This window comes from Eretmochelys imbricata, chromosome 2 (assembly GCF_965152235.1).
Source record: "Eretmochelys imbricata isolate rEreImb1 chromosome 2, rEreImb1.hap1, whole genome shotgun sequence".
Taxonomy (NCBI): domain Eukaryota; kingdom Metazoa; phylum Chordata; order Testudines; family Cheloniidae; genus Eretmochelys; species Eretmochelys imbricata.
The window spans coordinates 52721362-52793450 of NC_135573.1; the positions used below are offsets into that span (position 1 = coordinate 52721362).

Here is a 72089-nt window from a genome sequence, read left to right on the forward strand (position 1 = left end):
GCTGCTGGCCACTTCCCAAGTACAGCATTCTGTCAGAACAGATAGGGACTAGCTTGCCTGAGCCGGGCAGCACTGCTGATGGGACTTTTAATAGCCTGGTTGGTGGTGCTGACCAAAGATGCCGCAACCCAGTGCCTTCCTTTCTGTGACCCAGTACTGGGTTGTGACCTGCAGTTTGAAAATCACTGCACTAGATCATCTGGTGTGACCTCTGATATATCACAGGCCACCAGCACCAACCAGCGCTCACACACTAAACCCAACAACTGAAAAGAGACTAAAGTATTACAGTCTGCAGGAGACTAGACTATTATGTGCCTCAGGCAGAGAAGAGGAGGGACTGAGGTGCACCAGTACTTGAGGCCCCTGCAATGGGAGGGAAATGATTAAATGAGATACTTTGCAGGATTATCTGGGTATGACCTGCATCCACACGGTGCAGAGGAAGGGGAAATACCCCCAAGATGACTGCCAATCTGACCTAGAGAAAAATTCCTGTCAGACTCCACATATGGACATAAGTTAGCCCTTGAGCATATGAGTGAGAATAAGCTAGCTCAAGCATCCGAGAGAGACAATGCTCAGTGCCACTTCAGAGCCCTGGCCAGCCTGTCCAATGTCCCATCTCCAGCAGGGCTATCCCGGATGCTTCAGAGGAAGGAGATAAGAAACCCCTCCTAGAATACATTGGGGGGAAATCCCTTCCTGACCCCCTGCTGGTGGCTGACTGAAACCCTGAAGCATTAGCTTTAGGAACTTCCAGACTTCTGTCATAAGATAGGCCCTCCACTCCCCTGGTCAGCGTAGTAGCATTTCTCTACACCTGTTCCAGTTGGAATTCAGCTTTCTTGAGCAGGAGTGGCCAGAATTGTACATGGTATTCCAGATGAGGTCTTACTAGTGTTTAGTAAAATGGCATTAATACTCCCCTATCTCTACTGAAAATGCCTTTCCTAATACATCCTAGGATCATATTTGTGTTTTTCACAGCTGCATCACATTGGTGGCTCATAGTCATCCTGTGATTGACTCATACACCCAGGGGTGTCTCCGCTTCTGTTACTGCCCAGCTGATACGCCTTGAGCTTGTAGCAGAAATTCTTATTGTTAGACCCTAAATGCATGACCTTGCACTTTGTAATGTTGAATCTCATCCTACTTCTCTCACTCCAGTCTTCAAAGTCATCTAGATCTATCTCCCTGTATAATATTCCAGTCCTCCTCTGTACTGACGATATCTCCCAACTTTGTATCATCAGCAAATTTCATTAGCACATTCCTACTTTTTTGCCAAGTTCATTAGTGAAAAATATTGAATACAATTAGTCCCGTGGGCTCCTTGATGTCTGGCCTTCCATCATCCTTTGTCAAAAGAGCACATGGAACTTTGAAATTGTGAGGAGGAAGAAGGAGAAGGCAAGAGCCAATTAAGAGGTTCTGGGAGTCAGCCCCAGATGAGTGGCAGCTGATGGGGGCCTATCCCAGGTCTCCCTAGAGAGAGGGGATCAGAATTCCTTGTGCACAGGGAGCGAGAAAGAGAACAGGTAGCCTTCCTGAGAGAAGGAGGGAAACAAACAGTCTGACTGTAGAAAGGGTGGGAGAAGCACAGACCAGTAAGCTTCATCCAGGCACATAGAATTCCCCTTCGCAAGAGGGGAAGACTCTGTTTACTGAGCTATTTTCCAGTCAAGGAAGAAAGGAGCCAGAGAGTCTTTGCTATAGGAGAGACTTTCAACCTGGCTTTGACTATCAAGAGGGAAAAGACAGGGACTTTACGAAGCCGAAGCCATCAGAGATCTATCCCCTTGCTGGGTTGAACAGAACAGATTGTGAGTTATCCAGGGTCCCTGCTTCAAATAATCATATAGTGTAAAAGTGATATTCAACAGCAAGCTCATTATTTTTTTAAACTCTAGTCCCCCTCCCCCAGATAGGGAGGGACTGAATACAAGTAATAACTGCAAACTAGCAATAGGGGTAGAATCTGTATAATTAGGAAATGGAATAGTGTTAGGCCATAGAGATGCTGAGGAGATAATGTCCAGTCTATTACTGCAGGGTTTCTTTCTTTCTTTCAACACTTCTGGAGAGGTCCTTTTAAAAACTGAGAGAAAATATCACTCTTTCTGAACTATCCTGTAGAATTTTATAGATAATTCTATCCATGCCATAGAATTTCTTTAGGATGGTTTAAAAAGTGAACAGCAGAAGATCTTTCTCATGTTCTGTAGGTTTTTAAAATAACTTATACAGAACCATATGACATCTCCACTGGACTCCACTGGGTTCGTCCTCAGGTTGTGTAGGACTTTTCTATAAAGGAATCCAGCCAAAGCAGTGGGGTTTCCCCACTCAAAGGATAACACATTTTATGAGTCAAACTAAAATCCAGATCTCTGGACAAGTAACAGGATGTCATACTTCACAATACTCCATAGCAGGCAGGGGGGCTGGAACAATTTGTATAGTGGGGGTGCTGAGCGCCATTGAACCAAACTATAAACCCTGTATGTGAGGAAACCACTTCAAGCCGGGGGTGCACTAGCACCCCCAAGACCCGTAGTTCCAGCACCTATGTACCAGGGCCTTAGTGTAGTGCACAGATTGCCACATTTGATATGTAAAGTGATCTTAGTCACATGTTTAATAATAATAATGTATTGCCCCCTGCTGGTCATGCATGATTTTACCGTGTTTTTTAAAAGCTTGTGTGAAAGCAACTAGAACACATATATCAAATTTGTACAACCATCATGTTAAAAATGATTTTTTAAAATAATTTAGGGGTTATATTCCTAAAATAAATGTTAATATAATATGAATTCTGAATGTCTTTTTAAAATAGGCCTCTGTGTTTCCATAATACCATGAAGTAGGTTCCTGTCTGAAAAGCTGTGGCATGGCTCTTTCCTTAGTTAACAGACACCTCCCACTCTCTTGTTCTGTATCTTGGCTTTGAGGCTGCTTTCAGGTTGTCTTCTGTCTCCAGTGAGCTATGTGTGCACAAAGAACTATTGTCATGGACATAGAAACCAATTTTCGATTATTTTTCTTATTTTCAGTGCCATACAATGGTGAGGGGAGTTCTGATACTAGATGTAGTTTTTACCTTTACAGGTGATGTGGGCTGGATTTTTATGTCTACTTGTAATGTGTTCTGGTTATCCCCCATTCTAAGCCTTCTGTGGCTATGCACCTTTGTAGAAGGATGAATTCAAGGCTAAACCGTCTCTTTCATCTGCTGCAATGCTAGGCCTATGTTAAGTGCAAGAGTTATTTCTTTGTTTGTCTAGCCCACATGATCTGTTACTGAGCGTCCATGCTGGCGTAGCTCTCTGTTCCCTATCTTTCTGCAGTTGCTCCTATCTGTTCCTTGGTTTTTCTTCTGAGCTGCTTGCTGTGTATGATCATTGCCTCCCAGGACTCTGACAATGCTAGGCTTGTCTAAAGTCACATTAGACTAGTTGTTCTTTTAGTTAATGAGGATTCTGGGCAGCATAGCAAATAATTCTGCCCCCTTGCTGCTCTGTAGTTAGAATACTTTGTTATCATGTATAAAATAATCACTGATAAAATGTGCAGGTGACCCAAAAATTGGGGGAGTGGTAAATAATGAAGACAACAGGTTACCGATACAGAGTTATCTGGATCGCTTGATAAGATAGGATCAAGCAAATAAGATGCATTTTAATATACCAAATGTAAATGCATATGCCTAGGAACAAAGCATATAGGCCGGACTTAAGGGATGGGGGAAATCTATCCTGGGCAGCAAAGACTCTAAAAAAGATTTGGGCATCATGGTGGATAATCAGCTGAACATGAGCTCCCTGTGTGACTCTGTGGCCAAAAGGCTAATGCGATGCTTGGATGCATAAACAAGAATCTTGAGGAGTAGTAGAGAGGTTATTCTAGCTCTATATTTGGCACTGAAGTGAGCTGGTACAATGTGTCCGGTTCTGGTGTCCACAGTTCATGAAGGCTGTTGATAAATTGGAGAGGGTTCACTAAAGAGCCTTGAGAATTATTAAAGGATTAGAAAACATCTTATAATGATAGACTCAAGGAGCTCTATCTACTTAGCTTAACAAAGAGAAAGTTAAGGGGTGATTTGATTACACTCTATAAGTACCCCCGTGGGGAACAAATATTTAATAATGGGCTCTTCACTTTAGCAGAAAAAGATATAACATAATCCAATGGCTGGAATGTGAAGCTAGATAAATCTGGAAGGGAAATAAGGCATACATTTCTAACAGTGACAGTAATTAACCATTGGAACAATGTACCAAATGTCGTGGTGGATATTCCATCACTGACCATTTTTAAATAAAGATCTGGATGTTTTTCTAATATCTATGCACTAGGAATTATTTTGGGGGAAGTTCTGTGGCCTGCGTTATGGAGGACATCAGATCACAAATGGTCCCTTCTGGCCTTGGAAACTACGAATCTACGAATAAACGGACTGCTTCCAGTTCTGCAGTTGGATATGATTTTGTGTCACTCACACCGCAGTGCAGTGAAACAGTCATGAGCTAAAGTGACGGGACTCCAAAGCTCTCAAATCTCTTACACGTGTAATAGTGAAAGCATAATGCTGATTCCGTGAAAAACCTTTGACAGAAGAGCTTGCACTACATGCTGTAGAGATTCTCCCGAGTGGAGGCTGACAAAATAAAAATTAACCACTGCATGGCGCCACTGCACCAATATTTCTGAGGTGGTAGGGCCAACGTATAAGATTTTCAGGATTCTATCTTTCTTGACTGTATCCCTTAATGGGTGAATTGCTGCTTCTAAACAAAATAGATGTTTCCCACTGCTCCCTCATTGCTGAAATACACTTAGAATGAGTGATACACTTTAAAACGTAAGCAAACAGTGCCTCTCCATTGTAAGACCCTCTCCATTTTTTGTTGTATACAGTAGTCTGAGAGCTATCCAGTAGCAAAGAGGCCATAGAGACAAACTTCACTACACTTTCCTGAAGACGGATAGAATCACCATTTCCTTTCTCCCAAAAGTTTGAGAAGAAGGGGTTTGACTGCTTCGGGGCTGTCTCCCTGTCCTCCTCCTGAAAGCCTGAGGAGGTGGAAATCGTTATTCCACTACAAGGGCAGTTTAGTAAGGGTAAGATCTGTCCAGTCATTCCCCCTCTTCTATTCACCCAGCCTTTAGGAGAGGAAAGAACTTCAGCAGGTAACTTCGGGTGAAAGGAGTAAACCCCCCTTCAGGCTGTCACCTCTTCACATCTTCAGGAGACAGCTGATCCCAGCGGCTTTCGCTCTAAAAGGGTCAGTAAGAAGTAGGTAAGTGGGGGGTAACTGTTTGAACATACCATACCAACTGTTTGGACATACCATACCATAACCCCATGCAGCCATTGCTGTGGGTTCGTTGGTTTGTAAAGTGCTTTGTGACTCTTGAGTGAAGGAAGGGATACAAGTTGCTATGGAAGTTAAGTATTGTTACAGTTTTGTTTCATTTATTTTAAAAAAAAAACTTTTAAATGTGATAACAAAGGGGAAAAAGTTTTAAGATATGGACTAGAGATGAACCCAGACTCTGGATCCACAAACAGCACTGAAGGTTGGGAGGCTCAAGTTGGGGTTGGAACACAAACTTCGTTTCTGGTTGCTCAAGCATTGTCCTTCTAATAGCCTTGACCTAATTAACTGATAAACTAACTTAAAACACAGCAACATCTAAAGGGGCATGCATGCACCTGCAAACTGGGGTTAGCTGTGGGCATGCAAAAAAACCAGTGCCTCTTGTGGGGTCTTTACACAACTGCAGAGTGGAGATGTGCCGTTGTAACTCTCATTGAGATGGCCAGGCATTTGCTCTGGTGTTCCTGTGTCCCCTGTATGCACTGCACTGTTTAAGGCTCTACCAGCAATTTCAGTTAGTTCAGTTTCAGTACTTAGGCTAAAAATGCTCACATCAGTCTGCAGATATAGTTAGGCACCCAAATCTATGGTTAGTCACCTAAGGAAGTAGTCTAATTGTTGAAGGTGCTGCACACCCACAGATCCCACAGAATTTCAAAAAGCTCAAATATTTAAGATGGCTGGGATAGAAAGGCTTTAAAAATGGGTGTTCTGAGTGTTTTTACTTTTCAGGAAAATCTTTAATCTGCAACCCCATTTTATAGATCCATTACACCAAATGTATAAATGGGGATCAGCTAGAAAGTATACAGTGATGGCGTAATAGGAATGGTGCCAAAATTTACTAGCCAATTGACATGGCAGTAATTTGGTTCTGAAGGATCCTCAGGTGCCAGTATATTATCTTTGCTTGAGAAATGCTCACACCAAACCTGTCGATGTGAACGTAGGTAAGCTCCTGGATGGTTTTCTAAAAGATCTGTTCTACGAATTATGTGGGGAAGTTCAATGGCCTGCGCTATGCAGGAGGTCAGACTGGATGATCACAGTGGTCCCTTCTGGCCCTGGAATCTATGAATATATATAATGGGTGCAACCAAAATGCCAAATCGAAATACCTGCCAACTTTGGGGAGTATGAAATCCAGATCCAAAGTTTGCTATTTGAACCAGTTCCTAGTGTTTTCCATTTCCTCTTTTATTATTGCTGCCATAAAAACAGAAGAATTTAAACAACAGAAACAATTTTTTTGTGAAGGGCTTAATCCCTCCTATTGTTATGTGATGCATGTGTCATCAAATCTGTTATGTTGCTCATGTCCTTGTGGCTGTGTGGGCATTTGCTGATTGTCTGAGAAATGAGCCAAAAGCGCTGCACAGACTGAGTTTGTTGGGTGGATTCTGGTTTTGCAAAACCAAACCCTGGGCTGGTTCAGATTTTGGGGCTTGGAACTCCCCAGATTCAGGGAATTTAGCATAAATATTTGTCTTGGCCCATCTTTCTTCAGGAACCTCTCTCAGTAGCTTTGCTTTCCTGGATTTAAATCAGAAACTATTTGAAAATAATTATTCTTGATTGACCAAACCTGTGACTCTACACGGTGTGAGTCCAGATCCAGTGCTACAGCCAAACCCTGCTGCTCACCACCATCTCTACCTATTTTGCCTTGTTCATTTAAGCCTGGAAGTGAGTTTCCTTGGGCTCTAATATCAATGTGTTAACAGATAGCAAGTGTTGGGGCCATGATATGTGCTTGTTGTGGGCATGACCGTATTGGTAAGCCTGCAACCCCACTTGACTTTTTACTGGTGTTTTTTTTTTTTTTTATTACATTCTGTGCTCTGTAAAGTCACCCTTCAGTATTGCATTATATCTCCACCTCGGAGACAGGAAATAATATGGTATGAAGTCAGTGGACTTTAACTTCACAGTGGCATGTATAAGAGAAGTGATGGAGCAAGAGAACAGACAAGCCCTTTTTCAGTTCACAGAACCCCAATTCTTTATTAATCACAGCTTGCTCACAATGACATACAGGAAAATAGCACTAATGAAGAGTAGAATATGCAGGCAGCAACCTCCAGGGGGTAGGGACCACTTCAAAACGGCAGCTCTTTTAGGGGATATGTTAGGTTTGGTGATATCATACTTGGCACAAGCACCCTGTCTAATGATTCCTGCCGCATCAGCCCTCTTTTTTTCTAGATGTCTTTAAAGTAGGTCAGGTTGACTAACACTGAAGAGCACAGGTCATGTTGAGTGGAAATCAGCAGTGTTAAAAAAAAAAATACAACAGCCAGCTCATGGGTTCCAGGTAGAAATATTCAGAAGCCTCTTGTATTTTTACACATGTAACATAGTAGCTTCAAATGAATATCCTAGATCATGGCATCTACAGATAAAGCCACTTGATGTTGATTAATTGCTCCATCAATAAATCTTCAACTGGTGAATTAAGCTTGTGAGACAATTAGGATTTTTTATGGCTGTTGTGTACCATTTAGGATTTTTCATAGCTAGCTGTTTATGATACTCAGCTTCTAAACTTTGGCTCAGATGGATGTCACTTGCCTTCTTATCAATAACTCTTATTAAAAAAGCAATATTTGTTGCCTCTGATCTGATGAAGGCAGACAAAATAAACATTGCAAATAACAGTTTAATCTCTGGTTCATTTTGATGCTACCAAGGATAGGTGTAAATAAATTATGAACACACAATGTTTTAAGAGCTTTCTATCTGGACAGCTTCATGTGGAGTCACAATACCTGTGATCTAGTTATTGTTTTAACAGAGCTTATTGATTACAAAGCCTTCTGGGTTATTAGGCGATGACTGGTCTCTAGCACCATAGACCTACTATTGACCTCATTGGATGGTTAGAATTAAAATGGCAGAGAATGGAATTAGACATGGGCTGCTTCAAATGAACAGACCTAGCAAATTCAACTGAGTGGAAATAGACAACATCAAAAGCCTGTTACAGGACATGTAAGATTATGAAATAACTTGCATAATGCAATACTTGTATTTTTTAACAAAAATGTAAGTATTTACAAAATAAGATCCAAGTTTTTTTTAAACATCAAGCAAATCATTCTGCAGAGAGACCATATTGTTTTTATTTTTGTTTTTGTTTTGTTTTTTATTGAGTTCTTGATTTTTTTTTTTAAACCATGTCATACATTTCCCATACTGATATCGCATGATCCGTAATAATATAGGCAGGGGAGTTTACTAATGGTGGGGAGGTGTCTCATCCACCGTTGCCTTTTTCAGCCAGACAGTTCCACCTGGAGCTCCTTGTTTCTACGGACCTCTGCAGCATGCCTCTCCTGGAAAACATCAAGAAAGGAAAGGTCAAACCTCTTCTTTGTTGCACCTGCCCAGGAAGATTCTTAAAGGAAACCCCTTTCTCTCTGTGTACAGGTCACCTGTGCATAGATAGCCTCAGTAGAAAAACAATCTTTTGAGGGTGCTGCTCATAAAGGATGAAATTCACCAGGCCAGCACAAGGCCTATTCACTACCTAAATTTGACTTAAGTCCTATTTTGAGGTCTTAAGTAGGATTTAAGAGTGACATAGCCCCTGTGGCATGCCCTCTGCACAGGAGGGAATTTCACCCTAAATTTAATCTCTGCTGAGGTGGATTGGCTCTAGGTAATTACCTTCTTGCTAGCAGGTTACCATATCTTCGTGTGTGAGAGGTGGTTATTATTACTGTTTGTATTACAGTAGTTCGTAGGAGCTGCAGTTAAGGATCATGGCTCCATCAAAGTAGCCAGAGAGCTCACAATCTAGATGACAGGACACAACAGGAGGAAAACTAGACATATATGATGGGGAAGGGTGTGGGAATGAGTAATGAAATGAGCAGAGTTGAACAGAAAAGCAGAAATCGCAGATCATCATTTACCCTAACCGGTGCCAGCAGGAGAAATTTATAGGCATCATTTCAGAGGTAGCTTTTAAGGATAAGTTGACAGTTTTATTTATACTTATGTGGAGATGTTCCAATGCACGGGGATGGCATGTGAGGAAGCACGGAGGTGATTGAGGGAGAAGTGGACAAGCAAGCAATTGAGGTTGCTGTCACTGGCAAAGTAAACGCCAGGATCAACAGCCTGACAAGGTACTATCCAGACACTGAACTTGTGGAAGACTTGGAGTAAAAAGGGAACAATTCTAATTTAGGGCTAAATTCTATGCAGATGCAGTGTGAGGAAAAGGACTTAAGAATCCCTCCACAAAGGCATCTGGGCAGGATGCAGGCAGAATGTCGCATGGTGACAATGCCTGTCAGTAAGGGTAGCACAGCAACACTGGAAAAGAATCAGAACAACCCTAAATGGACATGAATCAGATCTGCATTAGTGAGCTTCTGAGAACCCTGGACATCCTTGTCCGAAACAAGACACCAGTCATAAATATACTCCATAACTAGCTTGCAACTTCCACAGTCAAAAGGCAAGGAGAGACCTAACTATAGTCTCAAAGGTCACAACTCATTGTGGTCTCATCCAAAGGAGCAGCTGACAGACTGAAGCAGTCATCTGGATGAATCAGACTGCACATTAGCCAAAACATTTCAACAGGAGAGTTTCTTGCAGAGAATGGTTCTTTGTCCTATGGCTGGGGACAATAACGTATCTTCTATATGCCTAGAATAAGTCTTTGTACCAAACGAGATGCTGCTGCAGGGGACAGACACCCAGCCACCTCCTCTGCAGTCTGTGCTTTAGTTTCTATAACTTTCCGAGACCACCATTATGCCGGGGCAGTATCCAGGTATGAAACTCCTCAGGGTTCAGCAGGGACATGGGAATTGAGAGTCCCCACTCGCAACTGATACTAACTGTTAGTGAGTTAATGTCCACCCTCTTTAGAAGAGCTGGGGATTCAGACATGCCTCATCACTGTGAAGGAGACCACAAAGAACACTATCTGAAGGACAAGAGGCTTTACAGCTGACATAGGCATGGGATAGCTCTTACATTGAAATTGGTGAGATCCCCGAGAAGGGGCAATCTGAGTATTCCAAAGATGAGCTTGAGCCAGTGGCGGATTTAGAATTAGTGGGGCCCCGTGCTCGGCTTCATTTTTGGGACCCAGCCAAGAAAAAGAACATTCTCTCTTATCTCCTCCCGCCCCCATTTTTCTTTCTTTGTTTTTTTTTTTCATCCTCCTCCTATAAGTAATAGGAAGTAAATGAAAATAATGTGAGGTAGCTTGATTGTTTTTGTAGTCTAACTTATTTAAAACACTGTCAGGGAGGTTAGGCACAATCCTGGGGCTCCCAGAGGCTTGGTTGAAACAGCCTGTTACATCTGTCTTTAGGATATAACACAGGATGCTGCCCTCGCTTTCTTGTCCATCTCTGCTTCCTGATGTGACATCTCTGACTCCAATTATTGACAGTTAACAAGGTGAGATGGCCGTAAGATGGAGAAAAGCGTAGATCTACAATGGACATCCCTCTTCATAAGGGACAATTGAGATATATACATTAGTCTGCTGACATATTAGATGCTTCAAAATAGCAGCTCGTATTGCATCCCAACAGAGAAAAGTTAACATTCTCTGCAGAACAAGTTAAAAGGACTTTATCACATCTGGTTCCTTTTCCTCTTTTGCTTTTGCTCTCCAGGCTGGGAGGGTTGCATTAGAAATGGTAAGTACGCTCAGCCCCTGGGGATGTCTATTGAAGGGGTCCAAAAAATAGATCTGATCTCCCTCAATTAGGAGAGCGATTGCAACACAGTCCATTATGGATGTATGTGGTTAAATATGAGACAAATGATTTATTCCACATTGTTCATAAATCCCGCTTAGAAGCCAGAAATTAAACCCAAACAAACTTTCTTTGGCATTTTTTCTCTTTTTGAACCTGGGGCCTTTGATTTCAAAAACACAGACTCTTTGCCCATAATGGTAAAGGTGCAGGTCTCAGCCAGAAAAGGGAACAGATAAACAGGCCCGAAAGCATATCAGAATTGGGGATAGTAGAGAACTAGCTGGTATAGTCTGAGAAGGAGGCCAAGATTTTTCAAAAGCAATTAGTGATTTTGAGTGCTTGGCTTGTCATCTTAATGGGACATGGTTTTCAGAAAGCCCTGAACACTCATCCTCTGAAGATCGGCCCCCTTTAAAGTGCCTCAAGTTAAGGGATCTAAAAATGGAGTCACACAAAATCACCAGTCACTTTTGAAAATTTTGACCCTAATTCTTGCTGCAGGCTGTGGTGTGGAGTCATGACTTGATTACCTTTTCTTGAAGACGTTCAATAAGAGCGGCTAAATTAGCTTCACGGTTTTCTTTGATCTGTTCCATTTTCAGTATCAGCTTTTCCTCTGCCATTTTGCTGAAGTTATTGTTCTCCTCCAAAGCCTTCTGAAGGACTTCTCGCTCATGTTCTCTCTTTTCTGCCAGATGTTTCAGCACCTGGGCCTCCTGGGACTGGGAAAAAAGACACATCTTGCTGAGGCAATAGTCTAGGGAATGTCAGAAGACAGTGGATAAGGCATTCTGAGTAAATAAAAAACACTAATAAGCAAGTCTTTGATTAGAAAGGGCAAGTGCACTGAGTCTGGATTTTTGTGAGATCTGCTGTTTTGTTTTTTCTCGAAATGCTTGGTAAAACTAAGTTAATAAAATATATGTAGAGTAAGAAATAAATACACTTATTAATAGTGGCAATAGATCTGAGGGACATTCTGGAAAACTGTTTCCTCCCACATCCATTATAAGCAAGGCCCATTTCAATAACTGGGGTATGAAGATACTGAACATATGTGAGGAATTCAAATAAGGAAACATCTGAAGGAGAGTATTTGAGAATTCTGGATTAATAAGGCTACCATGTGACACTGTACCTGCCTTAAATATTTCAGTGGTAAGAGATGCAGTCATTTATGCATGAGCATTTTATTTCAAAATTATATGGGATTTCAGTCTAAAAAGTTGTACTCTTTTATAATTGGGCTTCAGAAACAAGAGCTATGAATTTTTTTGTTTTCCTCAAGCTATCTTTAGAAGTACATGTTGAAATGGTCACATATAGGCTTTAAAGTTAACATTGCCTTAAGATGACTGGAGGAAGTTCAGATCTGATCTGGCTCCATTTTGTTTCTGTAAACAGGAAGAAGGTTATTTTTCCAAACAAAAGGCCTAAAACAATAATTTTTTTAATCAAAAGCTTAAATTCTGCAAAGACCATGAAATCTACAGAGGATCTTAAATGCATGCAATCTGCACCCTGAATTCTATTATCCTTACTTATGAGCACAATTGCTAGAAACATGAGCTTTGCTGTTAGTTTAGAATTACATTTAGGACACTGAAGTTCACTTAAACCAAAATGAAACCACTGATCTTCTGATGCAAGTCAACGAGGTTGCAATGTTAAGACTGTCCCAGGAGATACAGTATATACAGGGCCTTATATTGATAACTTGTTAATCTGGGTATTTGCCATATATTGTACATTATGAAGAGTTCTGATCTCTCAATATAAATGGCCTGGGTATGTTTATAAACTCTTCCATAAATACCCCAGGATTTAGCAACCTGGAATGGGACAGGAATTTGAATGGACGATTTCCATTGTGAGATGAACACTAGTCTAGCTACATGAAGTGGCTGGTGCAAAATAAATGGAAAAGTACCAGGGGTAGAGCCTCAGCTAATGTAAATTTTTCCATTGACTTCAGTTTTACAGCAGCTGTGAATCTGGCCTTCAATGGTCAGATCACCATCATAGCCTGTCAAGGTTCCTCCCCCACTCTGAACTCTAGGGTACAGATGTGGGGACCTGCATGAAAAACCTCCTAAGCTTATCTTTACCAGCTTAGGTCAAAACTTCCCCAAGGTACAAAATATTCCACCCGTTGTCCTTGGATTGGCCGCTACCACCACCAAACTAATACTGGTTACTGGGGAAGAGCTGTTTGGACGCGTCTTTCCCCCCAAAATACTTCCCAAAACCTTGCACCCCACTTCCTGGACAAGGTTTGCTAAAAAGCCTCACCAATTTGCCTAGGTGACTACAGACCCAGACCCTTGGATCTTAAGAACAATGAACAATCCTCCCAACACTTGCACCCCCCCCTTTCCTGGGAAATGTTGGATAAAAAGCCTCACCAATTTGCATAGGTGACCACAGACCCAAACCCTTGGATCTGAGAACAATGAAAAAGCATTCAGTTTTCTTACAAGAAGACTTTTAATAAAAAAATAGAAGTAAATAGAAATAAAGAAATCCCCCCTGTAAAATCAGGATGGTAGATATCTTACAGGGTAATTAGATTCAAAACATAGAGAACCCCTCTAGGCAAAACCTTAAGTTACAAAAAAGATACACAGACAGAAATAGTTATTCTATTCAGCACAATTCTTTTCTCAGCCATTTAAAGAAATCATAATCTAACACATACCTAGCTAGATTACTTACTAAAAGTTCTAAGACTCCATTCCTGGTCTATCCCCGGCAGAAAAACAGTATAAGACAGACACACAGACCCTTTGTTTCTCTCCCTCCTCCCAGCTTTTGAAAGTATCTTGTCTCCTCATTGGTCATTTTGGTCAGGTGCCAGCGAGGTTACCTTTAGCTTCTTAACCCTTTACAGGTGAGAGGAGCTTTCCCCTGGCCAGGAGGGATTTCAAAGGGGTTTACCCTTCCCTTTATATTTATGACATAGCCTAATAAAGCAAGACTTGGAGGGAAGCCAAATTGTTTTTCGCACTGTAGTGGTGAAATGGTATCTGCCTCAAAAACATATGGCAAAAGAACATTTCCTCCATGTCTGATCAAAGTCTGCAGCAGACATTGAAGTAGCTAAGGCAGTGGTGGGCAGGGACATGCTGACAGCTGCTTCCTGCAGCTCCCATTGGCTGGAATGGCCGCAGCCACTGGGAGCTGTGCGCGACTATGCCTGTGGACGGTCAATGTAAACAAACTGTCTTGCGGCCTGCCAGCAGATTACCCTGATGGACTGTGTGCTGCAGGTTGTCCACCGCTGAGCTAAAGAGTGATTACGACTAATATGACTGTGATTAGCAAACTAGCTCCTTCGTTATTTCTGTTGGAATTCAGTGGCTCCGAAAGTAACATACATATAATTCCAACAGAAGCAGAAAGTCTATAGTTTACATAATTTGTCTCTTCCTGTATGTACTACTGTGCACACTTTTTGGCAGTGATCTGATTATTAATTCATAGACGTAACATTCCACATTAGAGCACAAACAACTTTCTCGCACACTTATAAATATCATCAGATGACCATGCTGGGTCAGACTAATGGTCCATCTAGCCCAGTATCCTGTCTTCCAACAGTGGCTGGTGCCAGATGTTTCAGAGAGAGTGAACAGGGCAATAATTAAGTTAGCCCCCTGGTCATCCTGTCCCAGTTTCTGGCAGTCAGAGGTTTAGGGACACCCAGAGCATGGGGATGCATCCCTGATCATCTTGGCTACTAGCCATTAATGGACTTATCCTCCATGAACTTGTGTAATTCTCTTCTGAACCCAGTTATACTTTTGGCCTTCACAACATCCCCAGGCAATGCATTCCACAGGTGGACTGTGTGTTGAGAAAGTACTTCCTTATGTTTGTTTTACAACAGGTGCCTATTAATTTTATTGGGTGACCCCCTAGTTCTTGTGCTATGTGAAGAGGTAAATAACACTTCCTTATTTACTGTCTCCACCCCATTCTTGATTTTTATAGACCTTGATCATAGCGCCCCTCAGTCGTCTCTTTTCCAAGATGAACAGCCCAATCTTGTTAATCTCTCCTCATCTGGAAGCTGTTCCAAACCCCACATCCTAACTTTTTTGAGATGGTGAGACCAGAACTTCACTCAGTATTCAAGGTGTGAGCACACCATAGATTTATATAGTGGCACTATGATATTTTCTGTCTTCTTATCTATCCCTTGCCTAATGGTTGCTAACATTCTGTTAGCTTTTTTGACTTGCAACATTATTTTGCCTCACAACGTCTGCTTACAAATGTTGTAAGGCTCTCTAGACACAGATCCTTCAACTCATGCTGATATTCAAGTATGCTGAAAAAGAGGCCAATGCAACAAAGTTGTTTTCGACCTTCTTTTTTTTTTTTAGTGGATGTTATAAAAAGCAACTCTGACCCCAGTTTTAAGGGGTGATTTAATAGGAGCTCCAAATCCCACATTTGGACGCTTACATAGACATATAGTCAACTAAATGCCCATTTTAAATGTCAAAGTGCCTGTAGAGCTTGCAGATGCAGACTATGGAGGTGTCTCTTTTTAAGACATTCAAGTTGAAAATTGGGTTCAGCTGTGTGTATATACAAGGATTTTCTATTTTCCCAGATTTTACTTTCCTGTGACAAGCACATCCAAAAGTATATTAAATCAGCTCTGTAGAGAAAAAAAGAAAGGATTACTCAAATAGCAGGAAGTGAACTAGGAGAACAATTCCTTTCAAAGTTGAAATTTGCACTTGAATGCACACCATGACTGTATTAGTTTTATGGACATATGGGGGCAAGTTCCAATTATGAAAGTTTCACTTTTGATGCTGCAAAATTAATCCAGTTGCTGGATTTTTTTTTATTAACACATTCAGTGGGAATTGCATTAACTTTGGTGTATCTCAGAGTATTGTATATTGAAAAGATAATGTTAATAGAATAGAATGTTAAGACAGGATAAAGGTCTCCTCCTGCAGTGTAAATGCCAAAGTAAAGACCAAGCATTTATAGAAAAACAACATTGAGATCAAGGAATGACATTTTCAGGGGAAATTAATTTAGTTGTTTTCTTGCTGTTGCGCATCAAAGTGAGGGAATGGGGTAGAACTAGACACCATGCTGGCTTGCACAGCACTGGCTTCTTCATAGATTGTTGCCAGTACATCTCATTCCTCACATGGGACACAGTATGAATTACGATGTGTATTGCAATAGTGTCTAGATGCCCCAGCTGCGATAGAAACCCCACTGTGCTAGGCACTGTACAAACACACTGTGAGAGACAGCCCCTGTCCTAAAGAAATTATAATCTATATAGACAAAATGGACAAAAAGTGGGAGGGGAAACAAATGCAGTGTAGTGAAGTGACTTGGTCACGCAATAGATCAGTGGAAGAGCTAGGGGTGGAATCCATGGATAAAATCCTTCCTCTGTTGAAGTCAAAGGAAAAATTCCCAATGACTTAAGTGGCCCACTTTTCATCTTTGGTTTCCTGAGGCCTTGTCTAGTGCCTATCTCACTAGTGCACACCCTTTCTGTCATCTGTTTTCTAGTCTGTGTCCCCTGGTAAGCCAACAGTGCTAAACTGTGTCATGGTTTTGCAATGTGGAGAAATTTTCAGAGGTGTCTTGTTGAGACGATCATTTGCTCTCATGCAGCTTTATGAACAGTTCTTGCATATAATTGATATGTGTGAAAGACATTTGCACAGAGTTTATGCATGCTTTTGGGCTTTGTGCATGTCAGGTCTATAATTAGCTCACATACATTAAGTGAATACGTGCATATGGTTGTGTTCCCAACGCTGCACAGTCACAAAGCGAGGCCATGCATTGAAAATCTGGCTCTGTAAATTGTGAACATCTGTATCTGACGGACTCAGAATGAGGCTTGTTTCTTCTTTAGCTATTTTAAACAATAATAATAAAAGTCCTGCTATTTTCCCCTCTAGATTTGTACTAGTGAATGAAGATTTGTGAAAGGAGCTGGATTTACCACCCAGAAGAGTTCTCTGTTCAAAAACAGTCACACAGCATTGGTAATGGCAATGCAAAGTTCTCCAACCGCACCAGCGCACCTCAGCCTAATCCTGGAGTGATCATTTCTAGCACTGAGAGCATGGGACAGTCTCCAGGCCCATTCAATCCTTTCCTCTCTAGCAAAAGACAGTCGTGGGGCAGAACAGTTAGCACTGACAGCAGGTAGTTTTTACAGTGGAGACAGCTGTTTTTTGGGAACTGTTTTGAGGCCACCAGCACATTTCATGGAGGCCATGAACCAATTGTCTGATGTTAACAAAACATTTAATCTTTGATTGAACCAACCATCTAGATATCAAAAGCTCCATAGCTCATTTACTAAGTCCTTGAGCCATAGTATTCTATTTTCAGTATTTAATGCATCTTTCTGAATAAGTCTGTTTCTAATTACTCCAATTTTGATTTATACTGATAATTAAATGCCATCCATCTAGCCCACTGATTGGCTGGATCTGATTACAATTGGTATAATAAAGTGTCTGAATCTGGTCTGAAAATTTTTTTTAAAGCAAACTTGATGTTTGGTATATTAATGTAAAATGTGGGTTAGCAGTCTGACAACCGTGTCCCTTCCATGAAGCATCTTAGGGACTAGACAAAATGCATAGACCTTCCATTAACATTAATGAGGTGTATGGGGATGAGAATAGACTTGCTGGTATACATGAGTTTTGAAAGTGCAATTACATTTTTTTGAGTTTTCTACTGGCTTCTCTGTAACTGACTATTTGATTGTGTGGTATTTGAGTTAGTTGTTTTCTAGATAATATACAGCTAACCAGGAGCTTTACTACATCTGAGTCCCTTACATTTCATTTTTGATTGCCCCTATTTTAGAACACTGTAGGGAATAATTTTGGACTTAACTGGATCCATATATCTACTTTTTCATTTAATGTGCTTTAAGGGAAAATATTTTGCCATGATATGTTGATATAACCTACTTCTTCCTCTAATACCACATTACTGAAGAAAATTAAGGATATTCCCTGGTACCCTAAGTAAATAGTAAATAGCTCCTTAGCATTAATTTTAAGTCAAAAGAGAAATGTCACGCTTGGAGGGAATTCAATATATTTTGAGGCTGAATTTTTCAAAGCTAAGGGATTTAGATGTCCAGTTTTCTCTCGAAATGTATAGGAATTGGGTGTACTCACCCTTAATGTACACATATTTTTGTCTGTAATTAAATATTTGTTTTTTTTAAAGCTTAAATACCAATATAACCCTTATAGCAGTCAATGGGACTTTATAGTGCATAAGGGGTCATCCACAGGCATCCCATTGCAGAGTGAAGGCCTAGAGTAGTTACTGCAGTCGGTGACAACTCTTTTCTTAGCAGAATGGCATTGCCTAAGCCCTTTGGGTGGGGCAATTATAATATGAAAAGAAATGTCATCAGGAGCCATGGAGTTTGATACATTCAAATGCTATATAATACAGTTGTGCTTGGCATTAGCTGATTTCCCTTTGAGATGTGAGGACAGGATTTCTCAGTTAAGGTGCTCTTTCGCCTCAGTGTGGATTTTTATGTGTATGCAGAACAATGTGTTTGTCTTCCCATGGCATGCAACGTTTAGGAGTATATAGGACAGCACTGTCCTCAAAATAGCATAGATACAATGGACTTATAGGCTGCTTCTGATTTCACATGGCCATGTAGCCCTATTCCGAATAAAGGGCCCATGTTAAACGGATTGCTATTTTGAAAAAAATAAAGCCATTTCCACAACTATTTCAACAGAAGTCCAATTTTAAGACTCCGGTTTTCCTTCTTGCTGTTCGACTCCTTTTACAAGCCAAGGTGTCAGTGTTTGGCGGTGAAGGGGAGGGTACTAAAGAACAACATCCTATTTGTGAGTATACCACACTGTGTTTGGGAGAATTTTCATGCAAAATATGGTTCTAGGGCCTGATATTTCTAGTGGGCTTGGGATCAGAGTGTGAGTAAGACTACAATGAAATAATGATACATGAAATACAACAAAAATGAAAAATGGCTTTAACCAGCTCTCCTCTCTTCCAGAGCTAACTCAGATGTCTGACCCTCTGTCAGAACTTTATATCTAGTGCCCAAGCTCCACCCTGTAAATAACGTACCTCTTCCAATAGGCAGACCTCTAACACCTTTATTATTTATGCTTTCTTGGGGAGAAACTGCTGTGTGAGGCATACACAGAGTTATTGTCAACGGACTTTATTAACAGCAGATGGGAGAACAGTACACTAGAATGTGCTGTAACTTATATAGACACACCATAAGTGGGAGCTATATTACTCATTACACTGCAGGGCTCATTCTGTAAAAGAACTGCCCTTCATTTTGTATTCTGTCTCCAAACAAACACAGCTGCCATGCAGAGCAGCCAAAAGGACAGTAAAGATTCTTAAACAAAAGGAAGCAAAACGGAAAGGAAAACTAGCTAGATGGGGGAGAGAAGTGGCAAATGCTGAGACCGTCTATGTGCCCGCTGTTCGCTTTCCCATTTCTCTTCCTACTGACCTTTCTAAAAGTTTGTAAGTGGAAAACAAATGTAGCCTCTTACTCCTTGGAGATCTCTGGGAAAGGGAGTATTTCAGGCCCCAATGTTGCACACGCAATCAATTAGCTAAGCTGTCTTGGTATTTTATCATTTCTCTTTGTGGATGTAGTGCAAATCTTTAATTTTCCATTATTTTCCAAGCTCTTGGAATCAGAATTGTTTAACTGGAAAAAAAGCAAAACCCTCTTTCACACACATTCAATAGAGAGGCCCCCTTCTGCATTTGTTTATTCACAAATTATTTTTTCCCCATAGGAATAATTTTAATAATTAATAGTCATGCTGTCAGACTTCATGTTGTGCCAGTCATAATAAACTGATAGCTGGAAATCTGAGCTCAGGAATAACCTTGGGACTCCTGCGTCTTGATTCATACATTCCTAGATTTTAAAGCCAAAAGGGACCATAATGATCATCTAGTTTGACCTCCTATATAACACAGGCTACTGAATTTCACCAGTGATTGCTTTATCAAGACCATAACTCAGGGGTTCCCAAACTTTTTTGCCGGCGCAACCCCATTTTAATGAAGTATTTCCTGTCAGGGCCCCAAACAACATGGAAGAACAAAATGGCATCCTCCATGACAATGTGACCTCGCACGCATCATACATGTAAGGTCATTCTGCATGGAGGATGCCAGTTTGCTCTACAAAATGGCTTCCTCTCCACAGTATGACCTCATGCATGTGAGGTCGTGCTGTGTGGAGGATGCCATTTTGTAGAGCAAAATCACATCCTCCATGCATTGTGTCCTTGCACATGTCATACATGTGAGGTCACATGGTGTGGAGCAAGCTGGCGTCCTCCCATAGTAGAGATCACTGCAACTCCATCTGCTGATGATGCAACCCCATTTGGGATTGCAGCCTACAGTTTGAGAACTGCTACTATAGCTTGTGGTTGAGCTATAGCATATATTTTAGAAAGACATCTGTCAGAGTGAAGGAACATATGTGTTTTGTAGTGTAAGTAAAATAAAGGGGGTTTATCAGCCATAGAAAGGCTTTGAAAATAAAGGAAAAATATGTAATATGGCCTGGAAAAAATAGCTTAAAAAGGTGGAAGGAATGTGACATCTAACAAGACAAGTTTTGGGGCAAATGCAAAGCTTGGAATGTGGCTTGACTGGAAAAAATGGACCTAAAAGGATGCTGACAAGATAGGAGGAAAAGTCCTTGAAAAAAGCCTCTAAATTATAGAAGATGGTGACAATTTGGTTAAAAGTTCTGTGGTGAACTGGTAGTAAACTCTGACATACCAGTGTTTATACTGGAGAAAGGGGCCCAGTATCACACTGCCCAAAACTGGTTCTAAGCTACAGTTAGCAATTGGAAGTGACATCATTTGTTTGTTAAAGAGTTTTAAAAGATGAACTTTTAAAGGTTCAATACTAATACCTGCCTGGCCAGTTGGAGCCAGCCAACATGAGTTTAAGCACTCCTCTGTCTAGCCCTTTCGTGAGTACTCTGATCAAATGCTTATGAAAGTTTGTTACTGTGTGGGTGTAATAAGTGCTTATTATTTAGACTTTTTAGGCATGTTTAGAGCAATTGTATAAATATCATTTGATTTTTGGATTGAATAAAGGAATTTGTGGTTGAATTAGTGTCTGGCAATATCCTGTATTAATAAATTAAGAATAATTCCAACCACATCCTACCTTTGAAGACTTGAAGTAACAGAATCCACCAACCCCCTAGGTAAGTTATTCCAACTATTAATTACTCTCATTGTTAAAAAAAAATGCCCTTTATTTCTAGTCTCAGTTTGTTTAGAGTCAGCTTCCCGCCATTGAATTTTGTTTAGTATCACTGTTTGTCTTTGAGTTACTGTTTGCAGAAGGTAGCTTCTGGCATTGACCTCCCATGCTATTGCATGCAAAAGCATTTGGAAGGAGCCAAACCAGCGCAACATGTATATAGCTTCAAAGCTGCAAAAAATTAAAGAGATTTCATTAGCTCCTCAGGGTGTGGGGTGAGTGGCTGTGTGGAAGGGCAAGGGCATGACCTCTTAGACACGAGGAATAATGCAAGAATCCATGCAGAATCCTTGTCTCTGTCATATCCCCCACCTCCTCACTGTTTGGCGTTTACTCCACAGTGCTTCCCAGTCTCATTCCCCCATGACAGTGTTGCTGACTGTGTGGCCCTAGTGCTAATAAGCCTTACTCAGTTGGGTGAAACTAACCTCTGCACCTCTTCCTAAGAGAGTGGAAGCCATGGTTTGAAAGTTAAGGCTGCTACAAGGAGAACAAAATAATTCCCAAGGGGAAATTCACAATAAAATCTCCAGCTTTGGCAGGGAAACATGCTGCACAGTGGGCTGCTACCTGGCTTCATTTCCCACTTCAACTGGCCAATCACCTCATGTGAGAGGCGAAGGGGCTTCTGTTGGCCTAGCACAGAAGGAAAGTAGTAGTCTCCAGCTTCTATTTGCCGCCTCCTTTGAGGTTTGTGTCCTTGGCAGCATGTCTAATAAGGCTTTGCTCGACTTTGTGGCATGCAGTGGAGTGGAAAACAGGTGCCTTTGTCTCTAGCGATACTGCCAGAGAAGAGGAGGATCAAATGCCTTTTGCCAATGAATGAAGCAGCATAAAAGATGGCCTCAAAGGAGGTAATGTGTTCCACTCCCACAGCCAGATGGTGAGTACTGCAATGGTGTTAGCAGATAGAGAGGCAAATCTAGGAAAACCGGCCACTCGATACAACAGGGGTAGACACTGCCCAGGCTGTGATGCCTGGGTGGGAGCTTATCTTTCAACATTAATAATAATGGTATTAAAAAGACACATTGGCTTTACTATATAATTGACAGCATGAATGCTAGAAAATATGACCATTATTCTGGATCCGGTGTGGTGTTATGCATTAGGGACTAGTGCAATTAATTTCCATCCAAATACAAAGCCATTAAGAGGATTTAATTAAATAGGAGTTCTCTACTCTAATCCTAAAACTAGTAGAAATCCCTTTAGTGTCTAATTTTCATGCTGATTAATGGTGATCACAATTTATAATTCAACCTAGGGCTTTTCAAGCGTAGAAATCTGGTGTGATAGCTAAATATTCCAAGGCCAATGGGTATAAATTGTTGCATCATGTTAGAGATTTGGTTGAGCTTTCCATACTGTTAAGAAATAAACTTCTGCTTCTCACAGAGATAATGAGCTCTCATTTTTTAATTGGAAAGGATGATGAGATCTTTCTGATTACCTACTTGGGGAGGAAAACACAGCACCCCCTCACATCGTTAAAATAATGGGATAATAATGGGATGCAGTAAGGAGGAGTCTGTACATGGAATGGAGAACTCCATTGCTATTCAAAGTGCATATCACTTTGACATGCAGTATTTTTTAAAAATTCCTCAAACAGCAATACATGTTAATTATAATTTGTATTCTGGTAGGGCCCACAGAGGGGAGGAAAAGGGGGAGAAGAAAAGAAGGAAAATGATAAAGGGATGAGTATACAGTGATAAAAAGAGTGATAATCAAAAAACTAGGGAACCTAGAGCACATATAAGGAGTCATTGAAATGTATGCATTTTTCATATGAATTTGACAATTTATTAATGAACACTAATCAAATTAACACAGTCCACTCTAACTCCAAAATGGTGTGAAATCAATTAATGACTTTTGTCAAAGGCAATCAATTAGTTATACTTGATTTTATTTAAAACTGTATCCAAAAGATATGATCTAGAATGATTATGCCTGACAACTGTAGCGTGTGGGTAGAAAAGGATGATGCGGATCCTGTGGATCTCATAGGTTACAATAACCCAGCTAGAAAGGATATGTGGAGATCATCATTCAAAATGAACATATTGGTAGGGGAAAAGAAGACATCAATGTTGGCAACTCTTAAGCCAATTTCCAGTCTAATTAAATTATTAGGTTTTATATTGGAAGAAATACACACTCTGATCAGTAAAATAAATTGGCCACGAAGGTTTAGATTTCACAGTGAAATATGCACAAATTATCAAGTTTAACTGCTGCCATTTCATCCCCATTTCTGTCTCTTTATGTCAGCAGTGTTCTAAATGGATTGACATAAGGCTCAGTTCCTCAGGTGGTGTAAATCAGCCTAGTCCCATTGAGTTTAATGGGTCTAATTCTCTTCCCACTCCATTCACTTGGATGGGGAGTTACTCCTGATTTAGACTAGTCAGTAACTGAGTGGAGAAGGGGAAGGGGGGAGAGGGTTTTTTTATTTCATTCTTCTGAAAAGAAACAGTCTGGAAGCTGCTGCATGTGGTTCCAGGCTGCAGCATGAGCTCATTAATTTCTTTGCTTATTTTCTTCCACCTTTTGACAAAATTCTACAAACTGTGCTCTTAATTTATAACAAATGACAAGATTCAAGAGGCAGACTAGAAAAGGAGTACTTGTGGCACCTTAGAGACTAACCAATTTATTTGAGCATAAGCTTTCGTGAGCATAAGCTATCAGATGCATACATCTGAAGTGAGCTGTAGCTCACTAAAGCTTATGCTCAAATAAATTGGTTAGTCTCTAAGGTGCCACAAGTACTCCTTTTCTTTTTGCGAATACAGACTAACACGGCTGTTACTCTGAAAAGAGGCAGACTAAAGGCTCAGACAGCTGAGCTTGTTTTACTTTCAGGCACCTTAGAATCATAGAATATCAGGGTTGGAAGGGACCTCAGGAGGTCATCTAGTCCAATCCCCAATTTTTGCCCCAGATCCCTAAATGGCCCCCTCAAGGATTGAACTCATAACCCTGGGTTTAGCAGGCCAATGCTCAAACCACTGAGCTATCCCTCCCCCATGAGGAAAAACAACACCTCAGATTCTCTGTGAGGTGTAGTCACTTTGCATCAACTCACCAGTGAAATGTGAGTCTAATGCCAGCTTAATGGGCCCAGGCAAGATCACCCCAAGATAACATAGATCATTTGGTGGCATAGAGGTTAGAAGCTCTTACTCCACTCTCCTTCTGTGTGGCAGGGAAAAGACAGCCTGGCAGGAGGAAAGGGGGAGTGGCCAGTACTATCTCCAGTCTTCCACTGTATTTTCAGCCTCCTGTGGTCATTGCAGCTTGGCATAATTTAGAGCAGCCCTGAGAATGCTCTAACATAGCACAGGTCTTGTTAGTCCTCCACAGAACAGCCCTAAGTGCTACAGGCATGCAAAGATGAGCTTTAAATCACTTTGTACCCATCCCCTGACTTATGCACATTGACCAGAGCTGAGAATCTGGCCTTTTATCCTGTTTTAATAAGACTTAAAATATACATAGTAAATATAGTCTGACCTAATCTTAAATTTATAGAATAGCTAAAACTGTCCTTGAAAATGTTTGACAAGGGAAGACTTCTTTGGCCCATCAATCAGAGTGGAAGCTGGAGAGGGGAGGTATAGTTCTGTCTGCTTGCTCTAAGTACCCTGCATTTGTCTTTTTTTATTGCTAGAAGGTCTGACATCTTTGTACAATGTACACCATGAACACACATGGAAGTCTGAAATGCTGAATAAAGTCATAAAGGGGAACAGCTTTATTCCATATAGGGGCCTACATAGTTCTAGCACTATAAACATGGAGCAAAGATTGTGAATTTAAAGCTCCATAAGACTTCCTGTCCAGAGATACCTTCATTAAATAACACATACTTCCTGCCCATTAGAGCTGGTTGAATTTGGGGGGCGGCGGGGACTGGCTAAAAGGTAGAAAGAAACAAAACAGTTTGTTTCATTCAACATTTTTCATTTTTTCACATTTCTGATGAAAAATCATCTTGCAATGAGTGTACTGTCAGCCATAAATGTCAGTGGAAATAATGCCAGTATTATTATTATAATGCCCACGATGGCTCCTCACTGCAAGATGATTTTTCATCAGAAACTATAGGAAACTTTGTTGCAATTGCATAGGGCAAGGCACAGCTACTAATTTCTTCTAAAAAGCAAAGATACCTTTCTCCTTTCCTCAGCAGCTTCCAGCTTTTTCTGGATCTCCTCACGTGACAGTTCTTTCTTCTTTGGAGAGGCTAAAGTCCGTGGTGCTTCTGAGACAGGAGATGGTGGCTTTAAGATCAGCTCAAAGGCCTGGCCAGAGGCACGTTTGTTGATTTGTTTCACTTCCATATCTAGTAAATAAAATTAAAAATGCTAAACCCACCATCGGAGGAGAGAAATAGCATACTTTGGCAATGTAAGGAAAACAGCCAAGCATGTGTTGAAAACAGCTCTCGTGAGAGGTACTTTCCCATTTGTTAGTAACAGTGTAAGTACAAATTCATCCTATAAAGATAAATATGCATGTCATTTTGGAAGGCTATAAAAGCATGTGTATATGTGTATGTGGGGATTTATAGGGTAGTAAAGAAAGCTTTATGTAGACAAATAATTGTGTAAAGCTGGTGTGAAAAATTGTCTTTCACTAGCCCTTGCCATGTTTGGTAGTTGCTTCATGAAAATGCAAGCATATTTTCTTGATTTTCCTGAGAATTACATCAGCTGTGAATATCTGCGATTCCTGGATGAGTAGCATTTCTTGGGGTACTAAGTACAGTATAGCTAATTATAAAATAGCCAGCCATGGGCTTTTTAAAATGAGATTTTAATATGTTGTTGTTAGGGCCAAACAATCACCCCAGTGAGCAATAGGCAATTGGTAAGAACTAACAGCCAGAAATAGCAAGTGAATTGCTAAATCAGCAAAGTATTGACTAAATATTAGAAACTGTGAAAGTGAAATGAGTCATATCCCAGCACTACCAAATTATTTAACAAGCAGGATGGTTTCCAGTGAAGGTTACTCACCATCATATGTATAGATGTTCATGTTGCGAGGTTCAGGGTAAAAACAAGAGCAGATCAGAGACAGCATGGACAGCTCCTTCATCTTTTCCTTATAGGCTGAAATAAGAGAGTGTTAATTTACATCAGTTTCCCAAATTTCGTACCGTGAGTTTTTAATTTAGATCATAATTACAATAGTTAGCTATATGTCTGATAGAACATCTGAATCCCAGCCTGAAAGATTTCTCCGAAATGTTTGCCTTTGACCATTGCTTCTGAATATGGGAATCTTTAATAGTATGCGAATGTCTGACACCCTGGACTGCACAGACTGCTTCTGACCCCCATGTCTCCTACAACATCGTCTTAACTTCAGATCCAATGCCCTCTGGATGTCTCTGACTTATATTAGCTGAGGAGGGCTGATCAGCAATGTATTTTAATATTGGAATCGTGCCATAATCCAGTCTCTCTCTCTCTCTCTCTGCAGCCAGAGGCAAGTGACACTCACACAAACTTTACAGTTCCTCCAAATGCAACTCTCATCAAGATCTCTGAAGTTCTGGTTCATGGATTGCCACTGGCAGATACTAAAGGCGTTGTCTGATACAAATGCAAATGTCATCCAAATAATTATTAAAAAACCCCCAGAAATATGGATAAATTCGTAACAAGATTCTCGGCAAAACTCTTTAGAAATAATACCCTTAATACGCAAAACCTAAAAGGTTTTAACCTGCTGTCCTATTGAATTGATTAGTTAGCTTCCACATCCAGTTCCCTTGTAAACCAATCTATATACCAAATACACTGAATGCATCCGATGAAGTGAGCTGTAGCTCACGAAAGCTTATGCTCAAATAAATTGGTTAGCCTCTAAGGTGCCACAAGTCCTCCTGTTCTTTTTGCGAATACAGACTAACATGGCTGCTACCTGACAGTAATTACCATTATTTATCATTTTGTATTACAGTAGGGCTTACAGACCCCAGTCAGGGATTGGAGCCCACTTGGGCTAATAATAATAATATATATTATATATTGTTATATAGTGCTTTTCATCCATACATCTCAAAACACTTTAGGAAGCAGGTAAATATCATTATCCACAATTTATGAATGAGGAAGTAGAGACACAGAGAGGGTGAAGTGGCTTGCGCAAGCTTACCCAGCAGGCCAGTAGCAAAGCCAGGAATAGAATCCACGTCTTTGGAATAGTAGTCCAGTGCTATAGCCACTGGTCCATACTGTACAAATGCATCCTGTAAGAATGGATGGGAGGCAAATGCTGAGCATCCAGGGTTTGAAAATTTGCCTCCCACCCACTCTTACAGTATACGAAAAGTACCTGCACACACGTACCTTCAAAAAGTGCACGCACGTGTCTCTTCAAAACCCACATCTGCACAGAGAAGTGCCCCTTAGAATGAGAAATGATCTCATTGCACACACAGAGGCAGGTACAAGTTAGCCTCTGGAGTATGAAAACATGCCCTAAAATATAATTATTACTGATGTTGTTATAATTGACATGAGCACAAATTCAATCTGGGTGTCACTGCATCAATCAATAAAGCTACACCAGTGACGGATTTGACATATTAAGTTTAAAATAATTAATAGACATCAATAGAACTATAAAACTTCCATTCAGTCCTTCGTATGCATGTTGCTTGCTCTTTCTGACATTTTGTACTCAAGGAGTTTGAGCATTTGCTGCAAGGGGCTGAGGGCCCTCAGCGCTCATGAAAGGCAATGGCAATTAGGGATGCACAAGTTCAGCAGTTTTCAGGGCAAGGTCTTAAATCAGCATTCAGTAGACTACTGCTTAGGGGCAACTTACAGATCTTGATCATGGGACACCAATCAATCCGCCCAGAGCACACATGACCTACTGTATGCCTCATATTAACCAATACTGATCACCAAATACCCCAGCACAAAGTTGCACCAAGAGATCTAGCTGCCTGCCTGCTGAGGTTGGCAAGTCTTTGTGGTTCTGTTTATAGATGGTGAAAGAATTCAGTTACGTACAAAAAACTGTAAAAACAAGAACAACACTGACTGGATCCCAATCAGGATTTAAACCAAACAGTATTAAGATTTTCAAAGGCACAAAAAAGGACCCCAGAAACATTTTTTGCACTGCTGCTGTTAAAGTAACTATCTTGCCCTGGTAGGAATCTTTGGAATTATGGCAGTCGTTGGGAACATTCCATCATTATGATATTCACATCTGAAAAGGAATTTTTTATGTCCAAATGACATTTACAGTGAAATCACTTGTCTCATTGACAATTCACATGCTTAAAGTTAAGCACTCTGAAGTGGTTTGCTGGATCAGGGCTACAAAATATCATAGTATATGTGTGTATGAATTAGGTCTCCTAGCAATCCTGACTCTTGTTTTTCAACTTTGCCAGGTATTTGATATTTGCATTTTCTAAAAACATTTAAAACAATCAGAAAAAGTCTTCGTCTTTCCAGCTTGTCAGCTACAGAACATGGCTTGAAAGACAAGAACATTGTGCTCTGATCTCATTCCTCTTAGTACTGTAGCTGCACTTAAAGCACCTTGGGGGCGGTTCTCCTTTTTCATCCTGGGCAGTGACAGCATTCAGATGATTTGCCAGCTATATAAGTACCATGCTCTGTTTTGTATTGATTTAGTCACTCTTTGCCCTAAAAAGACCTTCAGCCAGAGTTGTAAATTGGCTGAATAATCCTGCCAGATCCTAGAGGCCACTACAGCACCATCAGGTAATATAGCATATTACAGGAAAGGTTGTTCTGTTTTAGGTACTTTGATGGCCAGCATTACTGTAGTATCTGAGCTCCTCACAACCTCTTCAATGTATCCACCCTCACAACAACAACCCTGTGAGGTAGGGAAGTGCTATTATACAGAGAGGGGACTGAGGGACAGAGAGACTAGGGGCTAGTCTACACTAGAATCACTACAGCGGCGCAGCTGTACCGATGTAGCTGTGTCACTATAATGCTGCTAGTGTAGACACTTCATACCCATGGGAGAGAGCTCTCCCGTCGGCATCGTTACTCCGCCTCCCCAAGTGGCAGTAGCTATGACAGAGGGAGAGCTTCTCCCACAACATACTGGTGCTTAGAGAGGTGTAACTTATGCTGCTCAGTGGGTGGCTTTTTCACACCCCTGAGCAAGTTATACTGAAGTAAGTGTGAGTGTGTACAGGCCCTCCAGCTATGTCTACTCTATGAGCTAAGGATGTAAGTCCCCCGCTTGTGTATACCTACTTGCACAAGCTGTCATTCGGCTAGCGGAAGTATAAATAGCAGTAGACACAGTAGCCTGGGTAGAAGCAACGAAAGCACAGATAAGCTGGACCGAACACAGACCCAACAGAAACCAGTGGATCTGTATTTGGCACAGCTCAGCCATGCCTCCATTGCCACCACTCACGCTAGCTTGATGAGAGCTAGGGTGAGTACGTGTATGCAAGCAGGGGAATCACACCCCTAGCTCATAGTATAGATGTAACCTAAGTGACTTGCTCAAGTCACATGGGATGTTTGTGGCAAAGCAGAGCATTGTACCTGAGTCTTCGAAGTCTTAGGTTAGCTGCCTTGCCATTGAGCCATCCTTCATGGAAAAACAGTTTTTTTTAATTCAAAGAGCATTTTGGTAAAACCATATATTTGGAGACACAATGTTTATGACTGTGTAAGGGACAATAACTCACTTTATTTTTCAGGTGAAATGTCATGTAGAAAACCCTTTTTGATCCCTCTCCATTAAATTCAAATCAGGAACCTATTTAACATGTATTTGCCAAAACCCTGTGGCTTGTTTTTTTTTTTTTAAAAACTACTCTGGCAGTCCACACCAGGTATAGAATTTAAGAACCATCCTTTAATTTAGTGAAGGGGAAAGAAGACGTTCACTAACAGTAGTGATTCAGTTTGGTGGAAAACCCTGCACAATGCTCTAAGTGGTAGATGATACCGATCATGACAATTTATAAGAATTAGAGTAAAACCAATGAGCATATTTTAGCAATGGGGCAGGTGCAAACCCAAAGGTTGGGGGAGGGATTTTTTAAATTTAACTTTATTTGTTCTGAATTCTGAAATTGAAGGAGATGGGAAGGAAGATGGGCATAATTTAAAGTCCACAGGACTTTTTTTCTTTGACTTTGAACCAGGCCTAGACAAGTGGATCACTAAGCTGTTCTGTGCCGAATGTCTCATCTGTTTTATGTTTCATAGGCTAGATAACAACATAAATTGATGTAATGTGTCACAATGCAAAATGCCCTTTGTGGAAAAGAGGTGGGGGAGGGGGAGAAGCACTGAAAAAGTGTTAATACTATCTTAATAGTATTGTACTTTCAGCTTTTCTATGCATTTTTTTTATGAGCTGTCATAATTAAGAGGGACCGTTCTGTTTAGCCTTTTCTTTACCTACAGCTAAAAAATTGCTGCGTGGGCAATGTCTGGGTGGTGACCGCTAATTTCATATAATCGCTCTCCAGTAAGATGCTTTTCCTGTTTGCTTTCATGTCTGTGAATGAACCCTCCGTTCCTACAACCACATTCTAAATTCCGATCCCAGAAGAATATGATACTGCAAGTGACATCCACTCATTCACACGCTGTATCCGTGTACGAATGCCAGTTATCTTCCTCTGTGTGTCATAATGACCGTGATTAGCTATCAACATTTGGTTAAGATTTTCAGCCATCTCATTTTATCATTTAAAATAATGTGTTAACTGAAATATAGATACACAAAAGTAATGGCTCTTTTTTGCTGATTCGTTTAAAACTTGTAAAGAAAATCATGATTATAACAAGGTGTATTTTCCAGGATCAGTTTTACAACTGGCTTTGCTAATTGTGCGGATCCTCATTCAGTTGCATATTGTGCACATAACTGTGTTAACTACTTCTGTAGTAAATGATGATAATCTTGAGATTGCAATGATCTTTGATAAGGAAATGACTAGTAAAAAAATATGATATTGAGTAATGAGGGAAATAGAACCTTCCCAGACTTATAGTTTCAATTACAGCATATAAAGCCTTTAATTGTCTAGATCTAGTATTAAAGTCGGTGCGGGGGGCAAGGGGGGAAGCAGGGGTGCACTGGTGCTACCCATTGGCTAAAAGCAGAGGGGAGCTCAGCCTTGCCAACTCTTACAATTTGACTGGGAGTCTTGTGATAGTGTATTTCTTAATGCCCTGGCTCCTGGAATCATATGAATATATCAGAATCCCAGCTTTCAATTTTCTTTTTAAAAAGTAAGTTTCTCGTTCTCATGGTTGTAGAGAAAACTGTGACCTGTGTGTGCAGCCTGAAGGCTCAGAAAACAACTAAAATTTATTGCCAAATTTATTATTATTATTTAAAAAAAATCATTTAAAGTCAATTTCATGATTTTGGGGGCTTGACTCATAATTTTGAGCACTTGGGGCTGGCAATACTGGAAGCACCCCCTCCTCTCCCTGGCTCAGGTAAACAACTTCCTGGACTGATCCCCCTTCTTCTGGACTGGTGCAGTGAGAACTTCCCATCTGGTTTCAGTTTGCTTTAACCACCGTTTGAGTCTGAGTTACTTGTATACTCATCTCACTTTGTTTCCCTCTCAGGCATGTCAGGCAACTGACATGAAACAGACTGTTCTTGAATTCTAAGGCTGTAGCTCAAACTGGACCATCAGCAAAATTACCTTGGATCAGGAATCCTATCTATGGAATTCCCTCAGTGAAGAATCACTCCATTGCTGCCCCCAAGCTGCTTCTATTTAGGTTGCTATATCTCCGCCCATTCTGCTATATCTCTTTCCCACCAGCTCTTCCTCTTTGGATTATTCCCTTTTGTCTAGTTTGTTTAGGAAAATGTCTAGTATCTCTAAGCTGAGGTATAATTTAATTTTACTTTCAATATTTTTGAGCTTTCTGGACACTCTGCCAAGAAACAGATGCTTCAGAAATCAGTCAATGTATTAGAAAAAAAAATAGCAGTGTTTCCAGCTCTTCTGATTTACTTGGAAGTTTCATGATATTTGGAGTTTTTTCTTCAGTCCCCAGGACCAGGAGTCATGGGATTACATGAGACTCTCACTCAGCTTTCATTTTAAACAAAAGTAATTTCTATCCCTCAGGGTTGTGGAGAAAAGCTTGTCAACATGAACCCAAGTGTACACTCAAGACAATTATTATATATTTTATATTATATAATATTTATATATTATATATTTTTTTAAAAAAATCTCATTTTTAAGCTAATTTCATGATTTCTGGGGGCCTTTGAATGTTTGTCATTGGCAATGCTGAAAATAGGTTAAAATGAATAGGATAGTCAATTTTGCTGTTAAAAGATATTTGCTAATGAAGCAATATTGAAGGGCTGGGAAATCACTTGGATAATGGTACAATTCAAAATAAATGTTGAAAATAGCATATTTAGTGTACTTTACTAAGGCAGCGTGAGGGCTCAGAAGCCTTGAACCTAGGCCTGTGGGTTTCCAGGCTATGCACAGACTGTTGCTACCCAGCAGCACAGTCAAATTCTTTGAGAAGGGGGCTAGTGAAGCACTAGCTAACAAAGGGCCTTGCCCATGCAGTTCCTGATTAGTGGAGATGTCCAACTTCTCCCCTCCCCCGCTCCCATCAATTGGCTGGGACACCCTACTTAAGCCAGAAAGAGGCTCAGGAAATTGAACAACTAGGTGAATCCCTGGAGGGCTACTATGGACCCTGCCTCACTGCAGAACCCTGCCTTCCAGCCTGTTCCTTTCCTCCTTATCTCAGACCCATGTCTGTTCCCAGTTCCTGCTTTCCTGCTTCTCTCCAGGTCCCTGCTCCTACCCCTGATGCGGACTGGCTTGGCACCCGACTCTGCTTCTGGTTCCTGATTCTAACTCTTATGCATGACTGTCCTGGTCACTACAGACATGTATCTAATGGAGTGCAGTTTCTTTGGACCATTGGGTTACGTTAATTAGAGGGATAAATATGAAAATAAAAAATATGCTGGGAATTTCAAAGGAACCTAAGGGACTTAGTTGACTAAATCCCCTGGAAACTCAGTGGGAATGGTGTGCCTAACTCTCATAAAAAGAAAAGGAGTACTTGTGGCACCTTAGAGACTAACAAATTTACTTGAGCATAAGCTTTCGTGAGCTACAGCTCTGTAGCTCACAAAAGCTTATGCTCAAGTAAATTTGTTAGTCTCTAAGGTGCCACAAGTACTCCTTTTCTTTTTGAGAATACAGACTAACAGGGCTGCTACTCTGAAACCTAACTCCCATAGACTCCTTCAAAAATCCTAGACTTAGTGATTAAATGGCATCCATTTATCAGCTTTTGAAATGTTCTGAATATAATATAGTGTACACTGTCTGTTTTCTCAAAGTGGGCTGTTACATGCATATATGCGGACTTTCTATTAATACAGAATTCTTGACCTGCATGGTTGTGTGAAGAAGGTTGAAAAGTCCCTTGCATTTCAGATCACAGTGTGGGCCTCCATGGGGGCCTTCTGTTCTGTGCAGGTGGTGATGGTGGGATTTGTGAAGAGGGGAGGAATGACTCTGCCACCCTCCTCCCCACAGCACACCAGCCAGTGCCGTGAACTGACGTGGAGGAATAAATAATTGGCTACTGGTATAAACCAGCAACAGATTACTGCCTGTCTGGAGAAAGCAGAGAAACCAGGGAACAACTTAGGACAAAGTCACAATTCATTGCATGCTCATTGCCCTATAGTCAGGGCAGATTGTTATGTCACAACATAGACCACAGAAAGTTTCCTATTAATCATTTGGGCTATTTGTTTACATTTGAAAGCAGACTAATAAGGAATATAAATGCTATTTATTCATTGACATTTGACAAATGAAAATATATCTGTTCATTGTCCCTTTGCTGAATCTGGTCCATAAATAATAACCCATCAGAGACCTTGGCCAAGTTCTTCCTTCACACCCAGTCAGTTAATCAGTGCCCCGTGGTACTGTACGTCTCCAAAGGACAAAGACTAATGCACTACCACTGTGCTATTTCTTAGTTGTCACAAAGCACAACTCCTAACACAGCCCACTTCCTTCCCCGCATCTCTGCTCTCCAGCTTGTTGTCAAATCGTCAGCCTTCCGGGATGAATTCTAGTTATTGAACCTGAATCCAATTTTATTGTCTGCTTTGGAAAAGACTGCTAGGCAGAAAGGTAAGAGATCAGATTAGATGAAGCATGAAATGCAAGATACACAAGGTTCATATCACTGTGGTATACTATAACCACATTTATATTGATTTCTCGGGGACTTCACTGACAAAAACACTGTTACATTCTGAAGGTTGACTTTGTTTATACTGACTTTGATGTGCTGGGCCCTTTTGCTTTGTAACAGAAATACTGTCAGGGTGAGGGCTGTATTATTGCTTTGAATGCCAAACTCAGAGTCATCTTTTAGCTGGTAATTCTTTTTGTAATCCACAGAAATGTGCTGCATCCTTATTGTCAAATGAAACAGGGATTATATGATCATAATTGTGATTGATTTCTGATGGATTTAAATATAGCAGAAGCACGTGGAAAGGTTAATATCTGTATTTGGCTCACATTTTGTGTTTTCTCATTCTTTTAGGCAATATTATAGGCAACTCACAATATCATTTATAAAAATCCCCAGTGATTTTTAAGGGACTATTTCCTTAGCATCATTATTCATCGTTTTATAGCATCTGAAAGCGTGCTTGGTGCTGGAAAGAGAGCACAAGAGACTGGTTTCTGTGCTGCAGATCTCCCTGTGTGAATAATGGACTTGACAGAGAAATGAGACCATAACATCCACCAGGAATGAAAAGGGAAGAAGAAGGATATGGGTGTGATGGTACCCAAGGTGGTGTGACATCTCACTACTACCTTCCCCTTAGCATGAAGCAGTCTTGTCTGTGCCTGCTGTGGATCAGCTCCCTAAAACCACCACCCTCTGGCAACATAGGTACTATCTTCCTGACCCTGCAGGCCTTGCTCTGTCTGTACAGCTAGCAACAGGCCCACACCAACCCCTGAATACTTTGAGCTATCCCTGTAGTGTTCAGCCCCTTGCCCACTGAATTACCAGGCTTGCTGTTCCCAAGGGAACAGTACACACCAGCTTGTAAGAGTCAACTCAGGACCAGGACTTTGCTTAGCACCACAGCACTTAGATAGACTTATAGTGGAAAAAAAAAGAATGTGTATTATCAAAGAATAGAGATGCAGGTTATAATGAGTAAGAAAATTAGAAACAAATGGTTACATATACAACTAATCATAGCATGCTTTCTAGAGACTAAACTTAGCTAACAGGTTAACCTGCTGTCTAAAGAAGCCTATCTCATCCAAAGTTCTCTCCAGCATTTTCAACCAAGCCTAGCTGAGATCCCATGATCATGAAGCAAATCCGCTGTCCTTTTACTTCCTAGGTGAGGGGTGCCTGCTCTGCCTTCCAAACAGCCAAAAAGGGGCACCTCAAGATCAGGTTCTCCCCTCCCACTATTTTCTTTTCCAGTTACTTTCTTTTTGAAGGTCTTACAAGCCTTTATTTGCATTCAGATCAGACTCGTGATAGAAGACCCATTGTGAACGAGACAATGCTCAATTAAACAGCTAGATGGATAGATATCTCTTGTCAGACAGAAAACCTGTTTTTCATCTTTGCTGGTGACCAGCCCCCCCCCCCCCCGATACAAACTTTGAGAACATATTTGCAGTATATATACATGACTCCTTACACAACACCTGTACATGCACTGGGCAATGATATTGATGACAGGTGACACACCAGATTTTATTTGACACATCACCTGACTCTCTGGTGTGTATATCCTAGTTCACCAAAGACTCAGGAGATTACTGTAACCCCTCTGCACCCCCTTGCCAGTTGGCATTGAGGTTCTGGGGTCACAACAGGTAACAGAAATACAGCTATGTGGGCTTTCTGCATCGGCCTTGGTGGCTGAAAGATTTTGGCTTTGGTTTTTTATGTGTAAATGTACTTTTTTGTTTTTGTAGATGATGCTGCAGAAGTGAGTTTTTAGGGATGAATTAAATTGAGGGCTCTGATCATGCAAACACTTGTTTGCTGTCATCAGTAGCCCCATTGATTTCAACTATTGGAAATAAAGTTATCATATACATAAACATTTGCAGGATTGGGACCTAGATGAACAAATACTTGTGGGGAAGCAGCAGTGGAGACAAGGCTGGACAATGAATTGAAGCCCATAGATTGCATCCAATGTATTCTCCTCTAACTGTAATGAGAATGGGTGCTGTTTGTAGTGTGTTCACTCTGGTGACAAGTATTGACACAGGGCTGAAGTAATATGTACTCTCTGTAGTCTTGTAACTATTAAAGCAAAACAAAACAAAATCAATTTGTCCAACTCCTGAAATCCCTACTCATGTTTTACTCAGACTTTATTCAGACTAAGCTCACTCCACATTCAGGGTTTGGCTCATTGACTTTTATGCTGGACTCTCTGTGAGTTCTGTGTGTGGGGAAACTCAGTCAGAATGAGAATGAATTCATTTTCTACCAGCTTTGTTTAACTTGAGTATTAGACACCAAAATTCTAATATCCAATGCCCAGGGCTCGAAAACAAGCAGTACTCACTGAATGCCATACAATACCTCTATGAAACCACTACTTTGTTCTCCAGAATCTCAGCTTTTTAAAAAACTTCACAAACTTTTTTCATTTAAAAAAAGAGTAAGCTTCTACTCTTGTTATAGTTGAAAAGAAAAACCCCATAAATATGAACCAAGTGTAACTAAGGACTTGTCTACACAGGGAAGCAATTGTGGAATAAGGTAGGGTGTGGATTTAAAGTGGAATGGCTATTCTGCACTAGTTCTCCATGAGGATACTTATTCTGCGCTTAATCCAAAATGGATTAAACTAAACCACGCAAAGGCACTCTTAGTGTTTACATGAAGAGCTGGTGTAGAATAGCTTTTCTACAATAATTAAAATTAATTAATAATAATTACACACATAAGTATTATAAATCATACTTATTAATTTAATAATCATTCCACACTTAGCAGTTACAGGTTATTTCCCAGTGTAGAGAAGCCCTGATACAGAGAAGTGTGCTTGAGTCTGGAGCGAGCCTGGAACAATAGCTCTGACTGAGGAGTGTGACTTGCCCCATTCATTAACTCAGCTGCCCAGCCATGTAATTGAAATGTCAACAGTTAACTATTTCATTCCTTGTGCAAGAAATTCGAGGGAGGCTCACAGAGCTGCATGGTGTATTGTGAGTGACAGCTCACTTGGATGCCACAAGTGGATGGCATTTGGGGAATCCTACTAATTTTCCCCCCAGTCACGAAGAAGTCAAGCTAGAGAGTTTAGGAAAGTCACAGGCTTATTGAAGTCCCAGTGAGGGGGAGCACACACTATTATATCTGAGCCATCTATAGTTACCAGCATCCAGTTTTGGTGACTCACATCACAGAGCTTATTTTGTAGATGGAGCGTGGAAGAATGCCATCACCTTTCCCTCTAGGCCAGTGCTTCTCAAGCTATCTGATGTGGGGGACCGGCAATATTTTTTCCCAATGTACGCTCAGACCAGCAGCCAATGGCTCGCGGACCACCACCGGTCCGCGGACCACCACTTTGAGTAGCACTGCTCTATGCAATCTTACCCTTGGCTGTGACTGAATGCATAGCACAACTCAGGATGGAGTGTTGTGAGCACAAAGATCACTTTAAGCCACTCTTGCACTACCCCACTCCTGGGCTATCTGTGTACTGGACTGGTTTCTCCATCGTAAATTAGATCAGCCTAAAGACTGCTCTAAATTGTGCTCACTGCCAGTGACCCGAAGGTTCTGGTATGGTACACAGAGATCAGCAGTATGCAGGAAAGCACTGGCTATGTCCCCTTTTGCCCCTAGGAATGTTCCCTGTTGTGGCTGGTGGGAGAGATGGCATAGGAGCCACACTGTGGCCAACTCTGCTGGCTTTACAGCTGCCATGCAGTGTGGCATAGTGCAAAGTAGCTCAGTGCAGGGGAGAATCTCTCCTTGTTTTCTGAATGAATTTTTGTAGATCATGGGAGAAGCACCATTAATAGTATACGTTTTGTTGACTCTCAGGCAGTGATCCTCAGTTGTTTTTGAAGAAACCAGAATGCTATCAATGGTGCAATTTATAAGCAGGCTCAGAGGATCAGAAAGCAAGGCAATAAGATGAAGTTTTTAAGGAATTCATCACACATTGGTGTATACGTCGGCAAGGTAACTGATGACCTGCCAAAATTGAAAGATCAGAAACTCAGGTTGGAATGACAGTTGAGGATATTGATGCCCTATCAAGGGAAATATTAGCTGAAATAAATGGTAAAAAGATGAATCTTCTGATTCATATCACAAGCATCTCGGAAAATAACATTTGGTATTGTGAGATGGCATATGGGGCACACTGCAGGAATGAAAATCAGTAGAGGTGGGACCAAGATATATCCAATCTGAAAGATGTGTTGGGAGCAGGTTTTACCACCCACCCATGCTTTTGAGTGCAATATTGAGCTACCTGTAGTCTTGTAACAAAAAACCCAAAACTATTTGACCAACTCCTGAAATCCGTACTCAGTTTTCACACAGACTGTACACAGACTCAGCTCTCTCTCACTTAAAGATTTGGCTCACTGATTTTTATATTGGACTCTCTGTGAATCCTGTGTGTGGGAAAATCAGCCATAACTCGAACAAATTCATTTTCTACCAGCTTTGTTTGACTTGGACATTAGACACCAGAATTCCAATATCCAATGACCAGGGCTTGGAAGCAACTGGTATTCACCAGACGTCATACAAGCACCTCTCTGAAACCACTACCTTGTTCTCCAGAATCTTAGCTTTCATTTAAAAAATGAGTAAGCTTCTAGCTGTTACAGTTGAAAAGAAAACCACAGAAATATGAACCAAGTGTAATTAAGGACTTGTCTACCCAGGGAAGCTATTGTGAAATAAGGGAAGGTTTTTGGATTGGACACCAGGGATCAAGCCTTTACAAAGGACCCTGTATGAATTGCTGAATTCATTTGCAAACTTCATGGCCTGATTATTGCAGGACAAAATGATGACGACAACCACCTTTGGCGTTACTGAAGAATAAACCTAAAGAGGGAAAATGAAGAAAAGGCAGTCCAGAAAAACTGCTCATTCTGTTTAGAAAAATATGAAGCATTACAATTCTGATTGTTTTTTTTGGACAATAATTCTAATAAGAATGCGGAATTGCATAGCAGACGTCCAGCCCAGTGTGAAAAAAGTAAATGGTACAAATCTAATCTCTTCTCATGGCAATTAAAGTTTTTTCTTTGTTTGCAATTTTGCAGCTCATTTTGGAGGCTATATCAACAAAGTTATGTAGGCTTGAGCAGAAGTATTTGTGATGTTTTCTAGCTCCAAAGAGTTTTTTAAAAAAACAAAACAAAACCCTAATTTTAATGGAATCAAGCATTAATGTCAAATGTTCTTCATAAGTTAACCCAGAATGGTAGTGCAATCAATGAGCATTGTGGAATACTTCCCCAAAGCACTGGAAACAGTTAATGTTAAGGACCAGGTTTTAGCCCTCGGCCTTCACCTGTTCATGTGCAAAATGGCACCTGCACATAACTATGCCCTTTAAATGCAAGCCCAGTTTTTCCCCTGAATTGGGTAGCTTTGCAGTATGCCACCAGTGTGCAGCAGCATAGCATATGGACCCACAAAACCCATTTGGAGCCCTGTACAAACAGATGTTAGACTATTTAAAGGGTGCACACAAATGTCTAGTTTTTTTGCATCTGCAGTATGTAGGCACAAATATGTGCATAATTAATTTTGAGCATGTAGATACAAAGGGTGGCGACAGACTTAACTGAACATTTACCCATAATGTTCAAATTAATCAGTGATCACTTCAGTGGGTATTCTCACCAAATTAATTACTTTATATGGCAATGGTATGATTTGTATTTAAGGTGCATAGTAGGATTCAAATATTCCTGTTCATTTTATTTTCTGATGCCACGAGGTTAATGCTCTGGAAGTTGTTAACTTACCACTTTATATTATTTTTGTTTCCATAATTCTGCTTGGTGAAGCTATGAAAAACCAATTTGTAGAATCCTGATCATTATGGTCACTTGTGACACAAGTTAATGGGGTTATTTTGTTGAGCTAATGCAACCATATTGTCAAAATGATATTTTAATGCTGTTTTCTTGTCCCAGAAGAAAAAAAAATCATATAGTGGTTCACAGTGCATTTGAGAACAGAAATGCATATGCTGTCCAGGCTTTAGATCAAAGCAGTTATAAAAAGCCACTGGGAGTTGGGATGTTACTAACTGTGGGCCCCTAGCTCTGTGCATGGAAAGGGGACACTCCATGTACAATCTCTCGCCTGTGTGGAAGAGGGACTCTATTGGCTCCACAACATTGTCTCCACCCTGAACTTCATGGGGGCCTCAGTGTGATAGAAGGGCCTCGCTGGGGGAGATATGGATATGACAGAACAGGAGGGGGCAGGATGGGGTTGGGGGAGATGCATCTTCTCCCTCACCAGCTCTGCAAAACCTCAGCAATTAAGATAATATAAGCCACAACCTATATTCTCTCTTCTGCTTAGCCCTTCCAGGTATCCTACGGGCCACCCTGGCCAGAGAAGCCTCTGGTAGCTCAACTCCAGTAGGACTGAGGGGACTCTTAACGGGTGCCAAAGCTGGGTCACAGGCATTGCGGTTTCTTGTGCATCCCTAGCATCCATTCAGATCCCAGGAAATCTGCCAGATATTTGGGATAGGCTCCAAAGCTTTTTCTTTGGAGGGAGCAAACCCTGCCTCCCTCCCCAGCAGTACTTTAAGTGGTTATCTCTGCAAGAGGATCCTCTTGGAGCTTTCCTCCCACAGATTCCCCTCACACAGGAAAGTCTGATTGAGCCATTGCAATGGACTATGTAAAGAAAGAGCCAGAGGTACCTTTTAAACTGGGGAGTGAATTCAAAGATTCAGTGTTCCTATGGTGGTTCTATTTCCTTTCCAACTACCTGTGCTCCCAGCATTCCCCTTTAATGATGGTTTATAGTTGCCTGTCACTGGTGCCTCTAGGAAAGTGAATGTTACTAATGCCACCCTGTAGAAGACCGAGGGGGATGTTCATTTTTAGGATACTCATCTCACTTCTCAGGAGGTCACCCCCACTCTCTTAGACCATCTTTAATGGACAAACACGGTGCAAGGCGGTTGTGTGTTTTAGTTCTGCATCAGTGGTTCACAGCCTTTTTGGGTCCACAGCCCAGAAAATAGCCACAAAATATTACCCTACAACCCACCATATCACTCACTCCCTTATGTGGCAAAGGACTGTGGGATTTGGGTCATGGGATGTGAGTGACAGATGTAAAAAGGATTTGGGGGCATGTGCTGCTGGGGTGAGGTAGATGCTCTTGGGGTTTCTGGCCACCTGTAAAACACTCTGCTCTGAGGGTTGATGCTGAATACTGTGCATGGGGAGGGGATGGAGGAGCAACTTTTGAGTCGGGTGCTGGGCAGGAAGAGGTGGAGCGTGGGCAGAGACTGCAGCAGGAGGAAAGAGTGAGCTTCCTTCCTCTGCTGCCAACCCCCACAGTAACAGGGCTCTGTTTCTTCTCATAGTGCCATAATATAATAAGGTCTTAGAGACCCAGAGATTTTACAGCTCTCAGCTGAGGGGCGCAAAGCACTGAGTATCCCATTGCCACCCTCTTTTGGGTCACACCCCGTTGAATGAGAATTGCAGAGATGCTCGGAAATTAGCAGAGTAGCCTCCATTCACATTCTCAACTGCTACAGTCTCCCTCAGGCCAGCCCCTGATTTTATGTAAGAAAGCCAGATACTTTTCTTCTTTTATGCTTTAGAAAATAAAAATGGAGCCCACAGTTTAAAAGCTCTACTCAGTGTAGTTCTAATGCAATGACACTCATTCTGAGATTGCTTTAGCTGCCTGAGGTTTTAGCTAAATGGGGCTTTTATTATATTATGGCACTCTGAGAAGAAACAGAGCCCTGTTTCTGTGGCAGTCTTTGCATCCGTTCTGCCACATAACTTTATTTTTATATTGTTGTGCAAACCTGCAAGTGCTTGAGTTAGAAACATATATCAACATGGACCTGATTACTCTGTTGCTCAGGCAAAACCCTCATGGAAGCTAATGGGAGTTTCACAGATAAGGATTGCAGGATCAGGTCTTCATAGATGGGTTGGATTTTTGAATAGATGGATTTGCAGCCCTCCCAAAACGTCATTGTTTTTAAGGTGTATCTTTCATATTGTTTGTTCAAATAGTTTTTGTGCATTCAAATTCTTTCACCTGCACACATGGGTTAGAATCTGCCACCTCTGTGACAGGTGTTAGTGCTGCAACAGTGTGCATGCAAAGTTGTGGGTACATAAATAGGAGCTGGTTGAAGTCCCAACAAAAATGAGACTCAGCATCTTATACAAATCGCACACAGCAGCCAGAATATTGGTCTCCAAAAAGCATAAGGTAATATGTGAATTACCAAATAACACTGACACTGCAGTATTTGGTAGACTAGTTCTCCATGTGTGATGTACCCTAAATGTGACTTGGTAAATAAAAGACAAATCAAGAAATAATTAGCTCTGGCTTTAAAAGCTTTTTGAAACTATCAGTAGTCTAATGCAGTATGTACAGATGGCTTACTAAAAATTTGCTTAAAGCCAAACAGTTCACTCCAGCATTTCCAGTGTCAGAATGTAGTTACTAATGTGGCTTTGAAGATAATCAGCATGCAACCAGAATCTTAATCTCTACACAGTATATAAAGTATCTTAAAGTAATTATAAGGTTCAGATGTGAAAGCAAATGGATTCTCTACAAGTTGCCACAGTCCACTTACCTCAACCCTGTTGTATCTAGGCACTATACTATGTATTACCCTGTGTCAGAAATCTCAAATTCCTGCCCAAGGTGCCTACGTAGTGTGGAATCTTCAGGACTGCCATAGCTGCACAAGCAAACTCTCATCCTGAGGTTTCTATCTTGTCCCCAGCCATGGCCGTATAGTGTCTATGAAACCACCTGAGCTTCATCTGCTTCTCCATTGTCTTGCCTCTTGTGCCGTGACTTACATCTGTGCAAAATGAAGTCACAAGAGGTGTAAACTGCTGCCACTGGTGAACTGAGTGGAGAATTCTGAGGGGCTAGCATTTTGCAATCACTTTGCTCCAGTGTTAATGACAAAGCTAAGTGTAAGGCAGTAAAGAGTCAGGTCCATAGACTCCCTACGCCCATGGAATCCCTGTGCTAAAATGTTTACAGTCTAAGCAGAAGATACAGACAAAGGCTGGGAGGGGAAACAGAGAGGCAGAGAGTTTAAGTGACTTGCCCGGGTCACAAAGCACATGAGTGCAAAACTAGATGTAGAACACAGGTCTCCTGACTCCCAGTTCAACAACCGCACTGCCTCGCTTATAACATAGTGGGATGTTATGCATTCTGGTTGGCCAAATACTGTTCAACACAATGCTCCTGCAGATTAAAGTTAACTAAAGTATAATTGTTATTGCCTATCTAATGAACCCATTTTTGATTAAAACAATACCTTCGCTGTGGGATAAATCCTTGTCCTGAGGCCTGGATGATCGTATGCAATGTCTTAGCACAACAGGGCTATGTTGATGGTACTGGACATTGTGTAAGACTTAACTCAGAATTTCTTTGCTTCTCAAGTTTTACATCTCAACCTCAGCATCATGTGTTTTGGAAGGGTAGCATTATGGTAATTTTATTTTTGATAATGATATTGTCTTCCATTTGGGATCACCCTGATATCTTAATGTGATCTGGACAGTCTTTCTCTGATGATTCATCACTTGATCTTGTGTGGACTATTGACAAACGGATGTCATTTTATTTCATGTTGATGGAGCAATGCCTTGACTAGACTGTAGTGATGTAATCCTGATACACTGGTTGTCTTGCCATTGTAATCTGTATTCAGAAGACTCACACTATTGTTTGATTTCATCTTGGCATCACAGCATCTTTATTTTTAGTTTGACTTGATATCTCTGTTTACATTCCCAGCAAAACTTGCATTGACATTACTATCAAATCACTGAAATCACTCAGTGGCCTTTCTCAAGAGGGCATGAAATTAGCTGTATTACCGAAATATTGTGAAATATGACCAGCTTTTTGTTCTGTGTTTGGACAGTGCCTAGCGCAATGAGCTCCTGGTCCATGAGCAGGGCTCCTAGGTGCTACTGCAATACAAATAAATAATGCTACTAAGTAATAATAATACTGTTCTTGCTCAATTGCTATTCTCAAACTGTAGGGCCACCTCCTTAACTGGTGTAAACTGGCATAGTTCAATCAAAGTGTCATAACTCCATTGATGAAGCCAGGGCATTTTACAGCAGCTGAGGATCTGGGTCAGAAACCACATCCAAATAGTTGCTTTTAGTTGATCTGCAACTGGAACACAGGTATAGAAAATGAGTTTGATAATGAGAATGGATGTCGTAGGATGAATAGGTGTATCCAAATTTCTTATTAATACACATCATATTCCACGCTTAAGAATATATTTTAAAATATCTTAGACTGCCTTTTAGTACTTTTTAAATTGTGCTTTGAAGGCACCATTGCAAGAGTTCAACTTCATCATAACATCAGGCACGGAAAATGAGCTCCTAAATTAAATTACATGGTGTATTTCTCTGTCTGTTTTAGACAAATTTAGCCCTGAGCAAAATCAGCTAAATAGAAATTTCTATTAATATGTAGAATTAATGACATTATAAATTGCAATACAGGCAGGCTCTTGATTTTTATTTTTGCATAATTAGAGATGTTCAGTGCTTGCTGAACCATTAAAATGAGGGCCAAACCTATTGCTGTTACTCTCACATTATAATTACCTTGAGAATCCATTTTAGAGATAATATAGTGCTGTAAGAGCTGTGAAAGCAATGCCTCAGGTTAACCTAGATATGTCATCTAAAGAAACTCCTATTTTAGAGTATCTTAAAAAAGCACAGTTACCACGCAGGATCTTGTTATTTTCAGAAAATGATTTCTGTTATCTGACATAATTTTGATTAGTATAATTTTCAGCATTCTGCATGAAACATACTTAATCCAAAAGCAAAATATGTGTAACAGTTTCCTCTTTTGTACTCCACAATTACTATTGTGTTTTCTCCCACTGCTGACTAAATATCAGAATAGATAGCAATAGATAGCACAGGCTGGGATTTTAAAAATCCCATTTTGTATGGAAACTTGGATTCAGGATATTCCATAGGATATTTTAAACAAAAGACTTCCCATCAGTTTGGGGAAAAAAAGAAAAAAGATTAGTTTGGATGCTTGTGTATGCTTCCAACTGTCATATGTAAGTGGTGTATTTAAGTGATAAAAGATATGTATTATAGCGTATTAATTAATAATTGTATTTTAAATGTGTATGCCAGAAGAAAATAATTAATGACACATTGTAGCAGACTATGGCAGCTAGTGAAGGCCACAGTTGAGTCTTTACTTACACCTGGTCTACCCTACGTTTTTGTACTGAGAGAACTATGTTGGTGAGGGGTGTGATTTTTATTACTATTATTACAACCCCTGATATGGATGCAGTTATACTGGTATAAAGGGGCGTTATTACAAGCATAGTTTATTCTCCTTCCTGTACAGGAATAGCTCAAGTGGTATAAATACTTTTATACTGATGTTTCTTCATCCCCACTGGGTGGGGTGGGTGACACTGCTTTAACAGTAAGGTATAGTTAAAGCAGTACAACTTTTGGGGGTAGACAAGTTGAGGCCCTGATTCAGGAAAGCATCTTAACTAAGGAAAACCCTTAAGCACATGCTTATATTTAACAATAGGGGAAACTACTTTTGGTGCAAAACTCTTGCTGTTTTGAATAACTTTGAAAGCACAGCACAAAGTATGCAAAGATGTACATATAGTCAAGTCCCACCACATATCTACAGAGCAGATTCTGTTCTCAGGGAAACACAGGTCCTTCTAAGGAAAACATGAGAATAACCAGACAGCAAAACCATCAAAATCTTAACTTTTGTTTTTTTTGTCAGATTGAAAACTGAGCATCCACCTGGAACTTCAGTGTTAGTTGTGTTCACAGTGAGGAGGCATTTTCCGACCATTTAAGAACATGCATCTTCTCTATTCACTGTAAGGCATCTTTGGAATATAGTCAGGCGGGCACACTTTCAAGATTGCCTAGAGATGTCCAAACATCTGAGTGCCCTTGCTAATGAAGCCAGCTATACTGCCTGAAGAGTGGAGAGGAGGAGGAGATAGAGGAAAATATTTACAAGGGTAGTAAAGAGAATAATTGTAACAGTCTTTGTAACTATTAGCCCAGTAACATACTTAGTGGAAGTAAACCGGAAGTGTGTGAACACTCTAGTGGATCAGATGCCTTCAGGTCAGCTGGGAGCATCTGCTTGGGAAGAGTCAGAAATAAAACACAGGGCCTATTCCTCAGCTGGTGTAGCTGAATGGATCCTGCTATTGAACAAAAACATGAGATTGTACTGGAAGCAGGGTGTGCAGATTTTAGAGCAAATGTGTGAACCAGAGCTTAGTATATTTGGAAACATCTACATGGACCAAACTTGAAAACAAATCCAAATGAAAATCTGAGTGATTTTATTTGCATGTTGAACTTATTTTTCTTTGTTTAGTAAAGCTGGCAATTTCAAAATACTGGGAGTAACCATAGTCACTGTCATGAGTAGGTGCTTACCCCTGCCATGTGATTGGTCTAAATTTCAGTAACCTTGACTCACGTCAGGTGACTGGGCCAGAAAATAAAGGCTTGTCTCCTACTACCACTCCTGTGTGTCACACCTTTATTATGCTATTTGAGAAGGAAACTAGATCTGGAGCAAATGGAGCCACTGGAATCCTTCAGTATCAAACGGAATCTGGCAGAGAAACGATAGTGATTGTTTTAAGGATTTTCCTGGAAGTGAGTGACACTGATGAAAAGGGTTAAATCCTTTGCATCTGTTACTCTGGGGAGGATTGCAGTGTATGTAAGCTGTTGTAATGCAATTCAGTTAAAGTATATAATGAGATTAAGAGTGTCAGGAAAGAAGCTTCCATCAGGGTGTGGACCACAAATAACAAGTCCACCTACCTGATGTGGCCCATGTCCTGCACTATTCTACTATCACAAATTCATCCTCATTCCTATTAAAGCAGGTCTGAATTTTTCTAACTCCTAAAACTGAGTTATTATATTTAATTGGCAATCAGGTATTAATGGATGAAATCCTGGCCCCACTGACATCAGTTGCAAAACTACCATTGACTTTGAGTCTTGGATTTCACCCAATATTTAATCAATGTACTGGAAAGCATAGTAGGAGGCAATGCTAATAATGTGACATTTATGACCTATTTCTAATGTTAATGTCATTCTATGGCTTCCACTTCTTTTTGTAGGATTTAAAACCAAAATAATGCTTTATTAATAATAATTACTTGATTTATGTTTCAACTAGTGCATTCTCCCAGTTCTTTATAAATACATGAAAGTATTTTGATTGCCACTGTTAAGAAACTAATTCAATAGTATATTGCTAGACTGTATCGGTAATAAGAACCAGAAACATTAGAAACATTATTGAATTCTTTAACCAGAAAATATGAAAAATGAAAAATTTTAGGGGAAAAAGATTGATTTTGCCCTATGACAAGATTTTGCTTGAGTACTGATTAGCTGATGGAGCAAACAAATTTATTTAATTGACTAGAAGACAAGTGAGTGCTGGAGAGAGACCTTCAATTGTAACATTACTGTAATAAAACTAGAATAAGGGCAACTGTCTGGAAGAAGCTTCCCACATTACAAGTAGCTTTGGTCAGATTTACATAATAGCACTGCAATGATTTTCTGCAGATCTCAAATCAATGCATAAATGTATGAGCTATTACAATTCATGCATACTGTACTTTTTAAATTTCGTGGCAATTCTTAACCATGGCTTTCATAGTATCTTTCTGCCTTCCTTCACAGACTATATGTCATATCTATAGATCAATTCTTAATCTTAAAGACGGCATTGAGAAATGGATTTCTGATTATTTAAAATTAGTGATCATCCCTAAGGCTCTGATCCTGGAAACACTTATGCATATGAGTTCTTCTGTCAAGTTCACTGAGACTACCCATGTATGTAAAGGTACCCATATGAACATGACTCTACATGGATGGATCCCTGCACCCAGGCCCTTGGGCTCAGTTGACTTGAATGGGGCTCCACACTGGCACAGGGGTGGAGTTACTGAGGGTGGGATCCACAAAGGGACAGAGGCGTTGGAAGGCTGAACGTCAGAATGTCTACATTTTAGGAACCTAAGAAATCACAGGAACGCGGTGGTCCACAAAGCTGAGGAGGAGGTGGTAGTAATGGGTCCCTCTGTATAGAGTTTAGAGCACTCACCTGAGACATGGGAGACCCAGATTCAAATTCCCCTTCTCTGCCAGAGAGGGAGAAAGGATTTGAACACTCTCAGGTGAGTGCTCCAGCTACTGAGTTATAGTGTGTTCTCATGTTGTGGTCCCTCTGTCTCTCCTTGTGAAGCTGTTCCCGTGTGGATAAATAATTAAAGTGATTGGAACTGGGGGACTGGACTCTGGCTCAGTCACGTGCTAGGTGGGTGCCCTAACCACTAGAGTACAGGGTCATTCCCTTGCTCTCTTTCCCTTTCTCTGGCCCAATGATTATTTTAGTATCTAATGATTAATGTGGCTAAACCTCTACTGGTATAAATCATTTAAGTCAATTTACACCATCTGAAGATCTGGCCAAAGTATTTATTTCTTAATACATTTCAGATATTAAAACGTGTATCCAGTACAAATTAATAGTACTAAAACTATTAGTTTACATTTTTCAAAGTCTAACACTATTTATTTTTCTCGGCCACCACATCAGAAAATATGGAGTCTTGCAGGTTGCCCAACGGTTTTCATTTATAAGGCTGTTTTTTATTGCTTATAACATTGCCAAACTTCAACCATTTGGGCTGTAATATTCTATGCCAGGTGTCTGCCTCAGGCTGAACTTTCTGGGAAAGTTTCAGCAAAAACAGTTCAGCCATTTCTGAGAATAAGACTAGGGAAACATATGTTGTTTTGCCCATTTTAAAATTCTTGGAACCATTTAGCTGAGACGGTATAGCACCACCATGCTTTGGTACCAGGGCTTGACAGTTGGCAGGGAGGTGGCTGTTCTGTCAGAAATGTGCCTTTTGCTTCACAAATTTGGCCAAGTTATAAACCTTTGAAAAATCTCATCTCAATCTCCACACATGCTGAGTAGAAATGTGTTAGCATTTGGCTACATTCTCCATCCCAGGGCTGCAAGGACCAAGCACAAGACTTTTCCTGCACAGCTCCTCCCAGCTTCTGGAGGACACAGTAGTGGCAGGCTCAGGAACTGAGTGCAGAGAGGCTATCTTGTGTTCTCAGTTCTCCCCTTGCTGGCACCCAGCCAGCATGAAGGAGGTGGAAGCAGCCTTCCTGAAATGCAAAGGGAACAATAGCTGCACCTAAGTGGCAGCAGATAGAGTAGATTTGGACAAGGAGCATCCTGGGGAGGGGGGCAAAGAGGGGAGATGGGGACTGGGAGCTAGTAATAGGGGGAATGACTGGGAACTGTTGGGGAAAATGAGGGCAGAGGGCAGTGGGAGCCAGCTGGGGAGTGTGGAAAGACTGAGATGGGACAAGGGGTATGGTTGAGACACACTGGTTGGGCAAGCAGATTGGGACGAGGATACTAGGATGGGAAATCTGGGATATAGACTGTGATTGGGAGCTGAGGTAAGAGAGGGATTGGGACTCTGATGGGGAGCTTTGAGGAAAAGTCTGGGACTGGTTGGGCAGGGAGGCTGGGATGAGGAACCAGGAGATATTGGGGGTTGGGGAGACAGGACCAGAACAGGGATAAATTGAAGAGGATGAAAAGAAGGGGGTCACGCTTAGGGGTACAAGGACAGAAGCATCTGTGACCATGAAAGCACACTTCTTTCTAGCACCTGAATGGAGTTGTTTTTTCAGTGTTCTTTTTTTAAAAAAAACCCTAGGTAATGACATTTGAAAACAACATTGAATGTAGGTTTGATTTTTGTTGTTGTTGTTTTTTAATGTATTATTATATTAAAACATTTTCTTGCAGACTTACTTTAACTGTTCTGTGCAGTGTCTTGTGTTCAGTGGCTGGGCATTTTTTTAGGTTGTTGTTCAAACATCACTCACATCTTGGCAGTATATTCTTTGTGTAGGAGAAGCCCAGAGCTTTGCGGTTTAAAATTCCAGTGCACCATTGACAAGATGTATAGGTAATACATTTGTACAGCACTCACAGCATCTTCAGTGCATTTGACTCTCACTAGTATATTTACCATTCAGGCCTCCTGCTACTAGAGGGCAAAGTCATTTATGCTAGGAGTTCACTGCAGTGCACATTAAAGTTCACCAGATGAGCTCCTGGCTTTCCTGACATTTTAATAGTGAATAAACTGAATTCCACTTCATTAGGGAGTAACTTGCATCCCTAATTACATTCAGATTTAAAATGAATATCTTACGATTAATGGTTTTCAAGAATGAATTGTTAATATTGCATGCATTAATTTTTTAAACGTAGCATCTTGCTTTCCTGGCAAAAAGTCATTCTCCTTGGAAACATGTAAGTCTTCAATAAATGCTGACGAATCACTTTATAAACCACAGTGAGTGTGGGTTGTAATTACCTACTTATTTTTATTTAAAAAACCCCCACCAGACTATGATACTGCAAACTGTCAGACGGCAATCTTGACAGCAAAAAATTATCTAAAGGTATCAGGAAAGGTATCTGTTCAATTAGAAATGCAATCTTTTGTGTTACATCTTTTCAATGTAATCTTTGGAGTGTCACGTGCAGACTTCTGCATAGTGTCTTATTCCAATGTGAGTTCCTAGAGAGAAACTGTTTTTCCAGTAAGAAAAGGAGTACTTGTGGCACCTTAGAGACTAACCAATTTATTTGAGCATAAGCTTTCGTGAGCTACAGCTCACTTCGTCGGATGCATACTGTGGAAAGTGTAGAAGATCTTTTTATATACACACAAAGCACGAAAAAATACCTCCTCCCACCCCACTCTCCTGCTGGTAATAGCTTATCTAAAGTGATCACTCTCCTTACAATGTGTATGATAATCAAGTTGGGCCATTTCCAGCACAAATCCAGGTTTTCTCACCCCCCTGGATTTGTGCTGGAAATGGCCCAACTTGATTTATTTGGGAATTGGTCCTGCTTTGAGCAGGGGGTTGGACTAGATGACCTCCTGAGGTCCCTTCCAACTCTAATATTCTATGATTCATATCAAAGGTTTGAGGAAAACAAATACACACAAAATAGCTACTTGTGATCTTTAATGAGGCCTAATAAAAATGGGTTGTAAATGTCACTGCCACAAAATCTCTTTGAGAATTAATAGGGAAGGGGTGGCCAAACTTACTGGGCCTCCAAGCTGCATCTCTCAATCTTCAAAAGTTTGAGAGCCAGGGCAGGAAGCCCTCAGTCCCAGCAGGTGCGTCCCGCAGGGCTGAAGCCCCTAGACCCCCCTCTCCACTGGACAGAAGCTCACTGCAAGGCAGAGGTCCTGAGCTCCTCGCTCCCAGTCTGGCAGGTGGAGAAGGGGGAGGAGGGCAGAGAAGGGGGATTGCGAGCAGCACTTTATGGTAAAAGAGCCACATGTGGCTTATGAGCCACAGTTTGGCCACTCCTGTAATAGGGTCTGATTCATGTATTACATTTTAATTTTAAATATTTCCTAGGGGGATACACAGATTTCGCTCTTTCATGCATGCATGTTGGGTACTGCAATGCCGAGTCCTTAACGGGCAGAGTGTCATTTACTGGAGCTCTGACCTGGCTGAGGTCTGTAGGTGTTTCTGTAATTTAAATGTAAGTAATAACTCCTAGTAATAACATTAGATAATTATGGGAGTTTTGTCAGTATAAGAACTACAGGAATGGGCCCAGTGTACATAGCAAGAGGAATAGAATAAATGTACATGGAGAAATCTTAGGCCAAAAGGACATTTTATTTTTTAAAGAAATTTAGAAAGGGTGGAAAATTGGGGTGAGATGGAAAGCGATAGCCATGGGGTCACCGCTGGGAATGTATATAGAAGTACTAAATTTATATCTTAACATGAACGAGTCTTTTAGTATGTACATGAAAGAGAGAGAGAGAGAGAGAGATGTATAATTTTTCAACCACAAGCTATCCTAAGGATTTTAAAGACCTCTTTAGGCAATATAACACTAATATAGCTTCAAGAAAGAAGTTGCCATATTTCTTGATCTGATCACTGGGGTTGTTTTTGTTTTGTTTTTTAAACTTGTATAACATCAGAGGATCTCAGAGCACTTCCATGCCTTAAGAAATTGAATTTCACATCACATCTCAGAGCTAAATGAATAGCATTATCCCCATCTTTTTGATGAGGAAATGGAGGCACAAAGCAATTAAGCAACTTCACAAATTAAACAAGATGTCTGTGGCAGAACTGAGAACAAAACCCAGGTCCTGTGACTCACGGTTATGTGGCTTAACCACAAGGCCATCCTTTCTCTACAAAATAAGTTTATTGTAATTACAGATTCTTCACATTTGAATAATTATTTATTTTGTATATATACATGCCAGAGATTAGAGTGATACTCTAACAATGAAAAAAATTGTTCAATAAAGCCTAATACTTGATGTTAATGCTATGTACCAGTTTAATTGCACAGGCCTGTCAGGGTAGCTTAAATTTACTTTCACTCATTAACTAATATTATTACCAGATTGCAGACAGGAAAGGGAAAGCACACAGATGTAACAAAGAATGACATAATCACAAAGCAGATACGCATGCTGGGTACTGCTCAGACACACAACATTTTGAAGTATATTCTGTTTCAACAGATCACCATTTTCTAAGATGTGTTCCTACAGTTAGGCTCCTAGATCCATATGCAGGCATCTAAATAAAATTGTCCTGAAATTCAAAGATGCTGAGTAATTATAACTCCATTAACTCCAGGGTGAGTTGTGGGTGCTCAGTATCTCTTAAAATCAGGCCACTATTTTGTAGGTTCTTAAATATGGATTTGAGGATGACTGTATACACGTAAATATGAAAATGTTGGCTCCTGTCTATCGAGAGAGGGATACTTGCTCTTGGATTAGCGTTGTTTATAAATCGAAGAAAGAACAACAGTTTAGACAGTATCAAAGGAATACAGAGCCTTAGGGCTCAGGCCTACCCTCAGATACGTGTGTATGAAATGCAGCAGATCCTGTGAAAGCAACTACCTGGTTTCAGTGGCTCCATGCACCTGAGGGAAAGACTCAATCCTGCTCATGTTGAGTTCAGTAGTAGAGCTTCAACTGACTCCCATGGATGCAGGGTCCGGTCTGGAGAGTCCACATCCCCGAGGCTGAATCCTCAGCCATCCATTTAATTGATAAAGTAGTAGAATACATTTTCTTTATACTAGAATAATAGCAGTGTAGGACTGGAAGGGAACTCAAGAGGTCATCTAGTCTTCTCCCCTGCACTCAGGGCAGGACTAAGTAATAACTAGACCATCCCTGGCAGGTGTTTATCTAACCTGATTTTTAAAACCTTCAATGATAGAGATTCCAAAACTCCCTAGGCAATGTGTTCTAGGGCTTAACTACCCTGACAGGAAGTTTTTCCTAATGTCCAACCTAAGCCTCCCTAGCTGCAATTTAAGCCAACTGCTTCTTGTCCTATTTTCAGAGATTAACGAGAATAATTTTTCACCCTCCTCCTTGTAACAACATTTTATGTACTTGAAAACTGTTATCATGTCCCCCCTTAGTCTTCTCTTCTACAGACTAAATAAACCCAACATTATCAATCTTTCCTCATTTTTGTTGTTGTTCTCTGGATTTTCTTCAATTTGTCCATATCCTTCCTGAAATGTGGCACCCAGAGCTGGACACAATACTGCAGCTGAGACCTTATCATCACAGTGTCTTGCTTATAACACTCCTGCTAATCCATCGCAGAATGATGTTTGCTCTTTTTGCAACAGTGTTACACTGTTGACTCATATTTAACTTGTGATCCACTATATAGCCCCGATCCCTTTCCGCAGTACTCCTTCCTAGGCAGTCATTTCCCATATTGTATGTGTGCAATTCATTGTTCCTTCCTAAGTGGAGTACTTTACTTTTGTTGACATTGAATTTCATCCTGTTTACTTCAGACCATTTCTCCAGTTTGTCCAGGTAATTTTGAATTTTAATCCTATCCTCCAAAGCACTTGAAACCTCTCCCACTTTGGTATCATCTGCAAACTTTATGCATTATCTAAATAATTCATGAAGATATTGAACAGAACCAGACTCAGGACCAATCCATGCAGCACTCCGCTTGATATGCTTGACTGTGAACTACTGATGATTACTCTTTTGGAATCGTTTTCCAACCAGTTATTCACCCACTTTATAGTAGCTCTATCTAGGTTGTATTTCCCTAGTTTGTTTATGAGGTCATGAGAGACAGTATCAAAAGCCTTACTAAAGTCAAGACATACCACATCTACCGCTTCCCCTGTGTCCACCAGGCTTGTTACCCTCTCAAAGAAAGCTATTAAGTTGGTTTGACATGATTTATTCTTGACAAATCCATGTTGACTGTTACTTATCACCTTATCATTCTTCTAGGTGTCTGCAAATTGATTGCTTGATTATTTGCTCCTCTGTTTTTCTGGGTACTGAAGTTAAGATGACTGGCCTATAATTCTTAGAGTTGTCCTTATTCCCCTTTTTGTAGATTGGCACTATAATTGCCCTCTTCCAGTCCTTTGGAATCTCTTCCGCCTTTCATGAGTTTTTGAAGATAATCGCTAATGGTTGAGAGCGCTCCTCAGTCAATCTTTTACATATATATATATATATATATATATATATATTCATATATAACATCAGATAATAGCAATAGAACAGTTTTTCTTTATAGTATTATTTGTATGAGCAGTTGGCTTTAGTTTTTATGAAGATAGATATCACAGAAGCAGCCTGTAACACTGATTGATGATGTGATGTTTGCTCTTCCAGGAAGCATTTATTTTGGAGGCAGAGCTTCTGAGAATGTCAGCATTCAAAATACTGAAGAAATGTAGGTCAGAAGGCAAAATACTCATCATTCAAGGGGACTTGGGGGATACCTCTGTGTGAAAAGATAATCCTATCTGGGCTTTTTGATTCCAGAGGGCAATTGCCTAATGGTCAGATCTCAGTTCTCCTGGGTTCTATGTGTGGATCTATCACTAACGTGCTGTTTGGTCTTTGGCAGGTCGCTTAAGAAAAATATTTTCTAGTGTGTTGACTAAATTTGGATGACTCTATTTCTGGGTGCCACTTTTAAGCCACCTAGAGGCTGATTACTATAGGAAAATAATTATATTCTAGCTGCTTTGCACTATAGCTATTGATGCAGTCATTATTTAATAATAAAGAATATCTGTGTAAAACAAAATCTAGTGAAATGTAGCATTAAACTGCAAACACAAAGAAATGAGCAAAAAATGAAATCCTAAATTAGTTGCTGGTGAAAAAGATGTTAATTGCCAAAATTGATAAAAGTGAATTATATATAGATGAATGAAAAGCCTTTGGTATGAAAGCTGGGGGATGGATGGACATCTTAAAAGTTTTTACTCTTTTGCATTTTGTGTTTATTTTCTCAGAAAATAATGTGATGTCATGCATAAAATGATGTAATATATGAGGTCACACTCATGCCCAGAAGCATCAGGTGGCAGGTGAAGAAGTGCTGTCAAGTAGTATGAAACTCAGTAATTTCTTGACTATATGAGCTGTTTTTGTTTAAATTGTCAACTGAATTTTCATGAAAAGTAAGACTCACCTATTTTTTAAAAACGGGAAGTGAATATAAACAATATGAAGTCTTAATTTCTCTAATGACTAGTGTTTGGCAGCAGATTTTTGGTGACCAAAACTTAGGGTAGACCAGGTGTAAGTAAAGACTCAACTGTGGCCTTCACTAGCTACCATCGTCTGCTATAATGTGTCATTAATTATTTTCTTCTGGCATACACATTTAAAATACAATTATTAATTAACACGCTATAATACATATCTTTTATCACTTAAATACACCACTTACATATGACAGTTGGAAGTGTACACAAACATCCAAACTAATCTTTTTTCTTTTTTTCCCCAAACCGATGGGAAGTCTTTTGTTTAAAATATCCTATGGAATATCCTGAATCCAAGTTTCCATACAAAATGGGATTTTTAAAATCTCAGCCTGTGCTATTGGTGACCAAAAATCTCCACTAATTTGATTCTGATAATAATAGAACTTGAAAGTGTTTCTAATGCTGGACAACAAATGCTTCAACAAAAGTTTAGAATCATAGGATCTGCTCCTGCTCAATTCAGGCAAAACTCTTAACTTCACTGGACCCTAGGTTCTTTTATTTTTCTTACTATTTAAAGGTAATTTCCCATTGACTTGATCTGCTACTTTGAACATTAATTTTAATTTTCTGACATTAAAGGTTAGTAAAAAGTTAGATTCACTTTTATAAGAAGGAAGAAGAACGTGAAGGTTTAGTAGGTTTGTACAATCTGAAGCTGAATAATAATGGATAGGAACATATTTTTGGCTCTAGTTCAGCATGGTACTTAACCCCATATCTAACTTTATACACATAAATAGTCCCATTAACATCAATAGGACTACTCATGCTTAGAGTTAAGCACCCACTTAAGTGCTTTGCTGGCTGAGGGCCACAGTGCTCAGCACTTTGTAGGATCAAACCCTTAGTTATTAAAATGTTATCCAATATGATGTAAACAGTTACATTAAATAACAATACACAGATTAATAGCTTCACATCTATATTTATTCACTGGATATAATAATAATGCTATATGCTGGTCTTTGGGGAACACATATTTAACAGCTATTATATATTCTTCAGGATGTCTATCCAATTCTGAGTCAATAGCTAAGAAATTAGGGGGTTTTTTAATAGAAGAAAAACTCGGAACCACTTTTATTGCATTTTAATCAATAGGACTGAAATATGCAAATGAGCTAAAGTATGATTGGTTGAGCTTCACTATCCTGCCTACCCTTCCTGTCACCCTTCCACTATTCATTACAATTTTGAAATTAAACTGAACAATACTTTAAAATATTATTTACAATTTGTCAGTGTAGTTCTATGATACAGAATCTTATCAAAATTAAGCAGATAGGAGGACTGGGATAGAAGGATAATTTTGTGTAAGATTTTTGTCTCAACATGTTTTCATGTTAAAATAGCCTTTAAATGTACAAGACATAATATAGGGAAACTAGATTAGGCTATTCAAAGTCATTTCTGAGTTCTAATGACATTACACGCCACCTGAGCTTCAACCTCCCATTACCAGGATGCCAGAAGAACTGTGGGATATGGAAAGCCCATTATTTCTCTGGTGTCTCCTCCGCCCTGGTCATTCAGATATATATAATGAATTGTGGGTATATGAATAAACACATCATATGTATTCAGATTTTATTTGGAACAAAAGGTCAAAAGTTATGTGTCATATAGAGTAAAGGGGGGGCATGGATCAGCGTTCATGTTGCACTCCCCATCAGTACCCAGCTCAAGCCAGGGAAGACAGTGATCCAACCAGCGGACCAAATCCGGTGATGAATCCTGGTCATGTGCCACCTGAGGCACATACTGCACAGAAGCTCAGAAGATTTAGGGTAAAATTAAAAGAAATGGCAATCCCATGCGCAGTCAGGTTATATGAAATCTAGTGATTAATGCACACACATATAGAACAAAAACAACAACTGAAACCTAATTGGCCATTAATAAAAGCATCTTGAGGCCTAGATTTTTCATTCTGACAAAATTCCTGTTGAAGTCTAAAGGAAATTTTGCTTGACTAAGGAGTTCAGAGTGAGGCCCTGTGTTACTTGAATGTTGCAGAATATTAAGCACGTGTCTATCTGAGCATGTTTAATTCCATTGAAGTCAATAGGACTATTCACATGCTTAAAATTAGGCATGTGATTAAGTACTTTGTTGGACTGAGGCCATAAGCAGTATGGGGAGCCTGATCCTGCACAACATAAGCTGATGAGAGTTTTGCTATTGACTCCAGTGCTGACATGATCTAGCCCTTATTTAGTGCTTTGTAATAATACAGTGTACAGTAGGAAATGAATTAAACCACTGTGATTCCCCTCAATGGACAAGTGGGTAAAAGCAGCATGCGCTGGTCCAGAACCAATGTGCCTTATTTAACCAGCAATGGGAGATTTGCAAGATTGGAAATAACCCTCTTTTTCCCAGGTAGAACTAAAGCTTATTTTCAGAAGAAAACACATTCCTTTTTCATTACATTTCTATAGAAGCAAACCCTCGGAATAGACAAAAAGGTCCTGTTATATTTTAGCACTTGAAATGCCTTCTAAAGTCAAATCTCTCAAAAATAAATACTAGAGAAGTGGACAATAGAGCCATTACTCCTCTGAGAGTTTATAGACAGAAGCTGTTTAATCCTTAATCAAATAGTTAAAAAACCAACTCTTCAAAGATTGCAATGCAATTAATATTTTAAAGAAGTTTTTAAAAATATGTAGCTGTATATCTTTAGGAGAGCAAATAAGAGGCTTGCTAATCAGGACCTAATTAATAGGCAAGCTGGGGAGATTTAGTCAGTCAGTCTCTGGGTGAATCTAATGATTTCAACCTGCTGCAGAAACCTTTATATTTGAAGAAGGCCAAGACCATTAATCAAAGACTGAAGAGCCCTTTCTTCTATGGCGACAGAATTCCTAACAGGGGCCTTCTGCAGTGATTAGTCTCCAACTGACTACAAATTATCAATACTGATTACCAGTTTGCTGCAATGGGGAGGGGATGGCTTGCTCAGCACTGCAGAGCTGGCCAGACTCCCACAGCTTGTGTCTCCGTCTGTTTGCATATACAGCTGTCTCATGCCTTTTCCCTACAGGTGACAATGCCAGGTTAGAATGGTTTCCACCCACAGGGATTATTTCTCAGATCAAAGAAAGAGAATCCCAGTGTTGTTTTTACACGCAGAGCTAGTGTCTGGAGGATTCATGTTAACTTTGGACAAATGATCAAGAATGAAACAGGATTATTATTGCCACAGAGATTCAGTAGTGAGGACATGGGTTTAGTTTCTTTCTGAGAACCAGATAACGGCATTTAAACCTTGCTTTCCTTATTCTGGGTGGCTGTTGTGAGCGTGGGGGGAGTTTGATAGGGAAATATTTTGAAACACTTTGATTTCTAAGGCATCACCCACATTTTCCCCCTTTCCAAAGGAAGCAGAAAGGAATTTGATGATAGGGAGATCCTTTAAAAGACTGGTCTGGTGGCTAATGCATTTCGCTCCTTTCCACTCCCTCCACTGCGACCTCGGTTTCCACCCATTCGCACCACAAAGCAGTTAACCGCAGTCAGTGAAACAAAAGGAGTCGGGGGAGGATGTCCTGCGTGTGCCTCTGAATTTTAGCCCTAGACAGTGGCGATTCCCCAGAAGGTTAAACAAAACCGCAATCGTGGCTCCGAGCCCCTGCGATCTTTGGACATCTCGCCTTCTTGCTTCTCAGGTATCAAACGGAACCAGAGATTCCGCTAACTACACCCGCACCCAGAATGAGGGGGATGGATGGGGCGGGGCTGCCGAGTCCACACATACAGTTTGCCTTGGCTCTAGTGGGACAAAGTAAGTAAATAAATAAATAAGCGTGGCACTCCCGACAAAACAGGACGGGGGTGGGGAGAGAAGCTGCTGCGTTACCTAGAAAAAAAAATCCCGGTAGGAGGATACCCTTTATTATCCAATGACCTACTTTTTGTGTGTGCAGTCAGACTGCAGGGGTACAAGATCCCAGGCTTTGGAGCAGGAACGAGGTGGGCTCTTTCCAAAGCAGTTTGGGTTTGTGCACTCAGCCTTTGCGTTGATATCCCTCCCTCCGCCCCACTTCGCAATGTCTACGGGGACCGGGGAGGTGACTGTCGGCTGGGCGAGGGCTCCCTGGGCGTGCTCGGGAGGAGACAGCTGCAGCAGCCGTATGGGTGGGGTCTGTCTGCCTGCATTGTGCTGGGCAGCTGGAGTCTGTGGGGCTGGGCTCTGCAGGTGCCCTCTCCTCAGGAACTCCGGGAGGAGCGGCGCAGAGCGTTACACAAAGAAACCCAATGTCACCCCCCCCCTTAAAACAAAGGGCGGACCCTGTTCTTTGCAAGGCGATCGGGTTATGCATCGAATTAGCAAAAGAGAAAAGGCTCCCTCTAAATCCCGTCGCTGGGGAGATGAAGGTGTCTTTCATTTTCAGCCACGAAACTGGTCAGTTTCATCGTGCAAGTGTTTTGCTTTTAACAGATCATCGCTAAGAAATAGCTGAAATGAAGAGCGAGCGATATCTTGAGACCTGGCGATAAGGGGCGTTATAAAAAACACACACATACTACATTTCAGAATAGGTAAGAGCACTTTTTTTGGTGCTACTCACAAAAACTCCCTTTAAAACCAAATGTATCTCCTGGAAATGAGTGTTCAACTTATTTGCCTGAATCACCCCAGAGCAATCTGCCATCAGATCTCAGGCTAAGACTTCCAAAGAACCCCGGGCTCCCAACCCTCCTCCCTGCTTTTTGATCTTAAAAAACTAAACAAAAAGAGTTAACATTGTCTTGGCTTTTTCTAAACATTAAGGCCTCTTAAGGGAGCGCCCAGGACAGCCGGTGGTCCTAGGATATAGCGGCTGTTGCATTGGCTGAAGAAAAAGAGATACGATTTCTTACCCATTGCTGTTTTAGCCATGGTGGGATGGATGTGCAGATTCTCAGAGGCTGTGAAGGCAAAGGGGTCCAGCTACAGCAGTGGAGAGGGAGAGAGAAGACTGAATAAGGCACTGAGTCAGCAGCGTGGGGCTGTGCAAGAGAAGGAGCAAGAGGCAGGAGCCCATGAATAATTATCACTCCTCTACCCAAGCAGATTGGCTCTAGAGGTCCCCTGACATGACTCCTGCGGAGCTAGAATCTCCAAGCATTAAATATTGATCCACCAACGGTGCTGGAGTACAAAGTGCTAGAATGGAGTTTGAAATGGAAATCAGTCCTTGAATGCCTCTCCCCCCCTTTTTTTTAGTTTTAATAGTACAGTCCATGTCAAATGTTTTATGTCTTACATGAAAAGCCTATTGGGGTTGAAAGCTCTCCTGTTGCTACCTGGAAAATAGGCACACATGCATTTTTAACACAATTGAACACTGATATGACAAAGGGAGAAATAATTCAAAGGTTCTCTGAGCCGTTTCAGCAATAACATAGTAGTTTACATGATTTTACCTCTGTACATTGCATTACTGTATATTGGCTGTTGCAACACACACAAATGCTTGTCCTGCAAGTTCTTGCTTTTCAATATTTATTTTATGTTTCCCAGGCTCATCCATCAATTACGCATTCAGTGGTAAAACCTACAGGATGGCAGGGCTACTAATTAATGTTTGCAAAGTGCTGTAGAAAATGCAAAGCTGTCTCAATGTGAAAATTATTATTATTTCATTATCGCACTAGCCACCTCTTTGACGTACCATCAAAACAACAATGGAAATGTGGGTAACCTGACCTGCCTGGGAGAAGAGTGTGGAATATGAGTGAATGCTCAAAAACATCACCTGAAAGGGGATTTCCTGGGATTTGAGAATTTATAAGGTATTTATCAGTTTTGGAACATGATGAAGAAAAACCTGTTTTATGGGCAAGGGAGAGGGAGAAAAAGAAAGAATCGAAGGGGAAAACGTTTTCCTTCATTGTATTCAGGGGAAAGCCAGTGACGTGTCTGGAAACAATTTAAGAGAAATCTGGGCAGTGACCTGAAGCTATGGATGGAAATATGGTGTAACCCTAATATATGTTCTAGTTGGGAGAAAGTCACTGTCCAGGTATAGGCAATGAACAAAGTATGGTATGGGATTACGTGATGGATAGGTTGTCCCATCATCCTTTACTGTATTTATGTATCCTCAGCTCTACCCAGCATCAGAAAATAACAGTGGTAAGTATTACATCACTGGCACACATAGATGTAGGCATCTGGAAAATTTCTAGTCGGGGTAACGAATTTTGGGGAGGAAGGACCATGGGGCCATTCCAAGGTCTCTCTCTCTCTCCATTGCGATGATGGGATTCCAGAACGTGCTTGGGCCAACAGTATTCTTCTCCTTCCTCCAGATGTCCCGTTCACTATCACATTTGCCACAGTTTAGTGGTGTTCCTTGTGCTGGACAATAGTCCCGTGTCATTATCCAGTGCGGCTGATTATGCTAAGAAATGCAGCATCCCCTCTGAAAGCGGGGCTCATAGGGTGAGGTGACGCTGTGGCCACTTTCCCCCTTGTCCTCGCGTTTGTCAGTTTCGATCTGCAGGGTGGTTGGTTTTTGTTAATGAAAGCAAGAAGCCTGGAAGTAGGCTGCGGGAGAGGAAACCTCCCACAGGCGGAGAAATACAGGCTGAAGGGTGTGGGTTGTACATAAACTCCTCAGTGTGGACATATTGCAGCGTCAGGGCTGTTTGAGGTGAGCTGTCAAGACAGTTTTAGTCTATTAGCCTACTGATGGTGGGAAGATGAGGTAGCTTGCTGGGATGTGGTGAAGAGCTTATTTCCCAGCGTGCCCGACCCAAGACCACTCAACCACACACATGGTAGGAAAACGGTCCCCAGGCTCCTAGGGCCAGCCATCCTTTGTGAGTGCAAAGATTTGGGTCAGAGGGCCATCTTTTCCCTTATGAGGTGGGTTGAGGAATTTAGAAGGCAGGGTGGCGGTCTTGGGAGGTGGGGAGGATTGGTAGGGGGCGGGTAGTAAGTGAAATTGGGGGTGCTGCTGGGATGAGGAGAAGCTGGGATGGGTCTGCCTGGGGTTGCTGCTCCTACGGAGGGGCTGGGAGGCTGGAGTTAGGGGAAGGGCGCTGTCTTGAGCTGTGGAAACTCATGGAGGGACCTAGCCAGAAAGCCAGACACTCCCGCTTTAGCTTCCCACAGGGCAGGTCCCCCGCGCAGTACTAATGCAGCCGTGTCTAGTTCCAGTCTGCAGGGGCTTATTTTGTATTCTTCGAGGCCTTCATCTGGGTCATCAACGAGCTGTTTCCTATAGAAACCCCTTTCCCAGGAAGGCGGCTGGAACTCTCCTGGGTGCTGAAACTTCCCTTGGCCTCGAAAGGACTGTGGAATAGCCCCTCGCAACCTCTCCCCCCGCCCCTCCCATATTACAGACACAGCTAGGACAGCGCAGTTCAGGCCCGCTGTATCAAACGGGGAGGGAGGAAAGGCAGGGCGCTCTGCAGATCCCCACACTGGTTAGTTGCTCCTGCCCTGAAAGGGCCGGTGTCACCACAGCGGGGACAGTCCCAGAGCAGCGGATGCTGAATACAGGGCCTGGATAAATCTGGATTTGCTTCTTCCTACTGTCATTTTATAATAATAATAATAATTAATAATAAATATAATTATAATTAATAAGCAATAGCTAGGCACCCCCTAGGTTACACGCGTGCTGGGATAAGCCTGCAACCTATTCCCGCCCCCCAGCCAGGGCATCCAGCCGCTCTCAGCTCTCTGGCTGCAGCAGGGAGCCCGGGAGGGTTGTCTCCAACGCTCAGCTGGGGTGGAAGGGCTGGGGGCTGCATTGCCCTGATGCACCCTGACTCTAATGAACTGCCCCTGGCTTGCAGCACCCAGCAACCCCTGGGCTCTCTGCACCGAATCCGAAAACAAGCTCCGCTTCCGTTTTGCAATAGCCTTGCCCTTTCCCATTCCCAGAAGAGGGTTTTTGGTTTTGTTTTTAAGCAGAGCAGCCGGGTCACCAAGCAGAGCAGGGGGGAGGGGAGTTGTCGTTTGTAAGGGGAAAACGGAAGGTTAATGGCTCCTCAGAGGAGCTGCCAGTGTCTGGGCTTCGGGCGGAGGCTTTTTCTTGCAGTCCCCCTGCCAAGGACAGCAGCGATCTTCCGATTGCAGCTGGCTTGTTACCGTGCCGCTTGGAAGCTGCTTTCCCTTCTAGACAGCCCCCGCCCACCCCAGCGCAGTGATTCCAGGCTGCAATTGACACACCCAGGGGAACCCTGTCTGCTGCCCCTGGGCCATCCGCACCCCAAAGCTTCCCCCCGCGCCACTCCCAGAAGAGAGCGAGCCCCCCAGAGTGATTTGCAAAGGAGGCGCTGAGTCGTGCAGCCGATGGTTTGCTATGCGGGCTGCCCGAAGGGGCGGAATCCCGGACACTCCGGCGCCTGTCCGAGGGTGGGGCTGCTGGTGTCTTTTCTTCTCCGGCCACCATCAGGGGACACAGAGCGAGAGAGCTCAGAGCCAGCCCCTGCCGCTCCCCTGCCTCCCGCCCCCCACCCCTGGCAGGGATAGATGAGGAGACCTGAGCCAAATCGGGGAAGCTTTTTCTCCCCCTTTCTATTTCTGAGCCAATACATGTTGCAGAATACCAGGTCCCCTTATTGTGCTCTCAGGCATGTGAAGAAAAGCTGGCTCTCCCCAGAGGACAGGGGGATGGGCACTGGGCCTTAGAGAGATTTCTTTGCCCAGAAACTGGCCAAAAAATTACATGACAATCAATGTCACCTCTAGCACTTGCCAGGACAATTATCGCTCGGGAGTAGTGATCGGACACTCCATATATCATTTCGGATCCAAAGCCCTTTTATGGTGAGTTCAACATGCATTTTAGAGGAAAATGGGATTTTCCTAGCAAAGCCAAGCTGGTCCTTCTCTGTCAGGGGAAGTTTCTCTCAGATGTGGGCCAAAGGATGTGGATTGCTAAAGCTCATATGAGTGTGTTGTTGGAAACCATGCCTGCATCTTGATTTCCGAATGCAGATTGTCATTCTTAATTACCTCCAAATGGCTGGAGAGGCATGGGCTGAAGGAGGAGCTCTGGGTTCTTCTGTGACCTTGGCCAAGTCTTTGAACCTCTTTCTTCAGTTTCCCCTAATAGTAATTGTGCCTCTGGGTGGTGTTGAGTGGGTAGATGTTTACACAGCACTTTGAAGAATATTGGTGCTAGAGAAGTGCTAAGAAATGGAAGAGATTTATATTAGGGCATCCTGTCCATTGTCCTGCCAGTGCTTGGTGATTCCCTGTGGTATATTCTTCAGAGTTTCCTCACCTAGTTTAAATAACTCCAGATCTGGGACTCCCACTACTTACTTTTGGAAGACGTTTATACAGCCTAATAGGCATCATTAGTAGAAAATCTGTTAGGCCTCATTTAAAACATTTTAAATTTACCTTTGGCCACTTCCAAACCCTTTGACAACCCCAACCAATAATTCTCTCTTCATGGTTTTTATATCTACCTGATATCAGAACATTATTATTAATTAATTATCACAGGTTTGTGTCCTTGACCAAGGCTGCTTCTCAGTTCCCTTTTCTCTCACCAACAAGGCTGTGTTCTTGCTCCGGCACTATTTAGCATCGTGTTGCAGCTGTTCTAATCGATGCATTCAGAGACATTGACTGTAGCATTTATATGCAGTATTGTATGGATGAAGATGTCTTGAGGCTGCATCATCAGCATGTGATGACAAGAGTTATGAAGACAGTTATTAGCGAATTACTGTTTGCTGATGATTGTGCTTTATTGGCCCATAACCTCAGGGACATTCACTGACTGCTTTGAGTGTGCAGCAAAACATTTTGGCTTAATGATCAGACTAAAGAAGACAGGAAGTAGTGCAACTACTCCAGTTGTGTCCATTAATAATAAACCACTCAAGATTGTTGACAAGTTTTGCTACCTAGGCAGTGTCATTTCTCAAGATGCAGTGTTTGACAATGCCAATTTGAAGCACATTGGTGCAGCCAGCGATGCCTTTGGAAACCTTCAGTGTTGTCTCTGGAACAAGCAGGGTGTCAAACTGCAAACAGAAATTGATGTTTACCATGCTGTCGTCATCACCACATTGCTCTATGGCTGCAATATATGGATTACTTATTGATGCCACATAAAACCATGGACCAATTCCATCTATGATGTCTGTGTTTTCTCCCCATGTGTGGCCCCATGCTTTATTTGCTGCAGACCATTCAAACCTATTCTGAGGACAGAATTAATAATTTTCTCATGGGCTTTTCTTTGGCACTCATCACTTACTTCATACTGAATTTATTTTCACAACACCTCTGTGAGGTAAGGGGGAGGAGTGTTATCCCTAATTTAACTAAGGCACAGAAAGATTAAGGTCAAACGTATCCACTAATTTTGGACACACAATTTGAGATGTCTAGGTCCTGATTTTTCAGAATACTTAACATTATATAGCACTTTATATGTTCAAAGCGCAACTCTCATTGACTTCATTTGCAGCTATGAGTTCTCAGCACTTCTACAGATCGGACCCCAGCACCTCAAGTGAGGCATCTAGAAAATTAAAAACATACAAGTAGTGATTATGTCTGAAAAGTATGGTTTAAGTGACTTGTCCAGCATCACATAGGATCTCGGTGGCGGGGGTGGGGGGGAATAGAATCCAATTCTCCAGGTCAGCATTCAACTGCTTTAATCATGAAACTGTCCTTTCTCTTCCTGCAATCGCCTTATTCACTCTTCCAGTTTCTGCAGCAAATGAGGCAGAGGTCCTATAGACAACAGTTTCCTTCAGTACACAACCCTGATTCCTCCCCAGAGCACTGAATGAGGCAGGGGTCCTGTGGAAAAAACAGTGTGTGATCATGTATTTAAAAACTGTATCATAATGTGTACACACAAGATAGCACTTTACTTGATTTATGACTCTATTCCATACAGAACATAGAGCCTTCATCACTGCCTGCCATCTTTGTTGGTCTCTTGCTGTAGTCTTAGCTTCTTCCCATATCATTTTAATGGCTTTCAGTTCTGCTTCAGTTGTGTGTTTCCATGTTCTCCTTTGTCTGTGTAATGTTTTGGGGTCCACCCAGACAAGTAAAGGATTCTGTCACCACCTGCCCTGTTACATTGGAGGCCTTAATGCTGTGCAGTTGTGGTTCAATTCCCCAACACCAGTAACCTGCCTGCAAGCATAGGATCGCACCCTGGTTCTCATCAGCCTAGTTACACCTTGCAGGGTAACACCAACAGACCTGGCCATTCTGAGTCTCCCCAAATACAGCCTCCTTGAGTTCTTGATTAACAGACGCTCGGACCCTTCCAGTTCATCATCCCCAGAGATGTAAAAGCAGCTTATTTTGGCATATACACTCCACATAGTTTGCACACTACAGATCTCTGTGGGATAAAAATAAACAAAAAAGTGTATCTAATAGAGAAAAAAACAGAGATTCAAAGACGAAATAGTAAGAAAAGCAAACACATACAAGTTACACAAAAAAACCCCATAAAGCACAACCATTACACTTTCATATTAGATGAAATCCCTTTTCTAATAAGAGATACCTATTGCCTTAATCAGTGTCACAGCACACCCCTTAGTGATAGGAGGGATCCAGCATTCATGGTAACCTCCGGTCTCAAGACTGCCTCCCAACTTCTGGATTAAAAACAAAGTCAATTCCGAGTCTGCTGGCTTTTTCCTTTTTTCCTTCTCAGTACAGGGTGACTCATTGTTGATCAAAGTAGAGAAATTCCTTCCTGACTTGATGTGCTTTTCAATTTCGATTTGTCTCAGTGTTGTAACTTGTTTGAATTTAATAATGATTTGAGATTGTCAAATAACAAACTTGAATGGAATTATTTAATCAAAGATTGTCAATCAGAGAGTAATATAGCACTATACAGAGTACAGAAAGAATAGCTACATTATCACCCTTTGTGTAAGGTAAAGAGCTGGGATTTGTATCTCTTCTCTGTAACTGGCAGGATGCTGGAAGCCTGCACACCCCAAAATAATTTACAAACTTTCCTGTCCTTTTATAGGGCATGAGACAAAGAATATAAGAACATAAGAATGACCATACTGGGTCAGACCAATGGTCCATCTAGCCCAGTATCCTGTCTTCTGACAGTGGCCAATGCCAACTGCTTCAGAGGGAATAAATAGAACAGGTAATCATGAAGTGATCCATCCCGTTGCCCATTCCCAGCTTCTGGCAAACAGAGACTAAGGACACTTCAGAGCATGGTTTTGCATCCCTGCCCATTCTGGCTAATAGCCATTGATGGACCTACCCTTCATGAACTTATCTAGTTCTTTTTGAACTCTGTTATAGTCTTGGCCTTCACAACAACTTCTGGCAAAGAGTTCCAGAAGTTGACTGTGCTTTTTGTGAAGAAATACTCCCTTTTGTTTGTTTTCAACCTGCTGCCTATTAATTTCATTTGGTGACCCCTAGTTCTTGTGTTATGAGAAGGAGTAAATAACACTTCCTTATTTACTTTTTCCACACAAGTCATGATTTCAGAGACCTCTAGCATATCCCCCCTTAGTTGTCTCTTTTCCAAGCTGAAAAGTCCCAGTCTTATTAATCTCTCCTCATATGGAAGCTGTTCCAGACCCCTAATAATTTTTGTTGCCCATTTCTGTACCTTTTCCAATTCCCATATATCTTTTCTTGAAGAAACTCCTTTTTGGAGGGAAAAATACTTTTCCACGATCAATTTTACCAAGTGTTCTGTTTTCCTAATTAATAATAGAATTTCTTTTGTAGTCCTCAGTTTACTTGATTGATAAGCAAAAAGGAATCTCTAATCTGGTCTTTATTACTAACATCTGTGGCAACTGACAGTTCTTAATGAGTTAAAACATCTTTCAATGGGTTATTATTTCATCCTTTACCAAACCCATCTGCAGTAATAAGTATCCCTTGTCAATCACCTAGTTTTGTTTATAACATACATGTATAGATATTTTTCATTAGTTGGAGGGGTCTTTTCCCTGGACACTTGGACTATATTAGTAAAGTCAGAGTAAAAAGCAGGGTTAAAAGGTTACACACATTCCATTACTGATTTCAATTTTCCTTTACCCATTATGTTCAATTGAAGGACAATTAACGTTTTAGTTTGCATAGATACAGGGTACTAAATAATTTGATACAAAATGTAAAAAGGATTTTCGTTAGCACATAAAATAATTATGAGAGTTTGAAATTTGCTTCACTCTGTCATCACCCTTTTGACAGGCATCTGACCAAAACTCTTTTTCTGGTTTTGTTTTCTGACATAGACTGCCGATAGAAATGATAATGTCACTGAAACCACGCAAAAATTTGCTATGAAACCTGTGAGAGGTTGGACATGTTTTAGGAACAGGCCCATTCAAAATAGCTTCCACTTTCAGGGGAGCTCTTGAGTTAGACCAGGTTTGTTAAACAACACCCCCCCCCCCGCTTTTTTTAGCTTTGTAACACAGCCATGATTTCTTTCTTTTCTCCTGGGATTAGTTCTTCACATAAACTATTGCTTTCTAAAGGGGTCTCCCCCTGACTCTCAGGGATTCCAGTCCAACACCTGGCTTGTTATATCATTCAATTCTTTCCTGCATGTGTGTCCTAGCCATCTCCATTTATATTCCAAAATTTCCTGTCCTATGTGTTTTTATTTCATCCTCCACCAAAGCTTTTTATTGGTAATTTTCTGGCCACCTGATGCTGAGGATTTGTTTAAAGCAACTGTTTATTAAAAAATAAAATGGAGTTTGGATAATAAAGTATTTATAAATCTCCAAGTTTCAGTACCGTATAGTAAGACTAACTTTACAATGGTGTTACATATTCAAAGTTTAGTTTGGAGAACAAGGTTTCTGTTTCTCCAAATTGGCTGTAGGGTTGCAAAGGCATGTCTGACTTTCAGCGTTCTGACTCACTGTCTTTGACTGTTTCACTTGTTTTGGTTACGATGCTGCCAAGATATAGGAAGTGTTGGAGCTTTTCTATGCCAATTCCAGAAAGTGTTATTGATGTTTCTCATTGTGTGTTGATTCTCATGGTTTTAGTTTTTTCAGTGTTGATTTTCAACCCTGCTAACTGTACCTAGTTCTGGAGATCATTTGTTTTATCTTGCATATCTCTATGGGTATGGGACAGCTGGTTCATGTTGTCTGAAAAGTTGAGATCATCTAGCTTTTGTGTGGAAGTCCATTGTATATGGCTGTTGTGTGGTCTTTCTCATTGCCCAATCCATTACTAGTAGGAATTTATGGGTGACTTAAGACATCCTTGTCTGATGCCAGTAGGTTCGTTGAATGGCTTAGTCAGTTCACTGTTATGTATTACTTGGCATGTTATATTTTCATAGATGCTTTGAATAATATTCATACATTTCTTGGGGATTCCACAGTGGTGTAGCAACTTCCAGAAGACTGTTCTTTGCAGTGTTCTTCTAGCTGTGTTGGTCCCAGGATACTAGAGACACACTATAGTTGGTCTAATAAAATATATTATCTCACCCACCTCTCTAATAAGACTGTTCTAGTCACTGTGTGAAAGGCTTTTTGGAAATCTATGAGATTCACGTACAGTGGTGATTAAAATTTGATTGACAGTTCTATGATGACACTTAGGGTTACTATTAGATCTATACGTGATTTCTCCGATCTGAACTCTGCCTGTTCTTGTTGTAGCCTTCAATCTGCTGCTTTCTTTAGTTTGTCTAGGATAAAGAATATAAGTATTTTACTTGGGATGGACAGCAATTGACTTCCCAATTTTTTCACTGACTGCTTGTCTATCTCACCAACATAAGTTGGTCCAATAAAAGATATTACCTCACCCACTATGTCTCTTTAGTCTTCTTTGTCTGGCAGTTTCACTATATGACCGGTTCCCCACTCATTTAGTAGTTTCTTTTTCCCATAACTTTTGTAAGAGGCCTACCAAAATGCCTACAATGTTGTTTGAGTCTGCCTTAAAGTCCTTCATTGGTATTTGGTCTGGACCTGGTGCTGTTCCACTTTTTAACAACTTGACTGCCCTCTCTACTTCTACTCTAGTGATAGGTCCTAATTCAACATCCAGATATTCTTTTTCCTCTATGTCTGGAGCGTTTTCCACTGGCTCAGTAGCTGACTTAAATACTACTTCATATATTTATTTGTTCTGTTGTCTTTGCTGTTCAATTACCCTCATTGTAATGGACTTGTGTTTGTTCTTTTTCTGACAACTGTCTAGCGATGTTGTATAGTGTCTTCATGTCATTTTGTGCTGCAGAACTCTGTGCATATGTTGCCATTTTGTCTATAGAATCTTGTTTGTCTTTCCTTTCACTTTTTTGATCTTCTTGTTCTTTGTGGCATAATCCTCCTCAGATCACTGTTCTTGTTCTGGACAGAGTTAGTTTTACGTCTTCTATTTTCTGCAGTGTATCCTCAAACAACCGTTCATTGTGGTGTTTTTTTCTGAACCACCACTTTGCAGGTTTTGATGCAAGTTTCCTTTCCACATTTCCGTTTGCCTTCTACTGGTCCGTTTTCTACATCTTCAAGTGCCT

General features: G+C 41.0%; 1 protein-coding gene across 1 annotated transcript; it reads right to left on the reverse strand.

The window, feature by feature from the left end:
• Positions 1 to 8668: 8668 nt before the first annotated feature.
• Positions 8669 to 29956, reverse strand: STMN2 (stathmin 2). Its single transcript, XM_077808953.1, has 5 exons — positions 29917 to 29956; positions 26509 to 26604; positions 25660 to 25832; positions 11659 to 11850; positions 8669 to 8728 (listed from the first exon to the last, which is right to left on the reverse strand). The coding sequence occupies exons 2-5, from the start codon at positions 26588 to 26590 to the stop codon at positions 8669 to 8671; spliced, it is 507 nt and encodes a 168-aa protein (XP_077665079.1). The 5' UTR covers positions 26591 to 26604; positions 29917 to 29956.
• Positions 29957 to 72089: the final 42133 nt, after the last annotated feature.

Excerpts from the sequence above, each read along its gene's own strand:
- STMN2 (XM_077808953.1), bottom strand. The coding sequence starts at position 26,590 with ATGAAGGAGCTGTCCATGCTGTCTCTGATCTGCTCTTGTTTTTACCCT. Across the intron at positions 25,833-26,508 it reads GAACATCTATACATATGATG|ATATGGAAGTGAAACAAATC; the intron begins GTGAGTAACCTT and ends TTTATTTACTAG. Across the intron at positions 8,729-11,658 it reads TTGAACGTCTTCAAGAAAAG|GAGAGGCATGCTGCAGAGGT; the intron begins GTAATCAAGTCA and ends GATGTTTTCCAG.